This window comes from Arachis ipaensis, chromosome B6, assembly GCF_059453495.1.
Source record: "Arachis ipaensis isolate K30076 ecotype BB chromosome B6, ASM5945349v1, whole genome shotgun sequence".
NCBI lineage: Eukaryota > Viridiplantae > Streptophyta > Magnoliopsida > Fabales > Fabaceae > Arachis > Arachis ipaensis.
This window is the reverse complement of record NC_142441.1, coordinates 15118773-15190861: the sequence shown is the minus strand read 5'-3', so window position 1 is coordinate 15190861 and position 72089 is coordinate 15118773. Positions and strand designations below refer to the sequence as shown.

The 72089-nt window shown below is 37.8% G+C and overlaps 2 protein-coding genes and 1 non-coding gene across 3 annotated transcripts; 1 reads left to right on the top strand and 2 right to left on the bottom strand.

The window, feature by feature from the left end:
• The first annotated feature begins 43358 nt into the window (after nt 1-43358).
• LOC107645867 (Pentatricopeptide repeat (PPR) superfamily protein) lies at nt 43359-45196 on the top strand. The gene has a single exon (XM_016349996.3). The coding sequence runs from the start codon at nt 43544-43546 to the stop codon at nt 45077-45079; it is 1536 nt and encodes a 511-aa protein (XP_016205482.1). The 5' UTR covers nt 43359-43543; the 3' UTR covers nt 45080-45196.
• Nucleotides 45197-46091: 895 nt separating this feature from the next.
• Nucleotides 46092-51148, bottom strand: LOC107645866 (autophagy-related protein 18h). The gene is made up of 9 exons (XM_016349995.3): nt 50635-51148; nt 49820-50275; nt 49087-49527; nt 48546-48791; nt 47671-48459; nt 47419-47579; nt 46977-47107; nt 46473-46895; nt 46092-46376 (listed from the first exon to the last, which is right to left on the bottom strand). The coding sequence occupies exons 1-9, from the start codon at nt 50749-50751 to the stop codon at nt 46372-46374; spliced, it is 2769 nt and encodes a 922-aa protein (XP_016205481.1). The 5' UTR covers nt 50752-51148; the 3' UTR covers nt 46092-46371.
• Nucleotides 51149-65802: 14654 nt separating this feature from the next.
• Nucleotides 65803-65909, bottom strand: LOC148554696 (small nucleolar RNA R71). The gene has a single exon (XR_015887767.1). It is a non-coding gene; the product is annotated as a small nucleolar RNA R71 (small nucleolar RNA).
• Between the last annotated feature and the right edge of the window lie 6180 nt (nt 65910-72089).

The following is a 72089-nucleotide window of genomic DNA, read 5'->3' as shown; positions in this document are numbered from 1 at the left end:
TTCACGCGCGCACGTTCTTCTTCGTGTCACGTTCTTTTTCTTTTTTCTTTTTCCTTTTATTCGTTATTTTTCTCTTTCGTTATCGTCGTCACCAACACCACCTCCTTCTCTTCCTCCTTTTTTCATTGGAATTTCTTCTCCTCCTTTCTTTTCCTCCTTCTCCTTCTCTTCCATCATCAGTTATCTCGTTGTTGAGGATAATGAATAATTTAAATTAAGATTATCAATTGAACTAGAACGAAATTGATTATTGTTTTGAATCCAATCAAGTGGTTGATGTGTGGTTCGATTCTAGTTAATTTTTTCGTTAGTAGTTTATGATTCTTGAGGTGAATAATATTTCATTGTTGATGGTTTGAATTGACTGTAATGTAAAAATTCTACATTAAAGAAAATATTTTTCTGTATTTGCAACAAATTTTGGTGTAACATGAAGATATTTGAGTGTATTGTTTAATAATTTTTAATGTATGTGTGCTGATAAGTTCTACATAATTCAAAACTCTTCTTCTCCTTCCTCCTCATCTTCTGCTGCTTCTTTTTCTTCTTTCTTATCATCATCATCATCATCATCATCATCATCATCATCATCATCTTTTTTTTTTCCTTTTTATCTTTTTTTTTTTCTTGTTTTATCTTCTCAAGTTTCTTCTTGTTTTACTCTTTTAACAAGAATACAAACAAAAAAATCAAACAAAGAAGAAGAAAAAACACATAATGCTGTAAAATTATTTAGAAGATGATGAACTTACATTCATTTAACTAAAATAAAGAAAGAAATAAGAAAAAAAAAGAAGAAAAAAATGCAGCATTAGAGGAAATATTTTTCTGTATTTGCAGCAAATTTGGGTGTAACACGAAGATATTTGGGTGTAACATAAAGATATTCGAGTGTATTGTTTAAGAAACTTCGGTGTATGCGTGCTGATAAGTTCTACATAATTCAAAACTCTTCCTCTTCCTCCTCCTCATCTTCTTTTTTTTTTCTTATTCATCTGTTCCTTTTTATTTTACCTTCTCAAGTTTCTTGTTTTACTCTCTTAACAAGAATAAAAGCAAAAAAATCAAACAAAAAAGAAGAAGAAAAATATAATGCTGCAAAATTACTTGGAAAATGATGAACTTACATTCATTCAACTAAAAGAAAGAAAGAAATAAGCAAAAAAAGAAGAAAAAAAAATGCAGCATTAGAGAAAATTTTTTTCTATATTTGTAGCAAATTTTGGTGTAACACGAAGATCTTTGGGTGTAACACGAAGATATTCGAGTGTATTGTTTAAGAATTTTTGGTGTATGTGTGCTGATAAGTTCTGTATAATTCAAAACTCTTCCTCTTCCTCCTCCTCATTTTTTGCTGCTTCTTCTTTTTTTTTTTCATCATCATCATCATCATCATCATCATCATCATCATCATCACCATCTTCTTCTTCTTTTATTTCTTATTCATCTTTTCTTTTTTTGTTTTACCTTCTCAAGTTTCTTCTTGTTTTACTCTCTTAACAAAAATAAAAATAAAAAAATCAAACAAAGAAGAAGAAGAAGAAACACATAATGCTGCAAAATTACTTGGAAGATGATGAACTTACATTCATTCAACTAAAAGAAAGAAAGAAATAAGGAAAAAAAAGAAGAAAAAAATGCAGCATTAGAGGAAACATTTTTCTGTATTTGCAGCAAATTTGGGTGTAACACGAAGATATTTGAGTGTATTATTTAAGAATTTTCGGTGTATGTGTGCTGATAAGTTCTGCATAATTCAAAACTCTTCCTCTTCCTCCTCATCATCTTCTGTTGTTTCTTCTTCTTCATCTTCTTATTTCATATTCTCATAATTCTTCTTGGGAGGAAAAAATCAAACAAAGAAGAAAAAAACATAACGTTGCAAAATCAATAGAAAGAGGAGTAGGAAAAAAATGCAGCAACAACAACAGTAATAAAGAAATGATGATGAAGATAAAACACGTGAAGAAAGAGGAGGAGAAACGCAAAAGAAGAAGGAGAAGAAGAAGGAAGAGGAGGAGGAGGAGGAGAAATGCGGGATACAAAGAGGAACAACGTGATTTTCACACATGCGTTATGTAAATTGTATGCCAAAAAGATTTGTATGTGTAGCAGTATAACTATGTTCTGAGGTAATAACCTGATACACACAACATAAGTTATGTGTGAAATTTATTGATTAGCTTAAGTAAAACTATTAAAATAATGTTATACAATTATGGTTATAAATTCTGTTTCTCTTTATGTTGTAAATCGAGATAAACTAACAATATATGGACCACCATTGTCTGACAACACACCCTACAAGAAAAATTGATTTTTGTCACGCTTAAAAAGCGTGCTAAAAGGAGAAAAAAGCATAGCCATAAATTGCAAGGGTCATGTGTTTGATCATGGTACATGTAAGAGACTCCGATGCTTAAGTTAGTAAGGGCTTTAGGCAGGTTTTTAGTAGATTAGAAGGTAAATTATACCTGAGGGGTGTCAGTATATTTATAGTAGAGTTGACCACCTTTGTTGGAGTAGTTCCATCTTTTCTGATGGATAACCGTTCCTTTTATCTTAGAAGTTTGTTGGGGTCTATCTTTGTAGGGAAGATAGAGATCCCATTCGAGATTCCCGGAGGTAATTAATTGCTTTGGGCAAGTAGAGCTGGACTCCTTCGTCGGTGTCCGACCTTTTTAAAGAGGTCGGGTATGCTCGTGGAGTCCACCTTTCTTGGTGGGCCTTTTGTATTTATTGGGCCTGACTTTAATTATTGGAGCAGGGCATGAACAATGCCCCTGCTTGAGTCCTGAGCTTCCGTAGGTTGGGCTCAAGCAATTTTACCGTTCGGTGTGCCCTTTTTCCACTCGATTCATCCATCAAGGTTGGTACTTCTTCTTATTTTATCGATGGTTCTTGCATTTTTATTGTGTTGAACGGTATCTGAGCAATGAGTTTGTTTGATGCTTTATTTGTTGTTGTTTTTCTTTTTACTGAGAAGTCCCTTTGATTTATTGTTTAAGGCTTCTGTTCGAGCGTGTGTCTGCCATTTTTTGAATATACTTTTGTTTATTTTAATAGATTCCTTTTGAAGGTTGACTAATATCACTCATTTGCTTATCTTAGGAATTTTTGCATTTTTTGTTCTATATAACTATGACCGTTTTGCTGCCTGTTTATATCCGTGTTGCCCTAGTGGTGTTACTGCGATGCGACAATGTTGCATAGGAAAGACACCTTTTGGTTGTTTTTGTGGAAAAAATTTGAAAATGAATTTATGTGGTTTTGCCCAGCTTCTTTTATCAAATGCCCGAGTTGTGGTAGTGACGGATTTTTTACTTTGCATTTGTAGGTGTAGATTTTATGTCTCGTTCTACTGTTCTAAGCATGTCGACTAAGGTTCCCTCTAGTCTCTTAACCTGGGTAGATACCAATGTTCTGTCCTGTGTCCCTGTTGTAGATAGGGAGTATTGTGAAGTATTTCGTAGACATCATAGGATTTGTGAGAGTAGAGAGGATGAAAGAAATTACGAGTTGGTAGTGCCCGACCCCGAGGAGAGGGTTTGCTTTTCTCCTTTGGACGACTCGTAACATCCTTTCTTTTATGCCTATGACTGCTTTTTTACTAAGCTAGGCATATTTCTTCCTTTTACTGATTTCGAAACGGACATTCTTTGGTCTTGCAACATAGCCCCTTCCCAGCTTCACCCAAACTCTTGGGCCTTTCTGAAAAATTTTCAGCTTCTTTATCGGGAACTCGATGTCTGACCTACTACTCAGCTTTTCCTGTACTTGTTTGTTTTGACCAAACCCGAGACGCTGAAAGGGAAGTCTTCTTGGCTTTCCTTTCACACCGTCCAGGGTAAAAAGGTGTTCTCCATTTTTTATGAATCTTTTCATAATTTTAAAAATCACTTCTTTAAAATCCGGTCGGTAAAGGGTGTCCGACCTTTCTTTCTAGATGAGAGTGACAAACCTTCCTTTCCTCTTTTCTGACAAGAACACCCTGTAGTGACCAAATTCAATATAGATAATCTAGATGAGGTTGAACAAGCCTTTGTGGGTGTGTTGTAAGAGTGCTGGGGCCGAGCTCCTCACTTGGACACAAAGAGATACTTAGGAGACCCCAGTCTACTCTGGTCCAAGTTAGGTAGTTTTCTGACCTCTAGCTTTTCATGTTATCTTCGTGTTATACATTTTTTTATCATGTTAATGTGCCTTTGCGCTCTTTTTTCAGAGAGTATGGCTTCCAAGACTTCTTCCATGAAATATCTTTGTCAGACAAAAAAGACGGTTGCAGCTCGCAGCCTTGAAGGTCAAGTGACCAGGGCGCCTCCTCCCGCCCGACACCAAAGAAGTCAAGCTTTGGCTCTGCTATTCAGAGGAAATTTATTCCTACTCCGTCTGTCCGTCTACTTTTGATTTGCCGTTGGAAAGCTCGGGTACCCCGTCATCCCCTTCGTCTTTGGGTCCTCCTCCTAAAAAGCAAAAAACTACTGGGGAGTTGAGTATCAACGACAAGGAGTTCGACGAGTTTTCCTAGAGCAAAAAGAACATCCTCCCTCACAGCCAGATAAGTATGGACGATGTGTCCATTCAAAGCCACCTTCACCATTGGTAGGGGTGAGTATTGCCTTGGCTAAGGAGTTGAAAAAGACCTCCATTCGTGCCACTCATGCATTCCTTGACTCTGTCCGGGCTTGGGTAGAGAGAGTGGGTGGTTTGAAGTCGGAGCTGGAGGAAGAAAACGCTAAGCTAAAATCTGATCTGGAGAAGGCCCGTACCCGAGCAGTAAAGGCTAAGGCTGCAGCCTTAAGTGGCGGAAGAGATAAAGAAGAAGGCTGAGGAAAGCTATTCTCGGACATATGGAGAGCTGATCAATATTCGGGAGGAGCTGAAGACGGCCTGGGATAATCACGCCGACCTCCAGGAGCATGTGGTCGGGGGAATGAATGAGATGTTCGAGAACTTGAAAGCTCAAGTTCGAGTTCTCGCCCCTGACCTAGATCTGTCCCTTTTCAGTATGGATAATGTTGTTGTAGATGGGAAGATCGTACCTGCTCCTGAGGATGAAGACAAGGGACTTGTTCCTGATCCAAAGGTTTAGATAAGCTTGGCCTCTCCTGCTCCTAAGATCCAAGCTGAAGCCCAACCTGGAGTTATTGATGTGGAGACCTCTTTTAATGTTATCTCGGCAGTGCTGGTTTCTATTATTCCCCAACTCCTTCTGTGGAGGGGAATGATGCTGCTACGGGTGAGGGGCTCGACCCGCTTTTTGGCGAGAAGCCTTAAAGTTTCTTTTGTTTCTGTTTTGAATGTTTGAGAGGATCCGACTTGTGGATCTTATGACACTTTAATTTTTTGTAATAGTTGGTAGTCTTTTGAATCCTTTTACTTTTATTATGGTTTGTTTTTCCATGCAGCAGCATTCAAGTTACCTTTATTCTCTAAAGAACCCTCCTGTTTTTATAATCGCATAAAGTTGGGCCCTTGAGTGTAGTTTGTTTGATATTTAATCTTAGCAACTTTATTAAGTAATAAGTTCGCTTATGAGTTTCCTTTTCTAGTGCCGAATTTGAGTAGTCGGATTTTTACTAAGTTACTTCTACGGCTCGTTTTTTATCTGACCTCATTGAGGCCGCTTTTCACGAGTTGTTTATATAACTTCTTACATTAATTTGTACCTCGTCACTTCATCTTGCCGACCATGCCAGGTCGAGTAATGATTTTCGCGATTTATCAAGCTTAAATTAATGTGTTTTAAATAGAAAACTTCTGAAAAAAGAACTAGGAATTTTTATTAATAATTAAGAAATTCCTTTACAAATTTACATACTAGGGCTTGGGTGCCCCTAGCCCTCATGCTGGTGCCTCATTAAAAAACCCTCAAAGTCGGGAAAAAAAGTGCACCAAAGCAAAATGTTTGCTACCTGGCTGTAGTACTTTCTGAGGTTACATGCGTGCCAAGGCCTCAGGAGCTCCCGCCCTTGGAAGTTGGACACTTTGTAGTAACCTCTGCCTAAGACCTCAACTATTTTGTAGGGTTCCTTCCAATTAGCAGCCAACTTTTCTTCTCCTGATTTTTGTACTTTAATGTTATTTCGGATCAGGATGAGGTCGTTGGTGGTGAAGCTCCTCTTGATCACCTTTTGGTTGTATCTTAGAGCCATCCTCTGCTTTAGGGCTTCCTCCTTAATCCGAGTTCTTTCTCGGACTTCGGGGAGGAGATCGAGCTCTTCCGTTTGTGCCTGGGAGTTAGTTCTTTTATTGTAGAATATGACTCTGGGTGATTCTTTGGTTACTTCTATAGGAATCATGGCTTCCATTCCGTATGCTAGTCGGAAGGGTGACTCCCCTGTTGTGGAGTGTGGGATGGTTTGATATACTCATAAGACTTGAGGGAGCTCGTCACCCTAAGCCCCTTTTGCATCTTGTAGTCGGCACTTCAACCCGGCCAGTATGACTTTGTTGGCCGCTTCAACCTGTCCATTGTCCATGGTGGTGGAATGGGGAAGTCCAAACCTTACGACAATATTCTTATACAAGAATTTTTGACTTCTCTAAGCGATGATGGTGGCTAAGGATTATGCCTTAATCCATTTAGTGAAGTAGTCAATCCCTACTATGAGGTATTTGACTTGTCCTGGTGCTTGGGGAAATGGCCCGAGCAGATCGAGGCCCCATTTCACAAACGACCATAGTGAAGTAACACTGATAAGCTCTTCAGGGGGGTGCAACATGGAAGTTAGCATATTTTTGACAAGGTGGACACTTCTTAATGAACTCGACCGCTTCCTTTTGTAAGGTCAGCCAGAAGAAACCAGCTCGGATTACTTTTTTAGCCCGTGACCGAGCTCCTAAGTGATTTCCACATATGCCACTGTGTACATCTCCCAGGACTACTTTTGTGTTAGAAGTCGGTAGGCACTTTAAGAGAGGGTTGAGATTCCTCTTTTATATAGGACATTGTGGACCAGTATGTAATTTTGTGCTTCTTTTACAAGTCTTTGCACCTCTTTTTCATCTTTTGGGAGGATATCAAATTTGAGATAGCCGACTATGGGGTCATCCATCCTAAACTTTTATTTGACATAGTCATTATTTCCAAATTTCCTTCCTTTGATATTGAGGGCGCTTGTTGGTGCACGAATTGTGAATCACACTTTTCACAACGCGTACCACTAACCAGCAAGTGCACTGGGTCGTCCAAGTAATACCTCACGTGAGTAAGGGTCGAATCCCATAGAGATTGTTGGTTTGAAGCAATCTATGGTTATCTTGTAAATCTTAGTCAGGAAGTCAATTATGTTTATCAGTTAAATTGCAAATAAACAGCAGAGCATGGATTAAAGGTTACTTGTTATGCAGTAATGGAGAATATGTTGGAGTTTTGGAGATGCTTTGTCTTCTGAATCTCTGCTTTTCTCTGTCTTCTTGTTCACGCACGCACGTCCTCCTATGGCAAGCTGTGTGTTGGTGGATCACCGTTGTCAATGGCTACCTTCCATCCTTCCAGTGAAAACTACGCTCACGTGCTCTGTCACAGCACGGCTAATCACCGGTTGGTTCTCGATCCGGTTGGAATAGGATTTACTATCCTTTTGCGTCTGTCACTAACGCCCAGCCTTCAGGAGTTTGAAGCTCGTCACAGTCATTCAATCCTTGAATCCTACTCGGAATACCACAGACAAGGTTTAGACTTTCCGGATTCTCATAAATGCCGCCATCAGTTCTAGCTTATACCACGGAGATTCTGATTAGGGAATCTAAGAGATACTCATTCAATCGTATATAGAACGGAGGTGGTTGTCAGGCACACGTTCATGAATTGAGGAAGTGATGAGTGTCACAGATCATCACCTCCATCACAGTTAAGCGCGAATGAACATCTTAGATAGGAACAAGCGTGTTTGAATGGAAAACAAAAATACTTGCATTAATTCATCGAGACACAGCAGAGCTCCTCACCCCCAACAATGGGGTTTAGAGACTCATGCCATCAGAGAATACAAAGTTTAGATCTAAAATGTCATGAGATACAAAATAGGTCTCTAAAAGTTGTTTAAATACTAAATTAGTAGCCTAGGGTTACAAAATATGAGTGGACTATGATGGATGATGCAGAGATCCACTTCTGGGGCCCACTTGGTGTGTGCTGGGCTGAGACTTAAGCAATTCACGTGCAGAGGCCATTTGTGGAGTTGAACGCCAGTTTTTATGCCAGTTTGGGCGTTCAACTCCAGCTTTTGATCCTTTTCTGGCGCTGGACGCCATAATTGGGTAGAGAACTGGCGTTGAACGCCAGTTTATGTCATCTATCCTTGTGTAAAGTATGAACTATTATATATTTCTGGAAAACCCTGGATGTCTACTTTCCAATGCAATTGGAAGCATGCCATTTCGAGTTCTGTAGCTCCAGAAAATCCACTTTGAGTGCAGGGAGGTCAGAATCCAACAGCATCAGCAGTCCTTTTTCAGCCTGAATCAGATTTTTGCTCAGCTCCTTCAATTTCAGCCAGAAAAATACCTGAAATTACAGAAAAACACACAACTCATAGTAAAGTCCAGAAATATGAATTTTTCCTAAAAACTAATGAAAATAGACTAAAAACTAACTAAAACATACTCAAAACTATATGAAATTAACCCCAAAAAGCGTATAAAATATCCGCTCATCACAACACCAAACTTAAACTGTTGCTTGTCCTCAAGCAACTAGACAAATAAAATAGAAGACTAATAGGTTGAGAAGCAATAATATCTCAGAGTTTTTGATTGAAGCTCAGATTCTAATTAGATGAGCGGGACTAGTAGCTTTTTGCTTCTGAACAGTTTTGGCATCTCACTTTATCCATTGAAGCTCAGAGTGATTGGCATCTATAGGAACTCAGAATTCAGATAATGTTATTGATTCTCTTAGTTCAGTGTGATGATTCTTGAACACAGCTTCTTTATGAGTCTTGGCCGTGGCCCTAAGCACTTTGTTTTCCAGTATTACCACCGGATACATAAATGCCACAGACACATAATTGAGTGAACCTTTTCAGATTGTGACTCAGCTTTGCTAAAGTCCCCAATTAGAGGTGTCCAGAGTTCTTAAGCACACCTTTCTTTTTGCTTTGGACCTTGACTTTAACCGCTCAGTCTCAAGTTTTCACTTGACACCTTCACGCCACAAGCACATGGTTAGGGACAGCTTGGTTTAGCCGCTTAGACCAGGATTTTATTCCTTTAGGCCCTCCTATCCACTGATGCTCAAAGCCTTGGGATCCCTTTTATTTGCCCTTGCCTTTTGGTTTTAAGGGTTACTTGGCTTTTTCTGCTTGCTTTTTCTTTTTCTTTCTATTTTATTTTATTTTATTTTTTTATTATTTTTTTTTCTGCAAGCTTTGTTCTTTGCTGCTTTTTCTTGCTTCAAGAATCATGTTTTTTGATTTTTCAGATTATCAATAACAGGTCTCATGTTCATCATTCTTTCAAGAGCCAATATATTTAACAGTCTTAAACAACAAATTCAAAAGACATATGCACTGTTCAAGCATTCATTCAGAAGACAGAAAGCATTGCCTCCACATTTAACTAATTAGAATTTCTCTTATTAAAACTCGAAATTTTATTGCCTCTTATTCAAGAGATCTACTACTTTATTCATGTTTGCTGATGATAAGAAAAATAAACTATAGCTTAACTGGAGATAAAATCAAAATAGATACTAATTACTACTAATGATCATGTAATGAAGACACAAACATAGATAAGCACTTAACATAGAGAAAACGAAAAAAAAAATAGAGAAGGTAAGAACAAGGAACGAGTCCACCTTAGTGATGATGGCATTTCCTTCTTGAGGCACCAATGATGTTCTTGAGCTTCTTTTATGTCTCTTCCTTGCCTTTGTGGCTTGATTCCTAGTGATTTTTGGTATTTCTATCCTCAGTTGCTTCCAATAATTATGTGGAGGGAAGTGCATCCCCTGAGGTATCTCTTGATTTGCAGCCACATGTTCTACCACTGAGCTATAGATCCTTCACATAATTGTTTTACCACACCAAACTTAGAGTGTTGCTCGCCCTCGAGCAAAAGAAGAGGGAATAGATGAAGAAGAAGATGTGGAAAGAAAAAAAACTAGGATTATGAGGAGGGAAGGTGGGGATCCTGTGGGGTCCACAGATCTTGAATTGATCCTGTGAGGTCCACAGATCTTGAGGTGTCAAGGCATTTACATCCCTGCACCAATTTAGGCATGCAAAATTCCCTTGCACACAACTCTGGGCGTTCAGCGCCAGGTTGGTGCCCATTTTGGGCGTTCAACGCCCATTTACTAGCCATTTCTGGCGTTGAACGCCAGAACCATGCTTGTTCTGGGCGTTCAGCGCTAGGATGTTGCCCATTTTGGGCGTTCAGCGCCAGAACCATGCTCTGTTCTGGCGTTGAACGCCAGACAACTGCTTCCTCCAGGGTGTGATTTTTCTTCTGCTGTTTTTGATTCCATTTTCAATTTTTGATATTTATTTTGTGACTCCACTTGATCATGAACCTAATAAAACATGAAAAACCATGAAAATAAATAAAAATTGGGTTGCCTCCCAACAAGCGCTTCTTTAATGTCCTTAGCTGGACCTTGCTGAGCTTTTAATCTAGCTTCAGCCTTGAGCATTCTTGCTCAATGTTGCCTTCAAGGTAATGCTTGATTCTCTGTCCATTGACAATGAACTTCTTATCAGAATCAATATCTTGAAGCTCCACATAACCATATGGTGATACACTTGTAATCACGTATGGTCCCCTCCACCGGGATTTCAGTTTTTCGGGGAATAGCCTGAGTCTAGAGTTAAACAACAGAACCTTCTGTCCTGGTTCAAAGATTCTAGATGACAGCTTTCTGTCATGCCACTTTTTTTATTTTTCCTTATATAGCTTGGCATTTTCGAAAGCTGTGAATCTGAACTCCTCTAGCTCATTTAGCTGGAGCAATCTTTTTTCTTCTGCTAATTTGGCATCAAAGTTTAGGAATCTGGTTGCCCAGTAGGCTTTATGTTCTAGTTCCACGGGCAGGTGACATGCCTTACCATACACCAGTTGGTATGGAGAGGTCCCTATAGGGGTCTTGAATGCTGTTCTGTAAGCCCACAGAGCATCATCCAAGCTCCGTGCCCAATCCTTTCTACGGGTATTTACTGTCCGTTCCAGGATTCTCTTTAATTCTCTATTAGAGACTTCAGCTTGCCCATTGGATTGTGGATGATATGGAGTGGCCACCTTGTGGCGAATTCCATACCGAACCATGGCAGAGTAAAGCTGTTTATTGCAGAAGTGAGTGCCCCCATCACTGATTAGTACTCTAGGGACACCAAACCTGCTAAAGATATGTTTCTGGAGGAACTTCAGTACTGTTTTAGTATCATTGGTGGGTGTGGCAATAGCCTCAACCCATTTTGATACATAGTCAACTGCCACCAGAATATAAGTGTTTGAGTATGACGGTGGGAAAGGTCCCATGAAGTCAATTCCCCATACGTCAAACAACTCAATTTCCAAGATTCCTTGTTGAGGCATGGCGTAACCATGAGGCAGATTGCCAGCTCTTTGGCAACTGTCACAATTACGTACAAACTCTCGGGAATCTTTATAGAGTGTGGGCCAATAGAAGCCACATTGGAGGACCTTGGTGGCTGTTCGCTCACCTCCGAAATGGCCTCCATATTGAGATCCGTGGCAATGCCACAGGATCCTCTGTGCTTCTTCTCTAGGCACACACCTACGGATAATTTCGTCTGCACATCTCTTAAAGAGATAAGGTTCATCCCACAAGTAGTACTTTGCATCAGTAATTAATTTCTTCTTTTGTATCCTGTTGTACTCCTTGGGTATGAACCTTGCAGCTTTATAGTTTACAATATCGGCAAACCATGGTACTTCCTGAATGGCGAATAAATGCTCATCAGGAAACGTCTCAAAGATCTCAAGAGAAGGGAGGGGCGTCCCTTCCACTGGCTCTATTCGGGACAGATGATCAGCCACTTGGTTCTCTGTCCCTTTTTTGTCTCTTATTTCTATATCAAACTCTTGCAGAAGCAATACCCATCTGATGAGCCTGGGTTTTGAATCCTGCTTTGTGAGTAGATATTTAAGAGCAGCATGGTCAGTATACACAATCACTTTTGATCCTACTAAGTATGATCTGAACTTGTCAATGGCGTAAACCACTGCAAGTAATTCTTTTTCTGTGGTTGTGTAATTTTTCTGGGCGTCATTTAGAACGCGACTGGCATAGTAAATGACATGCAGAAGCTTGTCATGCCTCTGTCCCAATACTGCACCAATGGCATGATCACTGGCATCACACATTAACTCAAATGGCAATGTCCAGTCTGGTGCAGAAATGACTGGTGCTGTGACCAGCTTAGCCTTCAGCGTTTCAAATGCCTGCAGGCACTTTGTGTCAAACACAAATGGCGTGTTAGCAGCTAGCAGATTGCTTAGAGGTTTTGCGATTTTTGAAAAATCCTTTATAAACCTCCTATAGAATCCTGCATGCCCCAGGAAGCTTCTGATTGCCTTAACATTGGCAGGTGGTGGTAATTTTTCAATTACCTCTATTTTTGCTTGATCCACCTCTATTCCCTTGTTTGAGATTTTATGCCCAAGAACAATTCCTTCAGTCACCATGAAGTGACACTTTTCCCAGTTTAAAACTAGGTTAGTTTCTTGGCATCTTTTCAGAACAAGTTTCAGGTGATCAAGACAGGAGCTGAATGAGTCTCCATATACTGAGAAGTCATCCATGAAGACTTCCAGAAATTTTTCCACCATGTCAGAGAAAATAGAGAGCATGCATCTCTGGAAGGTTGCAGGCGCATTACATAGCCCAAATGGCATCCTTCTGTAAGCAAACACTCCAGATGGACATGTGAATGCTGTTTTCTCTTGATCCTGGGGATCTACTGCAATCTGGTTATAACCTGAGTAGCCATCCAAAAAGCAGTAATAATCATGACCTGCTAGTCTTTCTAGCATCTGGTCTATGAATGGTAAAGGAAAATGATCCTTTCTGGTGGCTGTATTGAGCCTTCTGTAGTCAATACACATGCGCCACCCGGTAACTGTTCTTGTAGGAACCAGTTCATTTTTTTCATTATGAATCACTGTCATGCCTCCCTTTTTTGGGACGACTTGAACAGGGCTCACCCAGGGGCTATCAGAAATAGGATAAATAATCCCAGCCTCCAGTAATTTGGTGACCTCTTTCTGCACCACTTCCTTCATGGCTGGATTTAGCCGCCTCTGTGGTTGAACCACTGGTTTGGCATTGTCCTCCAATAGAATTTTGTGCATGCATCTAGCTGGGCTTATGCCCTTAAGGTCACCTATGGACCACCCAAGAGCTGTCTTGTGTGTCCTTAGCACTTGAATAAGTGCTTCCTCTTCCTGTGAATTTAAAGCAGAGCTTATGATCACTGGAAAAGTGTCACCTTCTCCCAGAAATGCATATTTCAAGGATGGTGGTAGTGGCTTGAGCTCGGGTTTAGGGGGTTTTTCCTCTTTCAGAAGAAAGTTCAGAGGCTCTTTCATGTCCTCTGACTCCTCCAAATCAGGCTGAACATCTTTAAAGATGTCTTCCAACTCTGATTCGAGACTCTCAGCCATGTTGATCTTTTCTACCAAAGAGTCAATAAGATCAACTTTCATGCAGTCTGTTGATGTGTCTGGATGCTGCATGGCTTTGACAGCGTTCAACTTAAACTCATCATCATTGACTCTTAGGGTTATTTCCCCCTGTTGGACGTCAATGAGGGATCGTCCAGTTGCTAGGAAGGGTCTTCCTAGAATGAGAGTAGCACTCTTGTGCTCCTCCATCTCCAGCACAACAAAGTCAGTGGGAAAGGCGAATGGCCCAACTCTGACAATCATGTCCTCAATCACGCCTGATGGGTATTTAGTGGAACCATCAGCAAGTTGGAGACATATCCGGGTTGGTTTAACTTCTTCAGTTAAGCCAAGCTTCCTGATAGTGGATGCAGGTATCAGGTTGATGCTTGCCCCAAGATCGCACAAAGCTGTCTTGGTGCAATCACCTTCTAATATGCATGGTATCAGAAAACTCCCAGGGTCTTTAAGCTTTTCAGGAAAGCTTTTCAGAATGACTGCACTGCATTCTTCAGTGAGGAGAACTCTTTCTGTTTCTCTCCACTCCTTTTTATGACTCAAGATCTCTTTCATGAACTTGGCATAAGAAGGTATTTGCTCAAGTGCTTCTGCAAATGGAATCTTTATTTCAAGAGTCCTTAGATAATCTGCAAAGCGAGAAAATTGCTTATCCTGCTCTTCTTTCCGGAGTTTTTGAGGATAAGGTATCTTGGCTTTATATTCCTCAACCTTAGTGGTTAAAGAAGCCTTTTTAGAGGGGTTGTTATCAGCACTTGTGTGTGTCTGATCCCTCACTGGCAATTGAGTGCCAGAGTCAGAAGCTGGAGTGACGTTAGACGCCAGCTCACTGTCTGTTCCTGGCGCCTGAACGCCAGAATTGTGCCCATTTTGGGCGTTCAACGCTGGATTCTGCCCCATTTGGGAGTTCAACGCCAGATTCTTGCCCATTTCTGGCGTTGAACGCCAATCCTGCCTTGTTTCTGGCGCTGAACGCCAGTTTTGGGCATGGTCTGGGCGTTCAGCGCCAGCCTTCCACCCATTTTCTGGCGTTTTAGTGCCAGAATTATTTTTCCCTGGGCTCTTACTGTCCTCAGGTGAATCTTTGGTGGGTCGCTCATTTCTTGAATTTTTGATGCCTTGAGGTGTGGTATTTAATGTTTTCCCACTTCTTAATTGAACTGCTTGACATTCTTCTGCTATTTGCCTTGATAGCTGCTGCTTTGTTTGCTTAAACTGTTCGTCCATATGTATATTAGCTATCCTTGTCTCTTGTAGCCTGTCCTTGAATTTAGCTAGCTGCTTTGTTAGAAAATCCAATTGCTGATTGAATTCAGCAGCTTGTTTTACAGTACTGAATTCAGCAGTTACTGTTTTAACCTCTTCATTCATGGAAGGGTTGCTGCTTAGGTACAGATGCTGATTCCTGGCAACTATATCAATGAGCTCTTGAGCCTCTTCAATTGTCTTTCTCATGTGGATAGATCCACCAGCTGAGTAATCTAGAGACATCTGAGCTCCTTCTGCAAGCCCATAGTAGAAGATGTCTAATTGAACCCACTCTGAAAACATTTCAGAGGGGCATTTTCGTAGCATCTCTCTGTATCTCTCCCAGGCATCATAAAGAGATTCATTATCTCCTTGCTTGAAGCCTTGGATGTCCAGCCTTAGCTGTGTCATCCTTTTTGGAGGAAAATATTGATTCAGGAATTTTTCTGTTAGCTGTTTCCATGTCTTTATGATGGCCTTAGGTTGGTTATTTAACCACCTCTTAGCTTGATCTTTTACCGCAAATGGAAACAGTAATAGTCTGTAGACATCCTGATCTATTTCCTTATCATGTACTGTGTCAGCAATTTGTAGAAATTGTGCCAGAAACTCTGTAGGTTCTTCCTGTGGAAGACCGGAATACTGGCAACTTTGCTGCACCATGATAATGAGCTGAGGATTCAACTCAAAGCTACTAACTCCAATGGAGGGTATGCATATTCTACTCCCATATGAAGCAGTAAAGGGGTTAGAATATGACCCCAGAGTCCTCCTGGACTGTTCATTTCCACTTATGTCCATTATGGATATATGGATATAACTTGGACTGATTTACCTTTTTATTTATTTTATTTTATAAGAAGTAAATACTTAAATAAAATAAAATATCTAAAAAGAATTTGAATTTTGAAATAATTTATTTTTTTTTTTTGAAAAAAGGTTTTAAATTTAAAAAAAAAATCTGAATTTTTGAAATAGATTTCGAAAATTTGCTTTTAAAACAGAGAGAAAAGATATTTTTGAATTTAAAGAGGAGAGAGAAAAACAATAAGATAGCACAAGATTTAAAATTTTTAGCTCTAATGCTCCCTATTTTCGAAAATTTTGGAGGGAAAACACCAAGGAACACCAAACTTAAAAATTTTAAGATCAAGTCACAAGGAAAACTCAAGAACACGAAGAAAGAACACCAAACTTAAAATTTTTAGAAAACCAAACCAAAATTTTCGAAAATTTTAAGGAAAATCAATCAAGAAAACACCAAACTTAAAGTTTGGCACAGGATTTAATAGAAAAAATTATTTCTGAAAAAGATTTTAAAAAATATGATAGCCAATTACCATGAACATAAACACCACGTTCTAACTAATTGAGCTATAAATTTAAAGTGTTTTAACAAGGGATAAATAATAAAAGACTCTAAACCAAAAAAAGAGAAATTTTTCCTAATCTAAGCAACAAAATAAACCGTTAGTTGTCCAAACACGAACAATCCCCGGCAACGGCGCCAAAAACTTGGTGCACGAATTGTGAATCACACTTTTCACAACGCGTACCACTAACCAGCAAGTGCACTGGGTCGTCCAAGTAATACCTCACGTGAGTAAGGGTCGAATCCCACAGAGATTGTTGGTTTGAAGCAATCTATGGTTATCTTGTAAATCTTAGTCAGGAAGTCAATTATGTTTATCAGTTGAATTGCAAATAAACAGCAGAGCATGGATTAAAGGTTACTTGTTATGCAGTAATGGAGAATATGTTGGAGTTTTGGAGATGCTTTGTCTTCTGAATCTCTGCTTTCCTCTGTCTTCTTGTTCACGCACGCACGTCCTCCTATGGCAAGCTGTGTGTTGGTGGATCACCGTTGTCAATGGCTACCTTCCATCCTTCCAGTGAAAACTACGCTCACGCGCTCTGTCACAGCACGGCTAATCACCGGTTGGTTCTCGATCCGGTTGGAATAGGATTTACTATCCTTTTGCGTCTGTCACTAACGCCCAGCCTTCAGGAGTTTGAAGCTCGTCACAGTCATTCAATCCGTGAATCCTACTCGGAATACCACAGACAAGGTTTAGACTTTCCGGATTCTCATGAATGCTGCCATCAGTTCTAGCTTATACCACGGAGATTCTGATTAGGGAATCTAAGAGATACTCATTCAATCGTATATAGAACGGAGGTGGTTGTCAGGCACACGTTCATGAATTGAGGAAGGTGATGAGTGTCACAGATCATCACCTCCATCACAGTTAAGCGCGAATGAACATCTTAGATAGGAACAAGCGTGTTTGAATGGAAAACAGAAATACTTGCATTAATTCATCGAGACACAGCAGAGCTCCTCACCCCCAACAATGGGGTTTAGAGACTCATGCCGTCAGAGAATACAAAGTTTAGATCTAAAATGTCATGAGATACAAAATAGGTCTCTAAAAGTTGTTTAAATACTAAATTAGTAGCCTAGGGTTACAAAATATGAGTGGACTATGATGGATGATGCAGAGATCCACTTCTGGGGCCCACTTGGTGTGTGCTGGGTTGAGACTTAAGCAATTCACGTGCAGAGGCCATTTGTGGAGTTGAACGCCAGTTTTTATGCCAGTTTGGGCGTTCAACTCCAGCTTTTGATCCTTTTCTGGCGCTGGACGCCAGAATTGGGCAGAGAATTGGCGTTGAACGCCAGTTTATGTCGTCTATCCTTGTGTAAAGTATGGACTATTATATATTGCTGGAAAGCCCTGGATGTCTACTTTCCAATGCAATTGGAATCATGCCATTTCGAGTTCTATAGCTCCAGAAAATTCACTTTGAGTGCAGGGAGGTCAGAATCCAACAGCATCAGCAGTCCTTTTTCAGCCTGAATCAGATTTTTGCTCAGCTCCTTCAATTTCAGCCAGAAAAATACCTGAAATTACAGAAAAACACACAACTCATAGTAAAGTCCAGAAATATGAATTTTTCCTAAAAACTAATGAAAATAGACTAAAAACTAACTAAAACATACTCAAAACTATATGAAATTAACCCCAAAAAGCGTATAAAATATCTGCTCATCACTTGTAGAGTTTCCTGAATGAGGCTTCTGTTGTTACCTCCTGGCTTGATGCTGGATAATTTGGAGAAGGCATGTGTTCGGGCGTTGGATTCCCGAGCTATATGTCGGATCTCTCACTCTGGAAAGTTTGATAATTATTCTCGGGCTTCATCCAAGTATTTCTTCATAGTGGGGTCTTTGGCTTGAGAAGTGTCATTAATCTGTGAAGTTATTACTTGCGAATCACTGAACACTATTAATTTTTCAACCCCTACTTCTTTGGCTAGCTTCAAGCCAGCAAGTAAGGCTTTGTACTCTGCTTGGTTGTTGGAAGCAGGGAACTTGAACCTTAGGGAGAGTTCTATCCGAGTTCCTTGGTCATTTTCTAAGATAACTCCCGCTCCACTTCCTGCTTTGTTTGATGACCCATCTATGTATAGACTCCATGTAGCTGGATCCCCCAGGCTTTCAGTGTATTCAGGAATGAAGTCGGTCAGGTATTGTGACTTGATTGCTGTTCGAGCTTCATACTTTAGGTCAAACTCAGACAGCTCTACAGCTCATTATAACATCTGTCCTGCCAAGTCCGTCTTTTGCAAAATAAGTTTCATTAGTTAATTAGTGCAGACTTTGATGGTGTGAGCCTAGAAGTAGGTTCGGAGTCTTCGAGATGCGAGGATAAGGGCATAGGCAAACTTTTCTATCTTTTGGTAGTTCAACTTTGTCCCTTGTAAGGTTTTGTTGATAAAATAGATAGGTTGTTGTCTCTTCTCTTCTTCTCATACCAAGGCAGAGGCTATGGCTCGATTTGCCACTACTAGGTATAACACAAGTTCCTCTCCCTTTACGGGTCGGGTGAGTATGGGTGGCTGACCCAAGAAGGTTTTGAAATCTTGGAAGGCTTGCTCGCATTCTGGGGTCCATTCAAATTGTTTCCCTTTTCTTAGGAATGAATATAAGGGAACTGATTTCAAGGTTGATCCGGCTAGAAATCTGGACAGGGCAGCTAACCTTCCATTCAATTGTTGGACTTCTTTAACACAAGTCAGGTTTTTCATATTGAGTATAGCCTGACATTTGTATAGGTTTGCTTCTATGCCTCTTTGAGTTAACATGAATCCTAAGAACTTTCTGGCTTTGATTGCGAAGGTGCATTTTGAGGGGTTTAACCTCATTTCATGCTTCCTTATCGTAGAGAACACATCGGAGAGGTCCGACAACAACGTTGTGCTCTCTTTGATTTTGACAAGCATATCATCTATGTATACCTCCATAAGTTTTCCTAAGTGAAAGGAGAAATCCTTATTCATTAGTTGCTAGTATGTAGCCCGCGCATTCTTTGATCCAAAAGGGATTACTACATAGCAGTAGTTGCCTTTTGGAGTTATGAACAAGGTCTTTTCCTGATCTGGCTTGTACATCGGGATTTGGTTGTAACTCGAGTAAGTGTCCATGAAGAACAGATAGCGGTAGTCTGAGGCTGAGTCGACCAGGGCATCAATGCTAGGAAGAGGGATATTTTACCTCCTTTATGAACCTTGCTTCCAACAAGGCTTGTACTTGCTCCTCCACGACCTGTGTCCTCTCTGGTCCAAGCTTCCGACGTTTTTGCTGAACAGGTCGAGAGCCCGGGTATACTGCGAGTTTATGGGACATTAAGTCGGGATCTATACCAGGCATGTTGGAGGCTTTCCAGGCAAAGAGGTTAGAGTTTTCCCTTAGTAGATCAACGAGATGTTCCTTCATACTACCCTCCAAATTATCTCCTATGTTTATGGTTTTGTCAGGATGGTCTCCAATTTGTATCTCTTCTGTTTTGCCTCCAGGCTGGGGGCGCAACTCCTCTCGAGTTTGGACTCCTCTCAACTCAACGATGTTGACCTCTTTACAGTCTGGATTGCCTTTTAGATTAAGGCTCCCATTATAGCATTTTCATGCTAACTTATGGTCCCTTTTTATGGTGGCAATTCTTTCTGCCGTAGGAAACTTCATGTAGAGGTGAGGCGTTGTACGCCGAATTTACATTAACTACGATTTAGTCGATGCTTAGTGTCTTCGATCTTGCACCTTTTCCGAAAGTGGTGTATAGCAAAATGTATCCAAGAGGTTGGATCGGTGTATCTCCCAGTCCGAAGAGAATATCTGGGTATGCCTTTAGATCTTTTTCTTCCAGCCCGAGCTTGTTGAAGGCGGGTTTGAACAAAATTTTGGCCGAGCTACCCTAATCTATCAAGGTTCTGTAGAGGTTAGCATTTTCTAGGATCATGGTTATCACCACGGGATTGTCATGCCCGGGTGTTACCCTTTGAGCATCTTCTTTAGTGAACGAGATAGTGGGCAGGTCGGGTAGTTGGTTGTCTTCCCCAACTTGATATACCTCCTTGAGGTGCCTTTTTCGTGATGACTTTGATATTCTCCCTCCGGTAAATCCTTCATTAATCATGTGTATATGTCACTTCGGGGTTTGAGGTGGACGTTCTTGTCTTCCTCCTTCTTCATCTCATCTTCTCTTCCTCGGGTCGCCCGATCTATCGGCCAAGTATCTGTCAAGTCAGTTTTCTCTGGCTAACTTTTCTATGACATTTTTCGAGTCGTAACATTTGTTGGTGGAATGTCCATAAAGCTTATGGTACTCGCAATATTCTGTCCGACTTTCTGGCTTCTTGTGTTTGATAAGGCGAGGAGACGGAAGCTTCTCTGTATGACATATCTTTCTATAAACATCTACAAGAGAAACCCTTAACAGAGTGTAATTGTGGTATCTTCGAGGCTTCTCCAGGTTTTGCTCCTCCTTCTTCTTAGGTTCTTTTTTCTTTTCCCGAGGTTGGTAGGGTAAGGTTGGTCGTGGGGGAGGTTCCCTTAATCGGGAATTCTCTTCCATGTTGATGTATTTTTCTGCTCTTTCTTATACTTCATTCAAAGAGCCTGGCTGTCTCTTGGATATGGATTGAGAGAACGACCCTTCTCAAAGGCCATTGACTAATCCCATAATCACTGCTTCGGTAGGTAGATTCTGAATCTCCAGGCAAGCCTCATTGAACATTTTCATGTAGTCCCAGAGGGTTTCCCTGACCTCTTGCTCTACTCCCAACAGGCTCGGAGCGTGTTTCATTTTATCCTCTTGGATGGAAAACCTGGTCAGGAATTTTCTTGCCAGGTCATCAAAATTGGTGACCAACCTGGGGGTAGGCTGTCGAACCACTTCATGGCAGCTTTGGTTAATGTGGTAGGGAAGGCCTTGCAACGGGGGGCGTCAGAGGTGCCATCTAAATATATCCGACTTTTAAAGTTGCTGAGGTGGTGTCTTGGGTTAGTCATTCCGTCATAGAGATCCATGTTGGAAGTTTTGAAATTCCTGGGTACTTTAGCTCGCATGAACTCTTCTATGAACGGGTCTTCTCCACCTAGAGGGCTTTCCTGCCGATCTGTTCGGTTGCTTCAGTTTTGAAGGTTAGCCTCCAACTTTAGGAGATTTTCTTCTAGCTCCCGTTCTACCTTTCGTTGTCGGTCGGCTTCATGCTCGAGCTGCTCTAGCCGTTCTCGCTAGTCATGGATTATGTCCAGTATCTCCGCTGTATGAGGAGGCTCCTCATCTTCAGGATGATGAATTTCTAAATGAATCCTCCTTGGAGGGGAGGGGGGTCCCGACATCCCCTCCCCGTGGGGTCCTTGGGTGTGTTGTGGTGGAGGAAGCACAAGGGCCTGACCTTCTGGATGAGCTTCAGGCTCAGATTCAGATGATGTATGGCCGTCCTCATACTGGTGGTCCGCGATTGTCAAAGAGTAGATCCTAGGTCTCCGGCAACGGCACCAATATTCCGAGGGTTACCTGAAACGCTGAATTGGTCCTGAACGTGAGGTCTAGATTCCTTTGTGTATCAGCGTTCGACTTGTTGATGTCGAGGTACCGCCTGTCCGAGTTTCTCATGAGGAGGTGGGGGGTGGTACCTGCAAGAGACTCCGATACTTAAGTTAGCAAGGGCTTTAGGCAGGTTTTTAGTAGATTAGAACGTAAATTATACTTGAGGAGTGTCAATGTATTTATAGTAGAGTTGATAACTATCTTTGTTGGAGTAGTTCCATCTTTTCTGATGGATAATCGTTTCCTTTATCTTGGGAGTTTGTTGGGGTCTATCTTTTTAGGGAAGATAGAGATTCCAGTCGAGATTCCCAGAAGCAGTTACTTGCTTTTGGCAGGTAGAGATGAGCTCATTCGTCGGTGTCCGACCTCTTTAAAGAGGCCGGGTATGCTCGTGGAGGCAACCTTTCTTGGTGGGCCTTTTGTCTTTATTGGGTATGGCTTTAATTATTGGGTAAGGGCATGAACATATAGTATCTTCTTTTATTAATTAAAAAATTTGAAAAAATTAAGGTCTTTTGTTTACTAAAAAAACAATATAAAATTAGTTCTTAACTAAAAAAGTCACTCAGTCACTCATAATTTTGAATACTAAAAAGAATAATATTAAAAGATATTTCTTAAAATTTGAACATAAGTTCAACCCCTCTAGCTCGTAATTTCTGAATCTGCCACTACTTGTAATAATGAATGATAACAGTTGTTTGACAAGCTCTAAACCAATCATTAACTATTTAGTCATGTCATTTGGACTCTTCAATCCTAATTTGTGAAAAAAATTCCAAATCCAACAACTTTATCTTTCGTTTCAGGAGAGAATTTGCCTTAGAAAGTGTGGCTAGAGTACTGCATCATTTAAGTTATCCCCTGCATGGTGGGCTTAATAAGATGGATGGCAGTATACGGGATATGCACAAGTGGGAATCTTTTAAAGAATTCTATTAGTAGTAATAATAATAGTAGTGGTAGTAATAGGCATGGACCATTAACACTCCCCAGTAAGAACGATCACGCACAAGTCCCCAGTCGATTTTCCGAAGAAGTGAAGTAAGTGAAGGCTTTGATTATCAGGATATGAGCATCAGATTGATATTGATGGTATGGGAGGAGGAGATGAGAAGTTGATTTGTTAGGATACATTGTATACTCTAGAAGCTTGCTTTAGCCAAGAGAAAGATTGTTGTAGATAGTAGAAGTGGTTTTCAGCTTGCCTCTCTTAAGGTTACTAACCAAGAAGCTATGAATGCCAAACTAACGAGCAAGACACTCGTTTGGGATCACATGTGTTGCATCTTGATGATGTTGATTTGGTAAAGTTTAAGAGACTTTAAATCCCCAATTTCTATCTTGAGTAAAGTATCGTTTTTGTCTCCAACGTTTGGGGTAAATCCTATTTGTATCCCTAATGTTTAAATCGTCCTATTTGTATCCCTAACGTTTGTAAAAGTGATTCAATGTTATCCTGCCATCAATTACACATCATGAACACTTTAGTTTGAGTTTTAAAAATCTCTTCTTGAAGTTAGAATACAAATGTCTGGGATAGAATCGATGATCCACTCCGAAAAATAGCTCATCAAAAGTTAAAACTAATTCCTACAACATTTACATAATTCACTTTTCTAGGGATATAATTGAATCTAAACACAAATAGTGGGTATAATATTAAAATCGAACACATCCAAGTGAGACCTAATTGAGAATGAATGCATCCAAGTGAGAATAATTAAAAAATGTAATCTGATTTATTAGTATAATTGATAGTATGATAACATTGAATCACTTTTATAAACGTTAGGGATACAAATAGGATGATTTAAACGTTAGGGACATAAATAGAACTTATCCCAAATATTGGGGACAAAAACGATACTTTACTCTTCTATTTTTTTATAAGATTATTGGCTAAAGACACTATTGGATAGTTAATGATTGACAAGATTTATTCATCGGGACTATTTCATGATCAATCTCATTAAGTAATCAAGAGGGGTCCAGCCAACTGTTATTGAGATGGACGCCAGAGTCCATTTCATCAGAAAATAAACATCTCCAATTACCTATAGTAAACTTAATTCACCCCAATTACCCATAGCAAACCTAATTCACCCTATCTTTCACTGTTGCAGTTCAGCTTCATCCCTCAACCCTCGATGACTGCGCCATCAAACATCCTTTTTCGGACGCGTTTTCGTCGCCGACGTCAACACTGGTCAACGCTGACCGTGCTTCCGTCAACGAGCAACTGCGGGCCTTTGGAAGAGCAGCTCAGCACCGCCACTACTGCTGCCCACGCAGGTCACTCTTGCCGCTCTATTGAAGTCGCATCGCCTTCTCCGCTGGACGACCACCCGATGGTGCCTGCTCGTGCTCTGCCGCCATGCACGCCACATCGAACTTCTACCTGTACCATCGTAAAACTACTCCTGATTGAACTCATTGGTTAGTACTTATTTATGTGTGTTGCTTGATTTTAGTATAAGTATAGGTTCATGTGGATATTAGTTGATGAAATCAGATTTTCTTATTAGAAGGATTTTTAGGGTTTTAGGTTAAAGTTGATTTTTCTTCTCTGTTCCATGGTTCATATTATATGTATAATTCTCAGTAACTGAATTTAATTGATTTTGTTCAAGTTAGGTATGTTTATTATCAATGTTACATTATTTTTGTTGGATTACTGGATGTTGCTATTGAAAGATTATATGTCTTCTTGTTGTTGTACCTTGGATTTAGTTGAATTAGGGGTTTAGATTAATTTTAGTATAAGTATCGGTTCATATGGATGTTAGTTAATAAAATCATATTCTTTTATTAGAAGGTTTTTAGGGTTTTAGGTTACAGTTGATTTTTCTATTTTGTTACATGGTTCATATTGCATGTATAGTTGTCAGTAATTGAATTTAGTTGATTTCATTCAAGTTAGTTATGGTTATTATCAATGTTCCATGATTTTTTGTTTGATTAATGGATGTTGCTATTGAAAGATTTTATAACTTCTTGTTGTTGTACCTTGGATTTATTTGAATTAAGGGGTTCAAATTAATTGTAGTATAATTATAGGTTCAGATGGATATTAGTTGATGAAATCAGATTTTCTGATTATAAGGTTTTAGGTTAAAGTTGATTTTTCTGCTCTGTTCCGTGGTTTAGATTACATGTATAGTTGTCAATAACTGAATTTAATTGATTTTGTTCAAGTTAGGTATGTTTATTATCAATGTTCCATGATTTTTGTTTGATTAATAGATATTTCTATTGAAAGATTTTGTGACTTCTTGTTGTTGTACCTTGGATTTAATTTAATGCTTCCTCAGTAGTTTGGGAGTTTTTGAAAAACAATTAGTTAAAACTTCGATTATTTTTTTGTTGAATTGATGTTGGTTTATAATTTAGTGATTTATAGGTTCAATGGTTTGAATTATATAACAATGTTTGATGTTGTTTTGGGTACTGATTTTATGTTCTTTGTGTTGAGTTTTTTTTTTATTTAAAGTTAATTGAATGTGTCTTTCATAGATGTGTCTTTTTACTAAATACTTCTTTAGATGTGTCTTTGATGGATGTGTCTTCTGTAAAAAATTACTATAATGTGTCTTTAATAGATGTGTCCTCTGTTTCAAACTTCTTTAAATGGGTCTTTAATGGATGTGTTTTCTGCAAAACTTGCTTGGATGTGTCTATAATAGATGTGTTTTCTATTTAAAACTTGATTAAATGTGTCCTTAATGGATGTGCCTTTTGATTAAATGGTTTTTCCAAATAGGGGTGTGTCGACACTAACGAAAATAAGGAAAAAGTCGTGAAAGGTCGCGCACGTAAGGTCACAACGAAACCATCCTCCAAAAAAGAAGGCAACAATGAACTAAACAACTACATTTTCGCAACATTATTTTTTTGGCTCAATCATTCTCTTTTCTTCATAAATAGAATGTAGAAGCTAACCATGAAATTTGAAAAAATGTAAAATCTTTCATCAACTGTAAAACAACCCTTTATATATTTTGTTTTCCATACGTTATATCTAGTTCTCAAGCGAAATTAAACTCGTCATAATTTATGGAGTAAAAATGAAACTTTACTCTCGGTTCAATGACAACACATAACACAAATAAGAATGGAAAATAAATTGTTATCATAGTGAGACATTTTTTTCAAACCAATTTGATCATTATTTCTGACAAGATATGAGCTCATCAATGTTACAATCAAATGGCAACCAAAAATATATGCTGGAGCCAAATCGATTGTATAGTTCAAATGCAATGAACAAAACAAGCCTTCATTGTATCTCCAAATAAAGATCTAAAAGATGCGAAGGTACATAAGCACTTCCTATAAATCCAGCTCTTGTTGCTATGCTTGATCAATTCTATGGTACTTAATTGCTCAAGAAAGGACAGCAGTAGAGCTTGTAATCAAGCTTTTGTTGGTTTTCGAGTATAGAGGTGCAGTGCAAATGGTGCCTGATAAACTTCATTTTATCGTTATAAATTGTATTAAAAAGTATGTAATTTATCAACTAAATCACACAATTTTGGCTTAATTTATGGAGTTTTTCCATTATTGCTCCCAATGAATTCATGTATGAAAAATATACTTTTTATGCTCTTAATCGTTGATTTCTTAATTTCTTTTTATGCCATTCAATGCCGTGATCAATTTCATTTAAGTGTTTTAGGGTTAAGGAACTTCAATGGCTTCAAAGGATTAAAGATAACGGAGCAAAGAAGCGAATTCGGGAAGCAATCGGAGTGGAGCCTACTGGATGCTTGCATGGGCAAGCATATCTCGCGTAGGCAAAGTCTTCGCGTGGACGAGCTTCCTTCGCGTGAGCAACATTTGCTCGCGTTGCAATATCCTCGCGTGCATGAGAATTCTCCGATTGCGCAAAAATTCTTTTAGATATTTTATGGTCCTGATAATTGCATCTTCGAGATGGTCACATGTGTGCTTATTGTCTTCTCGCAACCTGGCGTTTGCGAGATTACTGGCTCAAATTATTCGATTAAAAGCACAATTTCCAGAAAATGCAATCAAAGCAATTCGTCTTGATAATGCTGGTGAATTTACTTCCCAAGCCTTTGATGCTTATTGTTTGGCTAATAGAATAAATGTTGAACATCCAGTAGCTCATGTTCACACACAAAATGGGTTAGCAGAATCACTTATTAAGCGCCTCCAATTAATTGCTAGACCCTTACTTATAAGAACAAATCTCCCAACCTCAGTTTGGAGGCATGCTATTTTACATGCCGCAGCACTTATTCGTTTGAGGCCAACGAGTTACCATCAGTTCTCTCCTATGCAATTAGCTTTTGGCCAGCAGCCAAATGTTTTCCATTTAAGAATATTCGGATGTACGATATATGTTCCCATTGCACCACCTAATTTCACCAAAATGGGACCCCAAATAAAATTGGGGATATATGTTGGATATGATTCTCCCTCTATAGTAAGGTATCTTGAGATACAAACAGGGGATGTATTTAAAGCCCGATTTGCGGATTGTCATTTTGATGAATCAAAATTTCCAACATTAGGGGGAGAGAATAAGCTTCCTGGAAAGGAACTTAATTGGAATGCATCATCCTTAATGCATTTAGATCCTCGATCAGCGCAATGTGAACTAGAAGTTCAAAAGATTATACATTTGCAAAGAATAGCAAATGAATTGCCTGATGAATTTTCTGGTACAAAGAGGATAATCAAGTCTTATATACCAGTGAAAAATACCCCAATTCAAATTGATGTCCCAGTTGGACAAATTGCCACCGAAGCAAATACACGTCAGAAGCGTGGCAGGCCTGTCGGTTCCAAAGACAAAAATCCTCGAAAAAGAAAAGAGGTAAATACGATTCCTGTTGAAAAAGACATAGTAAAGACACCTGCAGTTGTCCAAAATTCTGATATAGTTTTAACGCCAGAAGATGTTCAGGTACCTGATAATTGTGAAAATGACGAGATCTCGATAAATTATGTCTTTACAGGAGAGAAATGGGACCGAAATAAGACAATTGTCAACAAAATATTTGCATATAATGTGGCATTAAATATCATGCATGAAAGTAAGGATCTTGAGTCAAGATCAGTCGAAGAATGTCGACAAAGAAATGATTGGCCAAAATGGGAAGAAGTCATGAAGGCTGAATTAGACTCACTTGCAAAACGTGAATTCTTTGGACCTGTAGTCCGTACACCAGAAGATGTAAAACCTGTTGGATACAGGTGGATATTTGTGAGAAAACGAAATGAGAAAAATGAAGTTGTGCACTACAAAGCCCGTCTTGTGGCACAAGGTTTTTCACAAAGGCCCGGTATAGATTATGAAGAAACGTATTCCCCTGTAGTGGATGCGATAACATTGCGTTATTTGGTCAGTTTATCTGCATATCATAAACTGCATATGCATTTAATGGATGTGGTAACAGCCTATTTATACGGCTCATTAGATCGTGATATCTATATGAAAGTTCCTGAAGGACTGAAGATATCTAAACCATCCAATGAATATTCGCAGGGGTTATACTCAGTTAAATTGCAAAGATCTTTATATGGTCTGAAGCAATCTGGACGAATGTGGTATAATCGTCTTACTGAGTATCTGGCCAAAAATGGATTCAAGAATGATGATATCTGTCCATGTGTTTTCATAAAGAAATTTACATCTGGATTCATTATAATTGCTGTGTACGTTGATGATTTAAATATCATTGGAACTCCTGAAGAGATTTCAACAATTATAAAAACTCTAAAAGAAGAGTTTGAAATTAAAGATCTTGGAAAGACTAAATTTTGTCTCGGCCTGCAGATCGAGCATACAAAAAATGGGATCTTTATTCATCAAACGTCATACACAGAAAAGATCTTGAAAAGATTTTATATGGATAAGTCACATCCCTTGAGTACCCCAATGACCATAAGATCTTTGGATGTGGAGAAGGATCAATTCCGTCCTAAAGAAGAGAATGAAGATATCCTTGGTCCTGAAGTACCATATCTTAGTGCCATTGGAGCGCTAATGTATCTTGTTAATAATACACGACCCGATATATCATTTGCTGTGAATTTACTAGCAAGATATAGTTCCTCTCCAACCAGAAGACATTGGAGTGGAGTCAAACAAATATTTCGATATTGGTGCACGAAATTGTGTTCACATTAATGTAGTACTCTTTGTTATTGTGTGAGATTAACAATATATAATTGTATTGAATCCTCATTGTGGCTCTATGTGTGGACACAACTCCGTTCAACTAACCAGCAAGTGCACTGGGTCGTCCAAGTAATACCTTACGTGAGTAAGGGTCGAATCCCACGGAGATTGTTGGTATGAAGCAAGCTATGGTCACCTTGTAAATCTCAGTCAGGCGGATATAAAATAATTATGGAGTTTTCGAATAATAAATAAAAGAATAGGGATAGAGGTACTTATGTAGATTCATTGGCAGGGATTTCAGATAAGCGAATGGAGATGCTTTTCGTTCCTCTGAACCTCTGCTTTCCTGCTATCTTCATCCAATCAGTCTTACTCCTTTCCATGACTGGCTGTATGCAAGGGCATCACCGTTGTCAGTGGATACATCCCCTCCTCTCAGTGAATCATATGCTCACGCACCCTGTCACGGCACGGCTATTCATCTGTCGGTTCTCGATCATGCTGGAATAGGATTCACCCTCCTTTTGCGTCTGTCACTAACGCCCAGCACTCGCGAGTTTGAAGCTCGTCACAGTCATTCAATCATTGAATCCTACTCAGAATACCACAGACAAGGTTTAGACCTTCCGGATTCTCTTGAATGCCGCCATCATTCTAGCTTACGCCACGAAGATTCCTGTTAGGAGATCTAAGAGATATTCATTCTAGCTTAATTCATGTAGAACAGAAGTGTTTGTCAGGCACGCGTTCATAGGGGAGATGGTGATGAGCGTCACACATAATCATCACCTTCATCACGTTCTTGAGTGCGAATGGATATCTTAGAAGAGAAATAAGAAGAATTGAATAGAAAACAGTAGTACTTGCATTAATCTTTGAGGAACAGTAGAGCTCCACACCTTAATCTATGGAGTGTAGAAACTCTACCGTTGAAAATACATAAGTGAAAGGTCCAGGCATGGCCGAGATGGCCAGCCCCTCTGATCTAAGAACCAGGCGTCCAAAGATTGTTTACACTGGTCAAAGATGCCTAATACAATAGTAAAAGGTCCTATTTATAATAAACTAGCTACTAGGGTTTACATGAGTAAGTAATTGATGTACAAATCCACTTCCGAGGCCCACTTGGTGTGTGCTTGGGCTTGGGCTTGAGTGTTACACGTGCAGAGGCCATTTGTGGAGTTGAACGCCAGTTCCTGTGCCAGTTTGGGCGTTCAACTCTGGTTTTGGATCCATTTCTGGCGCTGGACGCCAGATTTGGGCAGAAGGCTGGCGTTGAACGCCAGTTTACGTCATCAATTCTTGGCCAAAGTATGGACTATTATATATTTCTGAAAAGCCCTGGATGTCTACTTTCCAACGCAATTGGAAGCGCGCCATTTCGAGTTCTGTAGCTCCAGAAAATCCACTTTGAGTGCAGGGAGGTCAGAATCCAACAGCATCAGCGGTCCTTTTTCAACCTCTGAATCTGATTTCTGCTCAAGTCCCTCAATTTCAGCCAGAAAATACCTGAAATCACAGAAAAACACACAAACTCATAGTAAAGTCCAGAAATGTGAATTTAACACAAAATCTATTAAAAACATCCCTAAAAGTAACTAGATCCTACTAAAAACATACTAAAAACAATGTCAAAAAGCGTATAAATTATCCGCTTATCACAACACCAAACTTAAATTGTTGCTTGTCCCCAAGCAACTGAAAATAAAAATAGGATAAAAAGAATAGAATATACTATAAATTCCAAACTATCAATGAAACAGAGCTTCAATCATATGAGCGGGACTTATAGCTTTTTGCTTCTTGAATAGTTTTGGCATCTCACTTTATCCATTGAGGTTCAGAATGATTGGCATCTATAGGAACTTCAGATTTCGAATAGTGTTACTAACTCTCTTAGTTCAGTATGATAATTCTTGAACACAGCTTCTTTATGAGTCTTGGCCGTGGCCCTAAGCATTTTGTTTTCCAGTATTACCACCGGATACATAAATGCCACAGACACATAATTGGGTGAACCTTTTCAGATTGTGACTCAGCTTTGCTAAAGTCCCCAATTAGAGGTGTCCAGGGTTCTTAAGCACACTCTTTTTTTTTGCTTTGGACCTTGACTTTAACCGCTCAGTCTCAAGTTTTCACTTGACACCTACACGCCACAAGCACATGGTTAGGGACAACTTGGTTTAGCCGCTTAGACCAGGATTTTATTCCTTTAGGCCCTCCTATCCACTGATGCTCAAAGCCTTGGGATCCTTTTTAATTTGCCCTTGCCTTTTGGTTTTAAGGGTTATTGGCTTTTTCTGCTTGCTTTTTCTTTTTCTTTCTATTTTTTTTTCTATTCTTTTTTTTTTCTGCAAGCTTTGTTTTTTTTTTTTGCTGCTTTTTCTTGCTTCAAGAATCATTTTTATGATTTTTCAGATTATCAAATAACATGTCTCCTAGTCATCATTCTTTCAAGAACCAACATATTTAACATTCTTAAACAACAACTTCAAAAGACATATGCACTGTTCAAGCATACATTCAGAAAACAAGAAGCATTGTCACCACATCAATATAATTAAACTAAGTTCAAGGATAAATTCGAAACTCATGTACTTCTTGTTCTTTTGAATTAAAACATTTTTCATTTAAGAAAGGTGATGGATTCATAGGACATTTATAACTTTAAGACATAGTTACTAACTACTAATGATCATGTAATGAAGACACAAACACAGATAAGCACATAACATAGAAAACGAAAAACAGAAGAAACAAGAACAAGGAATGAGTCCACCTTAGTGATGTCTTTGAGCTTTTCTATGTCTCTTCCTTGCCTTGGCTGCTCCTCCTTCATTGCTTTTAGATCTTCTCTGATTTCATGAAGGATGATGGAGTGCTCTTGATGTTCCACCCTTAGTTGCTTCCAATAATTGTGTGGAAGAAAATGTATCCCCTGAGGTATCTCAGGGATCTCTTGATTTGCAGTCAAATGTTCTACCACTGAGCTATAGACCCTTGATGGAAGCTTTTGTCTTCCCTTTCCTCTTTCTAGAGGTTTCTCTGGCCTTAGGTGCCGTCAATGGTTATGGAAAAAACAAAAAAAGCTATGCTTTTACCACACCAAACTTAGAATGTTGCTCGCCCTCGAGCAAAAGAAGAAAGAATAGAAGAAGAAGAGGATATGGAGGAGATGGATGGCTGTGTGTATTCGGCCATATGGGTGGGATTGGGTGGGGAAGAGATGTTGAATTTTTGAAGGTAAGTGGGTGTATGGATGTGAGTGGTAAATGGAAAACAGAAGGGATGATCATGAATGGAAAGAGAGATGATGAGGTAGGTGGGGATCCTGTGGGGTCCACAGATCCTGGGATGATCCTGTGGGGTCCACAGATCCTGAGGTGTCAAGGCATTTACATCCCTGCACCAAATTAGGCATGTAAAATGCCTTTGCACACAACTCTGGGCGTTCAGCGCCAGGTTGGTGCCCATTTTGGGCGTTCAACGCCCATTTGCTGCCATTTCTGGCGTTGAACGCCAGAACCATGCTTGTTCTGGGCGTTCAGCGCCAGGATGCTCCCATTCTGGGCGTTCAGTGCCAGAACTATGCTCTGTTCTGGCGTTTGAACGCCAGACAGATGCTCCTCCAGGGTGTGATTTTTCTTCTGCTGTTTTTGATCCCGTTTTCAATTTTTATATTTATTTTGTGACTCCACATGATCATGAACCTAAGAAAACATGAAAAATAAGAATTAGATACACATTGGGTTGCCTCCCAACAAGCGCTTCTTTAATGTCAATAGCTTGACAGTGGGCTCTCATGGAGCCTCACAGATGTGCAGAGCTTTGTTGAGACTCTCCAACACCAAACTTGGAGTTTGGATATGGGAGTTCAACACCAAACTTAGAGTTTGGTTGTGGCCTCCCAACACCAAACTTAGAGTTTGACTGTGGGGGCTCTGGTTGACTCTGCTTGGAGAGAAGCTTTTCCTGCTTTCTCTCCATGGTTGCAGAGGGAGATTCTTGAGTTTTGAATACAAGGGAGTTCTCATTCCATTGAAGGAATATTTCACCTCTGTCAACATCAATCACAGCTCTTGCTGTGGCCAGGAAAGGTCTTCCTAGGATGATAGATTCATCCTCCTCCTTTCCAGTATCCAGGACTATGAAATCAGTAGGTATGTAAAGGCCCTCAACCTTTACTAATACATCTTCTACTTGTCCATAAGCCTGTCTTCTTGAGCTGTCTGCCATCTCTAATGAGATTTTAGCAGCTTGCACCCCATAGATTCCCAGTTTCTCTATTACAGAGAGGGGCATGAGGTTTATTCCTGAACCAAGGTCACACAGAGCTTTAAAGATCATGGTGCCTATGGTACAAGGGATTATGAACTTTCCAGGATCCTGTCTCTTCTGAGGCAATGTCAGTTGATCCAGATCACTTAGTTCATTGATGAACAAGGGAGGCTCAGCGTCCCAAGCATCAATGCCAAATAATTTGGCATTCAGCTTCATGATTGCACCAAGAAACTTGGCAGTTTGCTCTTCAGTAACATCCTCATTCTCTTCAGAAGAGGAATACTCATCAGAGCTCATGAAGGGCATAAGGAGGTTCAATGGAATCTCTATGGTCTCTAGATGAGCCTCAGAGTCCTTTGGTACCTCAGAGGGAAGCTCCTAATTGGTCACTGAATGTCCCAGGAGGTCTTCCTCCTTGGAATTCACGTCCTCTCCTCTCCTCACAGGTTCGGCCAGGGCACTTATGTCAATGGCCTTGCACTCTCCTTTGGGATTCTCTTCTGTATTGCTTGGGAGAGTACTAGGAGGGATTTCAGTGATCCTTTTACTCAGCTGGCCCACTTGTGCTTCCAGATTTCTAATGGAAGACCTTGTTTCATTCATGAAACTTACAGTGGCCTTAGATAGATCAGAGACTAGATTTGCTAAATTAGAAGCATTTTGTTCAGAGTTCTCTGTCTGTTGCTGAGTTGATGATGGAAAAGGCTTGCTATTGCTAAACCTGTTCCTTCCACCATTATTAAAGCCTTGTTGGGGCTTTTGATCCTTCCATGAGAAATTTGGATGATTTCTCCATGTTGAGTTATAGGTGTTTCCATAAGGTTCACCTAAATAATTTACCTCTGCTATTGCAGGGTTCTCAGGATCATAGGCTTCTTCTTCAGAAGATGCCTCTTGAGTACTGTTGGATGCAGCTTGCATTCCATGCAGACTCTGAGAAATCATATTGACTTGCTGAGTCAATATTTTATTCTGAGCCAATATGGCATTCAGAGTATCAACTTCAAGAACTCCCTTCTTCATAGGCGTCCCATTACTCACAGGATTCCTTTCAGAAGTGTACATGAACTGGTTATTAGCAACCATGTCAATGAGTTCTTGAGCTTCTGCAGGCGTTTTCTTTAGGTGAATGGATCCACCTGCAGAAGTGTCCAGTGACATCTTTGATAGCTCAGATAAACCATCATAGAATATATCCAGGATGGTCCATTCTGAAAGCATGTCAGAAGGACACTTTTTGGTCAACTGTTTGTATCTTTCCCAAGCTTCATAGAGAGATTCACCTTCTTTTTGTCTGAAGGTTTGAACATCCGCTCTAAGCTTGCTCAGCTTTTGAGGAGGAAAGTACTTGGCTAAGAAAGCCGTGACCAGCTTATCCCAAGAGTTCAGGCTGTCTTTAGGTTGAGAATCCAACCATAATCTAGCTCTGTCTCTTACAGCAAAAGGGAAAAGCATGAGCCTGTAGACTTCAGGATCTACTCCATTAGTCTTAACAGTATCACATATCTGCAAGAATTCAGTTAAGAACTGAAAAGGATCTTCAGATGGAAGTCCATGAAACTTGCAATTCTGCTGCATCAGAGAAACTAATTGAGGTTTTAGCTCAAAGTTGTTTGCTCCAATGGCAGGAATGGAGATGCTTCTTCCATGTAAATTGGAATTAGGTGCAGTAAAGTCACCAAGCATCCTCCTTTCATTATTATTATTTTCGGCTGCCATCTCCTCTGCCTGTTCGAAAATTTCTGAAAGGTTATCTCTGGATTGTTGTATTTTAACTTCTCTTAATTTTCTCTTCAGAGTCCTTTCAGGTTCTGGATCTGCTTCCACAAGAATGTTCTTATCCTTGCTCCTGCTCATATACAAGGAAGAATGGACAGAAAAATAATAATAATAATAGAGATCCTTTATACCACAGTATAGGGATCCCTTTGTAAGTAGAAGAAGAGGGGGAGATAAAGGATGTGATGTAAAGGAAGGGATGCAACTGTACCAATGGAAGAGATGTGAGATGAGATGTTAGGATATGAATGAATAAATAGAATGAGATGGGGGAGGGATAATTTTCGAAAATTATTTTGAAAAAGAGTTAGTGATTTTTGAAAATAGTTTTTGAAAAATTGTTAGTAATTTTCGAAAATTTTAAATCAAAAATAGAAAATAAAAATAATTAGTTAATTAAAAAGAAATTTTTGAAAAAGAGGGAGGTATTTTCGAAAATTAGAAAGAGAGAATTAGTTAGGTGGTTTTGAAAAAGTTAAGAAACAAACAAAAAGTTAGTTAGTTAGTTGAAACAAATTTTGAAAAGATAGGAAGTTAGGAAGTTAGAAAAGATATTTTGAAAAGATATTTTTGAAAAAGAAGGAAGATATTTTCGAAAATGAGAGAGAGAGAGTTAGTTAGGAGGTTTTGAAAAAGTTAAGAAACAAACAAAAAGTTAGTTAGTTAGTTGAAACAAATTTTGAAAAGATAGGAAGTTAGGAAGTTAGAAAAGATATTTTGAAATCAAATTTTGAAAAAGATAAGATAAGAAGATATTTTTTTTTTTTGAAAAGATATGATAGAAATTAGTTTTTGAAAAAGATTTGATTTTTAAAATCACAATTAATGACTTGATTCATAAGAAATCACAAGATATGATTCTAGAACTTAAAGTTTGAATCTTTCTTAACAAGCAAGTAACAAACTTCAAATTTTTGAATCAAAACATTAATTGTTTATGTTATTTTCAAAAATTTAATACAAAAATAAGAAAAAGATTTTTGAAAAATATTTTTGGAATTTTCGAAAATAACTAAGAATTTTGAAAAAGATTTGATTTTTGAAAAAGATTTTGAAAAAGATAAGATTTTCAAATTGAAAATTTGATTTGACTCATAAGAAACAATTTGATTTTAAAAATTTTTGAAAAAGTCAATCCAAATTTTCGAATTTGAGGAGAGAAAAAGGGAAAGATATTTTTTTGATTTTTTAATTTTTATGATGCAAGAGAAAAAACACTAAAAGGATGCAATGCATGAAATTTTTAGATCAAAACAATGAATGCATGCATGAATGCTATGAATGTCAAGATGAACACCAAGAACACTATGAAGAATATGATGAACATCAAAAACATATTTTTGAAAAATTTTTAATGCAAAGAAAACATGCAAGACACCAAACTTAGAATTCTTTAATGCTTACGCACTAAGAATTCAAGAATGCATATGATAAACATGAAAAGACACAAAACAAAAAATCATCAAGATCAAACAAGAAGACTTACCAAGAACAACTTGAAGATCATGAAGAACACTATGAATGCATGATATTTTCGAAATATGCAAGATGCATATGCAAGTGACACCAAACTTATAATGTGACTCAAGATTTAAACAAGAAACATGAAATATTTTTGATTTTTTATGATTTTATGATTTTTTTTGGATTTTTAACTTATATTTTTCGAAAATTATTTAGAAAAAAGAAAAATAAGGATTCAAAATTTTTAATATGAATTCCAGGAATCTTATGCTCTAAAGCTCCAATCAAAGGGTCAGGCATGGCTTAATAGCCAGCCAAGCTTTAGTATGTAACTCAGACATGACACGCCTGACATTCCTTGCATTCAACAGCCAATTGGCTAAGAAAGACAAAGAAGCTCTTCTCTTGAGTATAAGGATTGAGACATGGCTTTACAGCCAGCCAGGCTCCAACATGCTTCATGAAACACTAGAATTCATTCTTAAAAATTCTGAAGCCATAGAATAATTTATTTTTGAAAACATTTTTATTTATTATTATTTTTTTTTTCGAAAACAGATGAGAAAATTTTGAAAATATTTTTGAAAAAATTTTTGAAAAGAAAATAAAAAGAAAATTACCTAATCTGAGTAACAAGATGAACCGTCAGTTGTCCATACACAAACAATCCCCGGCAACGGCGCCAAAAACTTGGTGCACGAAATTGTGTTCACATTAATGTAGTACTCTTTGTTATTGTGTGAGATTAACAATATATAATTGTATTGAATCCTCATTGTGGCTCTATGTGTGGACACAACTCCGTTCAACTAACCAGCAAGTGCACTGGGTCGTCCAAGTAATACCTTACGTGAGTAAGGGTCGAATCCCACGGAGATTGTTGGTATGAAGCAAGCTATGGTCACCTTGTAAATCTCAGTCAGGCGGATATAAAATAATTATGGAGTTTTCGAATAATAAATAAAAGAATAGGGATAGAGGTACTTATGTAGATTCATTGGCAGGGATTTCAGATAAGCGAATGGAGATGCTTTTCGTTCCTCTGAACCTCTGCTTTCCTGCTATGTTCATCCAATCAGTCTTACTCCTTTCCATGACTGGCTGTATGCAAGGGCATCACCGTTGTCAGTGGCTACATCCCATCCTCTCAGTGAATCATATGCTCACGCACCCTGTCACGGCACGGCTATTCATCTGTCGGTTCTCGATCATGCTGGAATAGGATTCACCCTCCTTTTGCGTCTGTCACTAACGCCCAGCACTCGCGAGTTTGAAGCTCGTCACAGTCATTCAATCATTGAATCCTACTCAGAATACCACAGACAAGGTTTAGACCTTCCGGATTCTCTTGAATGCCGCCATCATTCTAGCTTACGCCACGAAGATTCCTGTTAGGAGATCTAAGAGATATTCATTCTAGCTTAATTCATGTAGAACAGAAGTGTTTGTCAGGCACGCGTTCATAGGGGAGATGGTGATGAGCGTCACACATAATCATCACCTTCATCACGTTCTTGAGTGCGAATGGATATCTTAGAAGAGAAATAAGAAGAATTGAATAGAAAACAGTAGTACTTGCATTAATCTTTGAGGAACAGTAGAGCTCCACACCTTAATCTATGGAGTGTAGAAACTCTACCGTTGAAAATACATAAGTGAAAGGTCCAGGCATGGCCGAGATGGCCAGCCCCTCTGATCTAAGAACCAGGCGTCCAAAGATTGTTTACACTGGTCAAAGATGCCTAATACAATAGTAAAAGGTCCTATTTATAATAAACTAGCTACTAGGGTTTACATGAGTAAGTAATTGATGTACAAATCCACTTCCGGGGCCCACTTGGTGTGTGCTTGGGCTTGGGCTTGAGTGTTACACGTGCAGAGGCCATTTGTGGAGTTGAACGCCAGTTCCTGTGCCAGTTTGGGCGTTCAACTCTGGTTTTGGATCCATTTCTGGCGCTGGACGCCAGATTTGGGCAGAAGGCTGGCGTTGAACGCCAGTTTACGTCGTCAATTCTTGGCCAAAGTATGGACTATTATATATTTCTGGAAAGCCCTGGATGTCTACTTTCCAACGCAATTAGAAGCGCGCCATTTCGAGTTCTGTAGCTCCAGAAAATCCACTTTGAGTGCAGGGAGGTCAGAATCCAACAGCATCAGCGGTCCTTTTTCAACCTCTGAATCTGATTTCTGCTCAAGTCCCTCAATTTCAGCCAGAAAATACCTGAAATCACAGAAAAAACACACAAACTCATAGTAAAGTCTAGAAATGTGAATTTAACACAAAATCTATTAAAAACATCCCTAAAAGTAACTAGATCCTACTAAAAACATACTAAAAACAATGTCAAAAAGCGTATAAATTATCCGCTTATCAGATATCTTCATGGAACGGTTGATTTGGGATTGTTTTATCCCTATGGATCCAAGTCACAATTAGTTGGCTATGCAGATGCTGGATACTTGTCTGATCCACATAAAGGGAGATCTCAAATAGGATATCTGTTCACATATGGTGGTAAAACTATATCATGGAGGTCCACAAAACAGACGATAGCAGCAATCTCCTCTAATCATGCTGAAATACTCGCGATACATGAAGCTAGTCGCGAGTGTTTTTGGCTCAGGAGTTTGATCCAATATATTCTGTCATCATATGGACTGATTAATCATAAGATAGCTCCAACTGTCTTGTTTGAAGATAATACAGCATGCATTGCTTAACTTAAAGGCGGATACATCAAAGGTGATAGAACAAAGCATATTTCTCCCAAATTCTTCTTCACACATGACCTTCAAAATCAAGGGACAATTGATGTTCAATAGATCCGATCAAGTGACAATCTGGCAGATTTATTCACAAAGTCACTCCCAAAATCCTCCTTTGAAAGATTGGTACATGAGATTGGGATGCGCTGGTTTTGAGACATTAAATGATGTCGACAAGAGGGGGAGACTGTACTCTTTTTCCCTTAGTCAGGTTTTTTTCCCTTGGGTTTTTCTTGACAAGGTTTTTAACGAGGCAGTCCCCATCACAAAGAATTTTGTACTCTTTTTCCTTCACTAAAGTTTTTTTTCCATTTGGGTTTTTCTTTTGTAAGACTTTAACGAGGCATAATCCTAAATGGTCATCAAAGGAGGAGTGTTACGATAAGAATGAAATGGATGACCATGGGCGGCTCACCTTTTCCATACTGAAGTTCTATGTTACCAAAGTTCTTGCATTTAATAATAGTGGAAAAAGGTAGCCTCCTTGCATGTATAAATAGAGGTTAAACCTCAGTATGTAACACACAGTTACACAACAATAAGAATATTAAATATTCTTCACTCTATCTTTCTTATACTATTCTCTCTCTTATATTCTTTACTACAATCTTATTAAATATATCTATTAATATAGTAATTCTAGTGAACATTACTATTAGAGCTATCTAATTATATTTCCATACTTTATATTTGTTACCTCTTCCTTATTTATTTATTTAGTTATTTTACATCAATTTTAAACCTTTTATGGCCGGTTTTGTGAAAATCATAATCTTGTATAATTAGTTTTTGTACTTTACACTAATAAATGATAATGATAAATAATTAGAGTAACTCACGAATATTCATAACGCTGATAAATCTACTCATGAAAAAATAAAATTGACATTTTACCTATGAAATATGGTTCCGGTAAACAAAACTACACAAACACTAAAAAAAACTACCCATAATTTTTAAATTATCCCACTTAACCTATTTTAAATTTTAATCATAAATTTTTAATTTTCAACTCTCACTAGCCCATTCCACCAACAGACACCACCTCCTCGTCCATTTTCTCTGCCCATTCAGTATCTTCATAGCTATTGACTTGTGCTACGGAAGGTCCTCGCATAGCCACACGCCAGCCTTACCCTACACCACTCCTTTGGTAGTCATTTAGTTCCTTCACTTCTTCTTACACCTCCTCCATGCTGGATATCTTTCTCATATATTCCGTCCTTCCTGCACTTCTCTTGAATTTGAACGTCTTGATGTTTGGAAACAATAATTTATTTTCTTCTTCTTCTTGTTCGACGACGATGGAAGTGCCGAAAAAAGTGGAGAGGCAAGAAAATTAACGAAGGCAACAGAAAAGTAACGACACCAAAAGAGAGAAATGGTAGGAGGAGTGGCAGATATGGGAGAAGAAGAGTAAGAATGAGAGAGAACAAAAGAGATGGTGAGTAAAAGTGTGCACGGAGAGAGTGGAAGAGGACTTAAGATTATTGTTAGGATTATAGAAACAATAATCAAGAATTAGGGATTAAAAATTTTATGAGATGAGGTAGTTATCAGTGATGGTGAGGTGGATAGTCATAATTTTATATTGTTTTTTAATACTTGGGTAGCTTTTTTTATTGAATTAATCTCTACATACAAGTCATTTAACCAAACAAGTCTAACAAGTTATTTACACTCACGCATTTTTACTGCCTGTTCTTCTTCTTTTCTTTCTTCTTCTTCTTCGTCACTCCTTCGTCTTCTTCTTCTTCTCCTTCTTTTTTGTTATTTTTCTCTTTTGTTATCGTCGTCTCCAATACCACCACCTCCTCTACCTCTTCCTCCTTTTTTTTCATTGGACTTTTTTCTCCTCATTCTTTTTTCTCCTTCTTCTCCATCATCTTCATCATCATGATCATTATCGTTACAGTTATCGTCATCTTCTTCTTATACTTAAGGTCGTTATCGTTATCGTCATTATTAATATCGATCGTTATTGTAGAATTTTTGTCATATTGATGACGTTGCCGGATCCAAAATTTTTGCCATAAAAATTTTTCAAGTTTTTTTTTTTTTTACTCTCTTAACAAGAATAAAAACAAAAAATAAGAAACACATAATGCTACAAAATTACTTAGAAAAGGATGAACCTACATTCATTCAATTAAAAAAAAAGAAAGAAAGAAGGAAAAAAAGAAGAAAAAATGCAATATTAAAAAAAATATTTTTGTGTATTTGTAGTGAATTTCGATGTAAAACTAAGACATATATGTGTATTGTTAAAAATTTTCGGTGTATTTGTATTAATAAGTTCTGCATAATTCAAAACACTTCCTATTACTCCTCTTCATCTTCTGCCGTTTCTTCTTCTTTTTCATCATCATCTTTTTTTTATTCATCTTTTCCTTTTTATTTTACCTTCTCAAGTTTCTTCTTATTTTACTCTCTTAACAAGAATAAAAACAAAAAAAAATCAAACAAAGAAGAAAAAAAAATACATAATGATGTAAAATTACTTGGAAGAGGATGAATCTACCTTCATTCAACTAAAAGAAGGAAAGAAATAAGAAAAAAAAAAGAAAAAAAATTCAGCATTAAAGAAAATATTTTTGTGTATTTGTAGCAAATTTTGGTGTAAAACTAAGATATTTCTGTGTATTGTTAAGAATTTTCAGTATATTTGTACTGATAAGTTCTACATAATTCAAAATTCTTCCTCTTCCTCCTCCTCATTTTCTGCTTCTTCGTCTTTTTTTTTATCATCATCATCATAATCTTTTTTTTTCTCTTATTCATCTTTTCCTTCTTATTTTACCTTCTCAGTTCTCAAGTTGCTTCTTGTTTTACTCTCTTAACAAGAATAAAAACAAAAAAATCAAACAAAGAAGAAGACGAAACACATAATGCTACAAAGTTACTTGAAAGAGAATGAACTTATACTCATTCAACTAAAAGAAAGAAATAAATAAAGAAAAAAATGCAACATTAAAAAAATATTTTTGTGCATTTATAGCAAATTTCGATGTAAAATTAAGATATTTATGTGTATTGTTAAGAATTTTCGGTATATTTGTATTAATAAGAAAAAGAACAGTAACAACAACAACAACAATAAAAAAACGACGAAGAGAATGAAACACACTAAAAAGAAGAAGAAAAATGAACACGAAGAAAAATGAGGAGAAACGCAAAGAAGAAGGAGAAGGAGAAGGATGAGTAACGCGGGATACAAATGTTGGAGGAAGAACGACGTGATTTCATGTGCACGTTATGTAAGTGAGTTTTATTGGATTAAGATTAACTTGTATAGACTTATTTGCCAAAAAGACTTATATGTATAGCAGAATTGTTCTTTATTAAAATTTATCTTTCATAAATACAACATCAATTTATTTTTTCATGAATAGATTTGTTAGCATTTTAGACATCCATAATTATAATAAACGATAACAAGTTTTTTATTATCTTTTATTTTTTCATGGATACTCAAATAATTACATGTTTAGATTATCTTTTATTAACAAAACAAAACATGTGTTGATTGTTGCGAAAATATCGATATTAAAATAGTCTATGATAAAAGATGACAAAATTAATGTCTTAATCGAAAGAAATATATTTCTTTTAACAAGTTTTTGTAAGGATTTTTTTTAGCAAACAAATTATAATTCAAATGACATAATTTTTCTATATTCACTTAAAAAATTACGAATTTAAATTTCTCTATCTTTGATTAAAAAAAATTATCATTTTTTAAAATAAAATAATACTTAATTTAATACAAAAATATAAATATTTGACTTCGAATAAGTATAAAAAATTAAATTTTAATTAATATTACTTAACTTTTATTATAATTTTTTTTTAATTTTTATTTTTAAAAAAGATAAATTTAAAATTTAAGATCTAAAATTATAATCTAACATTTAAAATTAAAAAAAAAAATTGACTATAAAAAGAAAGAAAGTCTAGAGGATATAATATGAGTAATCCCACACCATTAATCACTAAAAAAAAAATGAATAATCTTATACTATTAAATATAATATCACACCATTAAAAACACTCTAAATAACTAATTGATAACTATTACAAAATCTGGTGGCACTCTTGGACAAAAATTCTCTAATTTCACATCTGATGGACCAGTTGAGGGAAACAAATAAAATGCCAACCTGTACTCTAACTCGACATTATTTGACATGTCACTGTCGGTTAAGTCAGTTAACCATGAAACATGAATACATGATAGATGGTACATATTACATAACAAGTTGAAAAAGATTGCAATGTGTGTTCGGAGCCCAACCAAAGTGTGATGAACCAAGTGAAGCAAATCCATGGATACACCCTGAGAAATGGCATAGACAACACCAAAGTCATCATTGAGAAGCTTCTTCAAATCCCAAACCTTAGCTATGCACATTCCTTTCTCTGCCACTCACCCGATCCCAAAGCCACCGTCTTTCTCTACAATAGGCTCATCCAAGCCTACTCCATCAATGGAAGCAACACGCGCCGCTGCTTCTCCCTTTATTCCCAAATGCTTCTCCATGGCTTCCAACCAAATGAACACACTTTCAATTTCCTCTTCTCTGCATGCACCTCACTCTCTTCCCCTTTCCTTGCCCAAATGCTCCATACCCATTTCATCAAATCAGGCTTTGAACCTGATGTATTTGCTGCCACAGCTTTGCTTGATATGTATGCTAAACTGGGTTCTTTGAAGATGGCACGCCATGTGTTTGATGAAATGGCTGTGAGAGGGGTACCTTCTTGGAATGCCATGATTGCGGGATATGCGAGGTTTGGGGATATGGAGAGAGCATTAGAGTTGTTCCTGTTGATGCCTTGTAGGAGTGTGGTGTCGTGGACCACCATGATATCCGGTTACTCGCAGAACAAGCTGTACGAGAAGGCTTTGGATTTGTTTCTGACGATGGAAAGGGAGAAAGTCACAAAGCCGAATGAAGTAACATTGGCAAGCATTTTGCCGGCTTGTGCTAATCTTGGGGCATTGGAAATTGGTCAGAGGATTGAAGCTTATGCAAGAGAAAACGGGTATTTCAAGAATTTATATGTGAGTAATGCTGTGTTAGAGATGTATGCGAAATGTGGCAAGATTGATGTTGCTTGGAGGGTGTTTGATGAGATTGGAAGCTTGAGAAACTTGTGCTCTTGGAATTCAATGATCATGGGTTTGGCTGTTCATGGACAATGTTGCAAGGCACTTGAGCTTTATGACCAAATGCTGAGAGAGGGAACCTCACCGGACGATGTTACATTTGTGGGGCTCCTCTTGGCATGCACCCATGATGGCATGGTTGCTAAAGGGAGATATATCTTCAAGTCAATGACAACGGACTTCCACATTGTTCCCAAACTACAACACTATGGCTGCATTGTCGATCTCCTAGGCCGGGCCGGCCAGTTACAAGAAGCTTACAGTGTCATACAAAGCATGCCCATGAAACCAGATTCAGTAATATGGGGAGCTCTCTTGGGAGCTTGCAGCTTCCATGGTAATGTTGAGCTGGCTGAGATTGCAGCCAAATCACTGTTTGCCCTTGAGCCTTGGAATCCTGGAAACTATGTCATTCTTTCCAATATTTATGCTTCGGCTGGTCATTGGGATGGAGTTTCAAAGCTTAGGAAGGCGATGAAGGGCAGCAAAATTACGAAAGTAGCTGGACATAGTTTCATTGAACAGGGAGACCAATTGCATAAGTTCATTGTGGAAGATAGATCACATCCACTAAGCAATGAAATTTTTGCTTTGCTAGATGGAATTTATGAACTGATAAAGCTGAATAGAAGTTCATTTGCATGCGATTTAGATCTTGATTTTAACTAATCTTAATAGCCGAAGCTCCAGTCTAAGGATCCTTGCTCTTTCTGTCAACGAGTTTTGAAGCAATTATTAGGGAGGCATGACATTAATCTTTAATGGAATTCGTTTCTTAGTGTTTTTTCATTTGTCTTAATACAATGTCTCACCATATGATAACATATCGATTGTTAAAATCTCATCTAGTGGGTAACTTAACTGAAGTCAGAAACTATTCTTATATTAAACGTCAATATACTATTTATATTCCATATCTACTGTCATGTGATGAATAAGACAGTATTAAACTATTAATCAGAGTGGTAAGACATTATTTTGGTTACATTGTACGCAAACACGCAGGCATAAGGGCTAAACTTGATACAATCTTTTGTTTTTTTTTTTTTTTTTTTTTTCCTTTAATCCACATAACGAGAAATGAGGAATAATCTTGCTTGAATAGAAACAGAGGAGAAGAGAACAGAGTAAATATTTCTTTCCTTCTTTCTTCTTTTTTTCCCTTTTTTTTTCTTAGTGTTTTTTCATTTGTCTTAATACAATGTCTCACCATATGATAACATATCGATTGTTAAAATCTCATCTAGTGGGTAACTTAACTGAAGTCAGAAACTATTCTTATATTAAACGTCAATATACTATTTATATTCCATATCTACTGTCATGTGATGAATAAGACAGTATTAAACTATTAATCAGAGTGGTAAGACATTATTTTGGTTACATTGTACGCAAACACGCAGGCATAAGGGCTAAACTTGATACAATCTTTTGTTTTTTTTTTTTTTTTTTTTTTTTTTCCTTTAATCCACATAACGAGAAATGAGGAATAATCTTGCTTGAATAGAAACAGAGGAGAAGAGAACAGAGTAAATATTTCTTTCCTTCTTTCTTCTTTTTTTCCCTTTTTTTTTTCATTTTTTTTTCTCTCATCTTGGTACACAGTAGGAAACTACTTCATTTTCTTAGTTTGAACCCTCCCCCCCCCTCCCCCCCCCCTTCCTTATTTTTTCATGGTGCGTGAGTGGAAAGAATACATTTAGAAACATATGAAGAATCTGGCCAGTACCCTGACAAATAATATACAACATTTACATTGAAATCACAAGAAAATCATTCACCTTGGAAGGAAGGAACATTGTGTGAGAACATTAGAAATTTTAAAATCCCTTCAATCAATGGTCAGTAGCAATTAGCTTGTTGCAAGGAAATCACCCACATTTGTCAATTTAAAAGAAATCCTTTACACCACCAATTCACAATAACTTCAAGAGAAAGGTAAGCACCAAAAAAAGCAGCCATTAACCTGCAAAACGGAAAAGATGGTGCAACAAAAATTATTTTTGATATAAATTCCATTCAAATTCAATCCTTTTCAAATTGAACTGTTTCATATTCATACCTTCCTCAGAGAACTCAAATACACCACCAAGCATGCCATCATCATCACCATCTTCCTCTGATTTCTCCCTCACACAGGGACTGCTACATTCCTCATCAGAAACAACCTCTGCTGATTCAGGACAGCCAATTGATGCTTTTGAATAATCCTCTTGAAAAATTTGCCCAAAGTCAGGCGAGTCATGGACTAGCCCATCATGTGTAACGTTCATATTCAAGTTACAATCGTTAAAACTTGAATTCAAACTCTCATTAGCTTTGCCACCTTTTGATGAATTCACTTGTGAGCCACCAGCTGCAATGTCATCCATGTTAACAGTCTTCAGGCTTGGAAGAGGTGATTCCGACACGTATTCCTCTCTATTCTTTACATTAATATCACTTCCAGATGAGTCAATTGATGAAGAAAAATATCCTGACAAGCCTGAGAGGACAGTATAAAAACTAAGTTAAATAACATGGGGGCACTCTAATAGAAGATGCCATATTGAATTGCTTATCATACCAGCATCTGCCTTCAAAGCTGAGCCAGGTATCTTCAACTTTGATTGGGAAAGTACAGCATCGCCAGAAAACTTCTCTTCAGCTCCATGAGAATCAGATGACGAGCTAGAACTTCTTCCCATGACAATACCTCTGCCAAAAGGAAAAAGGCAATCAACTAACCCTCTAAATTGATCTCTCCAAAGACAAGAAGTAAACACCCTCCTCACAAAGTCACGCTTTAGTTCATTTACATAATAGGTATGCAAGGAGCAAACTAGATATTAAAAACAATTATTGCAAGAAAAAATTGACTCCTCTCTACAAATCTACCATGTAAATACTAAAATGGCAATGCGATGAAATAAGTACATCTCATATCTAGAATGGAAAGGATCTGGGTAACTAATTACACAAATGACTTCTCTAACTGATCAAAGAAAGCGAAGATAAGTAACAATTACCTGTCAACCCGATGGAAATGGTCAAAGACAGGCAACAAATCCTTCCGCCTTATTTCAACCTCATCAATAGGAATATTCTCAATTTCAATCTCTCCACTGGTACTAGATTCACGTAAAATCAGCTCCTTGGTCACCAAAGGGCTCATCACAAAGAAAGATACCTAAACATTGAGGGGGCAAGAGCTTAGTTGAAAGAATATGTATTGGGAGACGTAACAAGCAGCAGTATCAGAATAGAAACCACTTAAATACCTCAGACTTCTGCCATATTGGTATCCTCCCAGAGTTTATCTGTACCTCTGCATTTGAAAAGTGACATTGGTCATTGAATTTAATGCAATTATTGTTTCCAACATTATTATCTTCACAATCTGAAGTTCCCAAGATCATTTCTGCAGCTTCAAGACCAAGATTATTCCCTACTATATGCACCTCTTTTTCTGGCCAATCATTTCTTCTACAGGCATCCCACCACTGAACTGGTTCAACTTTAACTCTTAAATTCTCTTCTTCTGTATGTGCAGAAGGAACAGAATCCATTCTTGGAACAGTTCCACTAGGCTCTGGCCCGAGTGATGGAAGTAGTTTATATTGAATTAAATGACCAGACGGGGCATATACCAATAAATACTCCAGAGCATGAATATTAGACAACGTGTTGCCCGTATCACAAGATATGGAACTATGAAAGACTGCAGAAACAGCACCAGAAGGAATGCAGACTTTTCCTGCTGCAGAAGATGTAGCATTACTAACTATATTGAGCCATCCAGCATTATTTTTTATTCTGCTAACCACAGAGAGGACAACAGGAGGTGGAGGTGCTGGGCAAGATTGTTGCTGGTTTACAGTGAAATGTGGAGTGAACCACCATGGCAGTGACAACACTGGAAACAGAATAGGTCCCTCTGTGTCATGATTATGTATCTGAAGAACTGTCTCACCACCAAAAGGGGCAAGAGAAAAAATATGGCAAGTGCCCTTGGAAGAAATAATGGCAACCCACTGACTCATATGGCTAAAACAAATATCTTGTATGACCTGCATAATATACACCATAAAGTAAAACCTTCATGAGTACATACTAAAACCAAGGCCTTAAAGAAATTGTGAAAATAGGAGCATACGGCTGATGTCAAGCCACGGTGGAGCTTGTATAGGTGGACATGAGAATAGCTCAAATCAGTGCTTTGATGACCTGATCCATTCCGTGAAGAGGAGGGCATAATCCGAAATATATTAATATTGTTTCCATGAATCGATGCTGTGACCAAAAGTGTCCCACTTGGGTCAAAACACAAAGCTGATATTGGACTAGTATGGGCCTTAAATTGAGCCACAACAGCTCTAGAAACAAAATCTTTCACAACAACCTGCAATAGATTTGTGATAATAATATCAACAAGAAGCTAGAATAGAATGATTGCTTCAGCTGCCACAACATTAAAAAGAAGGGGTAGGAAAGGGATGATACATCAATAATACTAAGAACTATAACTACCTTAAACAATCTTTCTTCTATGGATAAGCTGCGCGAATAGATGATCTCATGTAAATCGTAATACAGATGCCAATATACTTTAACAGGAAAATATCTAGTCAGCATCATGCTGCATAAGAAAATCAGATTACAACGTGGTATGCTTTCACTAAAATTAGATGACTTACCACACCGGTGGTATCTGTTTCAGGGGTAGGTGGGGTAAACCGACTAGCTTTCCAGATTGAATTTGATGAAACCGGAGAATTGGATCCATCAGGCATAAGATCCTGACAGTATTTAGACAATGTTCTGTACCCCTTGTCACTGAGGTTGATGAGCCCGGCAGCCAAGTGCTTGCTGGATTCCAGGGCATATCGGGCTACCGGGTTTCCATTGCTGGGAGATGTTGATGGGCTGACAGCAGGAGGAGTCACACTTTGAGGACTTAGTCGACTTTTATTTGACAGCAAAGGACTGTTAGAAGCATAAGCCAACCACCGGGGCCCTAAAGCCATGGGACCGTACCCAATATTAACCCCAACCACTCCTTGGCCACCCAACTCAGGTACAGGATGAGTCAGGACACTGAACTTACTCTCAAGCGTAAGTGCGTCAAAACAGTATATCTGCAAGCAGCAATAAAATAGGGGGGGAAATGATGTTTTAATTGTGACAGTAGAAACATCAATAACAGTGTATTACACTACATTCACATCTAGACAACATTAAATCATCTATTAGGTGACATGAGAAACAAATCATCAATACCAGCAACCTCTCTACACATGTGAAAGGAAATAGCAAAACCTATCCAGGATGTAACTAAAATTATCATAAGTTCCATTTACCCAACAAATTCAGGTATTCATGCATAGTGTTAAAAGTAAATCAAATTAAAAAATTGAATCAAAACCTTACTTGCATAGCAAGACCCACAGCCACAACTTTAGGACTACATCTAACCATGTAGACGGTGGAACGAAATCTGAGAGCATGAACATAGGTATGAGACTTAAGCGAGTAAAATCTAACAGCTGTAGCTGAACCAAAAACATTCTCAGCTTGAGGTTCAGCATGATCCCTGACAAATCCATCTCTACTATTTTGCACTGGACCCGGAATCTTTGACTTATCACAAGCAACAACTAAGAGCAAAGGATGTGATGATCTAAATCCTTCAGAACCCTCAGGTTTCTTAGGGACGGGCTGCATTTGTAAAAACGAAACCGGATCATCGTGCTTCGAGACAATCTCCCTGACATTAGTAGCATCTTCCACATCAAGAACTTGAAAGCCATTTGAATAACCAAGTAACAGAACATTCCTAAAAGAAGAGGGACCAAGTTCTAGCTTGTCAAAGCAAGCCCAAAGCACCTACAAAACAAAACAGAGTTGAATCATGATATCTAATATCTTAGCCTTCCGTTCATAAATCACAACTGCACCATGCCATTGCCAGCTGAAAAGCAATCACAAAACTCGAAATAGCAATCAGTAAGAATTTTACTAACTCTCTTTAATTCTCGTAATTACACCTAAATCCTAATCATAATACACAAATCCATGTCATTAAATTGAATGAATGATCAAATTTGGAAAACACAATGCATCGTATCTTACTACTAACTCAATTAACCCACGCCAGTAGAAATTCAAACAAAAAACAGTAGCAAGAAACTGAAAGAAATCAAGAACTAAAAAGAAAACAGGTAATTGATTTGAGTAACACGCACCTGATCCTTCTTGGAATGGGAAGAACGGGAACCGGAAGAAGCGGTCTTAATGCGAGAAGCTATGGACTTGAAAGAAGAAGGGATGAATCCATTGGTGGTGTTGTTGTTGCTCTTCATAATACTGAAAGCTCAAGAAATGGGAATTTTGAACCGGCCACCGGCGAGTCACCGAAAACGGCACTAAGTTAAAAATGATGATACCATTAAAGATTCCGATTTTGATTTGACCAACCCAACACAACACAAGACGGTTTTGCCTCAAATCCTTCTTCGTCTTCCCTTGGCAATTTGGGAAATGTGGGGGAGTCCGGCTCCAAATAAATTTGAAGGAAGGGTAATTTTGACATTTCAGGAGGGGTAAGCGAAGCGTTGAATATATCCGTGGGGACACGTGGGTGTAGTGTGGTAATTTGGATAAGTTAGGGGAGTTGAATGGATTTATGAGTAAGTTTTGGATACCCAAGCAACTTTCTTCAATCACGAAACCACATGCCTTGTGATTCAGAATCAGAATAATCTCATACCAGATGCCGCATCAAACTTAACTTCTATTTCTCTATTAAGTTTAAATCACGGATATTTTATTAATGTGTATCGGATATATTCTGAATATGATATTTATTTTAGATATGTGTTTGTTTTGTTTCATCAGTATTTTAATAAAAAATAAAATAATTTATTCGAATATATTTAAATATATTTAAATACTATCACGATTTATTTGATATGCGTGTTTATTTTGTTCAATAGTGTCTTAATAAAAACAAAATAATTTATTCGAATATATTTAAACACATTTAAATACTATCACATATCAGTGTGTCCAATCTTATTCTTAATATGTATTTTTAAAATAGATTTAAAAATAGTATATATTATTATTTATTAAAATAAAAAAATATTTTAAATATTTTATATAATTAAAATAAGATATTAAAAATAATTAAAAATTAATTTATGTTTTAATATTAATAAAATATCAAAGTATCATTATTATTTTTTAAAAAATACATTATATTTTATATATATGCATGTTCTCGTATCTTACAAGATTTTAAAATTCGTGTGTCGGCGTGTCTCGTGTCGTATCATGCCCCGTATCCATGTCAGCGTCTGTACATCATAAATTTAGATTAATTTACATGAACATAATAATTGAGATGTGAATATATATATATGGATCGAATTTAATTATATTTATGCTGTGATATGATGTCCATAGGCGACTCAACTTTTTTATGGTGGGATGCTCATGTTACCAAGAAAGATTACATTTAATGAAGGTTAAAAATGAAGATTCTATACATGTATAAATAGAAGCGTAATTTGAAGCAATACATACACAATACGAATATAAAACATTCATCTCTATCTTTAGATATATATGCTGCAACATATATAATATTAATATATAAATCATCTTTAGTATAGCGAGATAATAATATTGGTGAACATTAATACTAGAGTTCTCTATTTACATTTCTTTATTTTATATTTATTTCCTCTTCCTTATTTATTTAATTATTTTACAACACGTTATCAGTATGAGACTCTGATCAAAATTTAGGAAGATTCAGGTAATAAATTTTTATTATGTTAAAATCCTCTCATCTTAAATTTAATACTTTTGATATATCTAGAAACAACTACTTATCATGGATATTAAATGTCTAAATTAATCTTGATTCAATGGATCTTGGAAATACCATTAAGGTTGAAAATAATGCATCCCAAAAAAATAAAACCAAAGCCATGATCTTCCTTCGTCGTCATCTTGACGAAGGATTAAAAAATGAATATCTCACACTAAAAGATCCTGCAGATCTGTGGAAGAACCTTGAAGAAAGGTATAATAATCAAAAGATAGTGATACTTCCTCAAACTCGTATGAGTGGACACACTTGCGTCTATAGGATTTTAAATCTATAAATGAATACAATTCAACAATGTTCTGAATTAACTCATGAATAAAATTATGTGGAAAAAAGATAACTGATAATGACATGTTAGAGAAAACTTTCTCGACCTTCCATGCCTTAAATGTGCTCCTGTAGCAGCAGTATCGAGAAAAATAATTTTAAAAATATTCTGAGCTAATTTCTTGCCTTCTTATTGCTGAACATAATAATGAATTGCTTTTAAGAAATTATGAAGCGCACCCAGCTAGCGCCGCTCCATTGCTGAAACAAATGTGGCAAATCATAATCCCTAAATGGCAAGATTTTAGTAACATGAAAAATTATAGAAGAAAGAAAAATTATGTTCACAAGTAGGGCTGGAAGTGAGTGAGCTGAGTCGAGCTAGACAAGCTCAAGCTCGACTCATGAAAATTGAGCTTGACTCACAGCTCACCTCATTAACAATCGAGTCTATTTCTTAAGTTCAAACTTGGCTCACCGAAAGCTCATGAGCTGACTCGAGTTCATGAGCCGACTCGAGCTCATGAGCCGACTCGGTTCACGAGCTGGCTTAAATAATAGAAAAATAATCTATAATTCTATATCAATAAATTATAACTTATATGTATTAAAAAATATTAATTTTATACATTATGTATGTAAACCACGTCAAATTAGCGAATAATTAATCAATAAATTAATTTTTAATAAAAGAAATTAGAAATATGAATTTTATATTAAAATAGGATAGAGCTAATTAAAACAAGAATTTTGACACTAATTTTAAAAAATTTGGTCCAAAATTAGGCCGGACAGACCAAACCGGTCGAACCGAGTCCGAACCGAGCCCGTGGGCCCAACCAACTCATTAAATATGATGAGCTGAAGCTCATCTTCTCCCTTTTAGCATGCAAACATGCTGGGAATATTCAAAAGGGGAAGAACATGTTGTAAGTTCACAAACCCTTGATTTCATTCAAATCCATGTAACTTTTGATTCGGAGCTCCGATCGCCACACCGTTTGCGGCCACGCGTCCATGGCTTTGAGCCCTACAAAGTCTGGTACATTGTAAGGTAAGAAATCCACATTTTCTTCCTCGATTTTCTCAGTTTCATTTTCGAAAATTCATGAGCAAAGATGTTGAAATTGTTAAATTTTGGTGTTTAGGATCAAATTAACTTGGTGGACTTGCCGAGTCTTGTCCTAATTTCCGTTTTAAGGTGAGAATCCTATAACTCTAGTTAATTCTCTAATTTTGTGTGTTGAGTATTAAATTTGAGTATGTATATGTGTGGTAATGTAAAGTTAGGTGTATATATATTAATTAGAGCTTGATTTGTGGACACTTGAGACTTGGTGGAGGTTGGATGACGTTGCCTTGGTGATTTCGGACCTCTTGGGGCTGTGTTCGGTGCATTAGTGGGTTGTCTCGGGTAATACGTGAAAATCGGTCAAGGTATGGTTTAGGTTTTGCGTATTTAATATATAATGTTTTGTGAAAACTTAAACTGGACCATAGAATAGGTTGGATGCATGATTGTACTTAATTCTTAGTAAGACTTATGAAGGATGTTGAATGAGTATGAGGATGGATTGATGGTTATTGCTAGTTGTTGATGTTGGTGATAAAATGCTATATGGTGAATTGATGATGTTTGCTAAGGTATGAGGGTGAATACGTATTTTGTGATGGATTGTTGATGAAATTTATTGATTTAAGTGATGAAATTAGGGATGAGAATGTGTATATAGGATTATAATTGATTGAGGTAGGATTTAGAAGTTTTGGTATTTTAATTGGTATGTTGTTATGCTGGATATCTGTATAGGAAGTGGGATTTGAGTTTGGTTTTAATGAAAATGAGGTTTTGAAGTTTTTGTGAAAATTAGTTTTTGGCCAAACTTCGGTGAGCCATAACTTGGCTTTTGGATTTCCAAATGATTTCAAACTTATTTTGTAAGAAAATTGGGTCCGTGAAGTTTATGCCGTTCGAAGAACGGATGAAAAATATTTTAAGACGAAAAAGTTATGTGCGTCGGAAGTTTGGGGTTTAAAATGGTGAATCTGCAGTTTTCAGACTTAGTAAAAATTTTGGTAAAACGTACGCTCACGCGTACGCGTGACATGAGACTTTTGTGTACGCAGAACCCTCATTCGTATGTACCGCAGCAACCCGGACTTCCAACGCCTCCATCGCAGCCGGTTTGTGCCTTCTTCCCGACGTCGGCGTTGCAAGGTAAAGGGGTCTCAAGTTAATAACTGTGCTCATCCCAACAAAGAAGCATTGCTATGCATCGGCGAAGAATGTAGAATTTGGCTCTTTGCTCCTTCATGAGATGCCTGCACTTCTTCCCAAAAGACTTATTGTTGTTGTGGCAAGCACTTCTATTGCAAATTTGTTCTTCTTCTTGTTGTTTCTGACGATTATTATTATGACTTTGACTTATTGTTGGATGAGAACAATTCATTATTGTTAGATGTTCATTTTACTAGGTATGCGGATGCTTATTTTCATTTTTAAGTAGATGTTTAGTTGATTGGATTAAATTCTAAGTAGATACAATTTATTAAATCTTGAATTCCTAATGGATGACAAGATTTTTTGTGACAAATTATTGAAGAATTTCAATCTTAGGTATGACCACATTCTCCTGACTCTGCTCATCAAATTTAAGGCTCTTAACAGAATGAATGTTATGAGTTGTTGCAGATTGTGTGGATGAAGTTGATGCACAATAGGTCTTTAGCTATGCCCTTTACAAAGATGGGAAAAATACCAAGCTCTCTTATTCCTTGGAAAAGTTTAGTTCTAATATTTCCGGTAAAAGCTTTCAAAATGGCCGTTTCATCCAAAGAATGCTAGTGAAGGCTTCTTCTCTTCCCAAGTACAATTTTCTCACCAAGTTCACAACTTGATTCTTCAATAAATATCTATACATGAAGACATGAAGTTCATATGATCTTGCTTTTGTACTACTATGTTTTGCAGTGTAAAGTTAGAACAAAAAACTGTCACATCTTTATTAGAAGAAAATAGAATTGTCAAAGGAGTTCACTACAAAACTAAGAGTGGAGAAGAGCTTACAGCAAAAGCTCCTCTCACCATAGTTTGTGATGGTTGTTTTTCCAATTTAAGGCGTTCTCTTTGCAATCCTAAGGTATGAATTCTATCATGTTAGATTTATATCTTTTTATTATGTTGTATAATAGAATAATGGTTCATAGTTCAAAGTTATTCAAGAGATTTTTTAACTTTCTTCAGGTTGATCTACCATCTTATTTTGTTGGTCTAATCTTGGAGATAACTTCAGTTATGTAATTGTTATAAATTCTGGGTAGATAACTACATTGTTAATTAACTGCTCTTAAATCAAAATCATATTAGCTTTCATTAAGGTGAATGGAAGTGTAGATACCAGGGGAGCAACCTTGGAATTAAGTCAACGACTGGGAGGGATGTTGCATTAGTGAACAAGAACTGTGACTTTGTGAAAGACGAACACTCAGTGCCGCCGGTATGGTGGCAGGACATGAACAAAGGCCTGGTCAGGGGTTCGGATGGTCTCTGGGGGCAGCTGGTGTTGATGGTTATTTTGGGTATACTATTTGTAGTACAATTTATTACCCTGTTGTGTTAATATAAACAAAAAAATTAAAAGAAAAACTGAAATAGGCTGGATGTTCATTTTACTAGATAGGCTGATGGTTATTTTCATTCTAATTTGGATGTTTAATTGATTTGGATTGAATTTTAACATAATTTTTGTCTGATTAGTAGACTTTGTTAAAAATATTGTGAGCATGGAGTCTATTATAATTTGAAATTTTACTAACACGCTTAATTCTGTTTAAGTTGGTCATTTTCTTAAAATTTAAACTAATAAATTATAAAATATGTCACTATTAGATCAAGTGTCCAATAAATGAAAAAATTAATCGGTGTTTCTAATAACAAGAATCCTTATTATAATTGATTAATACAATTAGAATTCTTGCTATTTATATTACTCTTATTCATTGAATTTTCTTTTTTGCATTAATGATTGAGATAAATTATGTACTATACTTTAAGCCATTTAAACTAAGGTGGATGTTCATTTTAGTATGATTACGGATGATTCTTTTCATTCTAAAGTAGATGATTACTTTGGGTATACCATTTGTAGTATAATTTATGATCCTATTGTATTGATGTAAACAAAAAATTAAAAGAGAAACTAAAATAGGCTAGATGTTCATTTTACTAGGTAGGACGATGGTTATTTTCATTGTAATTTGGATGTTCTATTTATTATTATGTTTCTTTCAGAGGAAAAAATAAATTAATAAAGAAGTTGTAACTGTATTCATAAAGGCATGATTAAAGGCAAATTAAGATTAGTGGTCACTGAACATAGCCATTATTTCCTATTTGAGATCCTACAAGGAAATTGACTTTGCTCTCTAATTTCTCTAGCGTTTTTATCTTTGGTCCATAGTCACCTATCCACACATTGAATAAAATAGCAATATCCTTATGCATGCAACCACATTACATTAGAAAGTGTAGCTCTGTGTCTCTAACTAGTTTGACGTATATTAATTGATGGCAAAACTAAGTTGGATATTGGCTTCAGTCTCACTATGATTAGTAGTTTAGTACTGTTTTATTTTAACTTTTGGCCACAATAGACATAGTCCAATCTAATGCTCTTTTTCTTGTCTTCATTTTTAAAGCTTTTCAAACATTCAGTTCTATGTGCTTTTTGCCAACCCCTTGTACACAAATAAAAATACGTTTTCCCTTATTGTAAATCACAGCTTTATAGGTTCTTGAGTTCATATATATAACATAAAGATTAGCAAAGTCAAAAAATCTATAGTATGTTGTCATTTACAGTATTACAGAACAAAGAAATTCATAGAGCAATATCTTCTCAACATGTTGGCTGCTTTCTATGATGCAGTGTTCCTCGCAACCTCAGAAAGAGGAAAGTATTTGTACACGACAGGCATTACCTTTCCTTCTGTAATTGCTGGCCAAACATTCTTCTCCCCTTCGCTAACAATCACAGCTTTATTTTCAATGCTTCTATTTTGCAAGCCATCCCCTGCATTCAATCCAACAAAATTCTGGTTATTGGTTGTTGTAACACCCTACCACACAGGGCCTTATGCTTAAGTCATAAGACAGAGGTGGCGAGGTATTACGACCTCTAAAAATAAAATTTAGTACATATAGTATTGTGAAGAATGTTTATAACTAGGAGCCTTTGAAGAAAAAGGGGTAAATCAAAATCGTAACTCGAAAAGCGCAACCCTCTGATCGATAATGTAACGAAACAGATAAAGGATAATCTAATGCAAGAATATATCCAAAGAGTGCCAAAACACAAATATCCAAAACTTAAAATCCGGTTGCAAAGAAAACCGGTCCGAGCATAGAAGTATATACAAATATATATAAAGCAAGAAACCCAAAGGGCGAATACAAACCTATTCTCCAAAACATCCTCTAAGAGGAGTCAAAACAGTATATTTATGAACATTATTTAGTGGAGATAAAAGTATCTAAGTAAAAACATAAGACCAAAAATAGAGTCCCGAGAACCAAGGATCTTCGCTAAACCAGAAGTCTCCAGCATGCCTCAGCGAGAAGCATCACGTCCTGCATCTGAAAATCACAAAATCCGCATGGGTGAGAACCCGATGTTCTCAATATGGTAACAGTACCCACATATCTAACATGTAATGTCCTGGGAAAGCCGAATGCAATCCTAGAACTTCCACCATATAATATCAAAGCTTATAAACAGGCTAAACCATAAATGGCAACTAACTAAAGATCTTCAGTCTAACTAATATTTTCCCTTTCCAATTCCTGCAGACCTCCTAACCGCCAGCAGTAGTATATAATATGGCAAACATAGTTATATCAAACAAGGATATATACAATTAGGAAGCAGGTATGACATTTAAACAATTAGCAGGTAATATGCAGTCAATTAGGCAATTCTAAACAATTCACATAATATGCATATGATGAATGCCTGTCCTAATGGCTGATGATATCATCTGTCGGTTATATAGCCAACCCGACAAGTCCTGGTAGCTAACCATTGGATTGTCCCTCTATCGTGCATCCCCAACTCGAGTTATACTCAATCATAAATCATAATTCATATCCAACACCCTCACTGGTGTATATTCACGGGGGCGAACTCATCCGGAACTTTCACAGTGTCCGGCCACACTTACGACATAGGGTCAGCAGAGTATCGAGTCTTTACCTGGAGCACTTGGTGGCTAGCCATTGCTTTCTCCCAGGGAAACTCGTATCTCAGATAGTGGAAGTGCAACATTCACATTTCATTCAATAAGCATATCAACTATACTCAGCCATAATTCAATAATGGCTCCGCCGTAACTCGACAATAACTCAGCCATCAGCTCATAGTTCAATCCAGAATCAGCCAATTTATTAACAAATACAGCCCATCGGCTCATGGCACACAAAGCACTTCCACCGTCATCCTCCGTATCTCATACAATCATATTTGATCATCATTGATCATGAATTTTCCCTTTTCTTCATTCACAAGTTACAACATCCCCTAACTCCTTTCTCATTGCTAGGCATATCATAATGATTTAAGACACAAGGGGTGAGATCGGAGGCTTAGAAGTATGAAATTTGGCTTTTAAACTCAAAAATCAACTTTGGGATGAAAACAGGGTCACGCGTGCGCGTCGCCCACGCGCATGCGTAGAACGCCAAAAAGATCATCGATGCGTAAGCGTCGCCCACGCGCACGCGTGGATGGGAAAACAGCCAAGTGAGGTCTACGCGTCAGCCACGCGTACGCGTGGGTGCGTTTTGTGCCCCAGGCTCAAAACTGGCACAACTCAGGCACAACTCTCGAGAATTTTGGCTGGGCAACTAATTTAGCTCATCGACGCGCACGCATGGGTGATGAGCGGATAATTTATACGCTTTTTGGCATTGTTTTTAGTATGTTTTTAGTATATTTTAATTATTTTTTATTAGTTTTTAAATAAAAATCACTCTTCTGGACTTTACTATGAGTTTTTGTATTTTTCTATGATTTCAGGTATTTTTTGGCTGAAATTGAGGGACCTGAGCAAAAATCTGTTTCAGAGGCTGAAAAAGGACTGCAGATGCTGTTGGATTCTGACCTCCCTGCACTCAAAGTAAATTTTCTGGAGCTACAGAAGCCCAATTGGTGCACTCTCAATTGCATTGGAAAGTAGACATTCTGGGCTTTTCAGCAATATATAATAGTTCATACTTTGCCCGAGATTTGATGGCCCAAACAGGCGTTTCAAGTCAGCTCAAGAATTCTGGCGTTTAACTCCAAAACTGGCACAAAAGCTGGAGTTAAACGCCCAAACTGGCATAAAAGCTGGCGTTTAACTCCAAGAAAAGTCTCTACACATGAAAGCTTCAATGCTCAGCCCAAGCACACACCAAGTGGGCCCGGAAGAAGATTTCTGCATTAATTACCTATTTCTGTAACCCTAGGCTACTAGTTCTCTATAAATAGGACCTTTTGCTATTGTATTTCATACACTTTTCATACTTTTCACACACTTGATATACTTTGGATCTTTGAATAAGTCTTAGACACGTTTGGGGACTGGCCTCACGGCCATGCATGGACCTTGTTCTTATGTATTCTCAACGGTGGAGTTTCTACACACCATAGATTAAGGTGTGGAGCTCTGCTGTTCTTCATGAATTAATACAAGTACTATTGTTTCTCTATTCAACTCAAGTCTATTTCTTCTCCAAGATATTCATTCGTTCTTCAACTTGATGAATGTGATGATCCATGACACTCATCATCATTCTCACCTATGAACATGTGTTTGACAACCACCTCTGTTCTACTAGCAATGGCTTGAATGCGTATCTTTTGGGTTTCTAATCTAGGATTGGAACCTTCGTGGTATAGGCTAGAATTATTGGCGGCCATTCCTGAGATCCGGAAAGTCTAAACCTTGTCTGTGGTATTCCGAGTAGGATCTGGGAAGAGATGACTGTGACGAGCTTCAAACTCGTGATTGTGGGGCGTGTGACAAACGCAAAAGGATCAATGGATCCTATTCCGACATGATCGAGAACCGACAGCTGATTAGCCGATGTTGTGACAGAGCATCAGGACCATTTTCACTGAGAGGACGGGATGTAGCCATTGACAACGGTGATGCCCAACATAAAGCTTGCCATGGAAAGGAGTATGACTGATTGGAAGAAGGCAATAGGAAAGCAGAGGTTCAAGGGGAACAAAGCATCTTCATACGCTTATCTGAAATCCACCAATGAATTACATAAGTATCTCTATCTTTATTTTATGTTTATTTTCATCACCTTAAACTCCATAACCATTTGAATCCGCCTTACTGAGATTTACAAGATGACCATAGCTTGCTTCAAGCCGACAATCTCCGTGGGATCGACCCTTACTCACGTAAGGTTTATTACTTGGACGACCTAGTGCACTTGCTGGTTAATTGTGCGGAATTGTGATAAAGTGTGATTCACGTTTGAGAGCTCCAAGTCTTTGGCGCCGTTGCCGGGGAAGGAACGAATGAACGAACAACAATTTCGCATTTGTTTCCGGCAATAACAATGCCAAGTTTAGTCCGGCAACAACACCAAGTTTTTGGCGCCATTGCTGGGGATTGTTCGAGTTTGGACAACTGACGGTTCATCTTGTTGCTTAGATTAGGTACTTTTTAGAATTTTTAAGAATGAATTCTAGAGTTTCAAGGTGATGTTCTTATCATCACAAAAGCTGATTGATTCTCATCAATTTAGCTATTGAATGTAATGTCCTGCTGAAGCTTGGCCAAACATGTCTAATCCTTTTTAGACTGAAGCTTTAGACTAACATTGCATGATTCCTGGAATTCTTATTAAAAGTTTTGATTCTCTTTATTTTCTTTTCTATATAATTTTCGAAAAAAAAATACAAAAAAAAATTTATAAAACCATAAAAAAATATTTTATGTGTTTTTGTTTGAGTCTAGTATCAATTTTTAAGTTTGGTGTCAATTGCATGTTTTTTATTCTTCTTGCATTTTTCGAATACATGCACTATGTTCTTCATTAATCTTCAAGTTGTTCTTGATGATTTACTTGTTCTGATCTTTAAATACTCTTGTTTTGTGTGTTTTGTTATTTTTAATAGGCATTTTCAATTTGTTAGTGTCTCTTATATGAAAATATTTAAGTTTGGTGCCTTGCATGCATTGTTTATTTGATCTTAGTTGCAATTTTTATTGTTTCTCATCATCAAAAATTCAAAAAATATTTTTAAAACTATGTCTTTTGAAGTCAATAATACAGAGAATTGAAGATTCAGAACATTCAGCCGAGGAATCAAACAGAAAAAGCTGGGCGTTCAAAACGCCCAATGAAGAAGGCAAACTGGCGTTTAAACGCCAGCCAGGGTACCTGGCTGGGCGTTTAACGCCCAAAAAGGTAGAGATTTGGGCGTTAAACGCCAGAATGGGCACCATTCTGGGCGTTTAACGCCAGGATGACACTAGAGGGAAGATTTTGTTTTTAATTCACATTTTTTTCAAGTTTTCATAATTTTTCAAAATCAAATCTTTTTCAAATCATATCTTTTCAATCATATCTCTTTCAAAATCAATTTCTTTCCATTTTATATTTATTTTTACTATTTTCAAAAATTTTTGCTATAATTCAAGATTTACTTCAAAAATTTTCAAGTGTTACTTGCCTATTAAGAAAGGATCAAATTATAAATTTTAGAATCATATCTTTTAATTTCTTGTTAGTCAAGTAATCAACTTTAGTTTTAAAACTTTCTCTTTTTAATTTAATTTTCAATCATATCTTTTCAAACATATCTTTTCAATCACATCTTTTTCAAAATTAATTTTTTCAATCATATCTTTTTCTAATTTCAAAATCTTTTTCAAAAATCACTTTATTTCTTTCCCAATCTTAGTTTTCAAAAATCTCAATCAAAATTTCAAATTTCTTTTTAAAATCTTTTAATTAATTTTCGAAAATTCTTCCCCTCTTTTCACATCCTTCTATTTAAAGGACTAAGACTCCTCATCAAGGTGCAATTCGAACTCTATCCCTCTTGATAAGTTCGAATTCCCTCTTCTCCACCTCCTCCTTCTATTCTTCTTTTCCTCTGACACCTCAAGGAATCTCTATACTGTGACATAGAGGATTCCCTACTTTCTTGTTCTCTTCTCTTTCATATGAGCAGGAACAAAGATAAAGGCATACTTGTTCAAGCTGATCCTGAACCTGAAAGGACCTTGAAGAGAAAGCTAAGAGAAGCTAAAGAACAATTCTCTTTAGAGGGCCTAACAGAACTCTTCAAAGAAGAAGAAACCATGGCAGCCGAAAACAACAATGCCAACAATGCAAGGAAGGTGCTTGGTGACTGTACTGTACCTACTCCTGATTTCTATGGGAGAAGCATCTCAATCCCTGCCATTGGAGCAAACAACTTTGAGCTTAAGCCTCAATTAGTTTCTCTAATGCAATAGAATTGCAAGTTTCATGGACTTCCATTAGAAGATCTTCATCAGTTCTTAGCTGAATTCTTGCAAATCTGTGACACTGTCAAGACCAATGGGATTAGGGGTGTAATCGGCTCGGTTCGGTTCGGTTTTGGACCGAAAACCAACCGAACCGACCTGATCGGTTTTTCCAATAGGCCAACCGTTCGGTTGGCTGCTGCTTGAGCAACCGAACCGAACCGAACCGAACCAACAGCGGTTTGGTTCGGTCGGTTTTTCGGTTTTTTACACCTGCTTATCTGAATTTAAAATGCTATAAAATGATATTTAAAACCTTCAATAAACTAGAATAACAAGAGTTTATTACATCCAAATCCAATACAAATTCAACTTAATTAAACATAAAACAAAGACAATTAAAAATGTCTAGCAAAACAAAAATAATAAACACAAACAACAACAATAAACACAGTTTAAACCGAAACATTCACTTTTAAACAAACAAAAGCCAAACAGCCACCATGTTTAGTCAGAATCTACACCAGACTCATCCTCATCTTCTCCGGTTGGTGCAATTTCTACAAAAATAAAATAAGAAAATCAATATAGATTATAAACATAATATAGATTATAAATTATAAACATAAACCATAAAGGGAACTACAAATTTCTTTTTTGCATACCTAAGCAGCCAATCAACAATTAGTTATATATTAACAAAGAAATTAAATTTGGTTGATATCAATACCTTCCACCAATAAAATAAACAACCTCTATATAAAATAAACCAATATCTTCCACCAATGAATCCACTTGACAAAAGTGCAGAGTTAAAGAAGCAGAAAAGTGAACAAAAAATAGACCTTTGGTAAGACAGAACAGAGATGCAGAGATATCCATCACAAATAAAAAGTGATAAATAAATGTCATAAGATTTTTAAAATAAATTCATTCTCTTTTAAGTGATATCTAAACTGCCAACATTTTATGTGTGATAATTGATAACCATTCCAACAAGAAACTACCTTCTTTTTTTAATCTTTTTCTCTGTTTATGTTAACCACACTTCTCATATAATAAGTTGCTTGAGTTTTAGAATTTAATAATCATAACTATGTAATACTAAGAAATGGTTAAAAAAGTATTGTTAGATAATAGAAAGGCTTATGCACATCATATGCCTACAAGTACAAACCTAAAACAAGTTTTAAGCACTGTTGTTAACACAATCGAACTATTTTAGTTATTCATCATGCATCACTGTCATATCACTTAATAGTACTGGCAAAGTCATAAAATAGTTGACCAATATTCGCAAAGATATCATGGTCTCTTTTCAGCATCTTTAAGTAACATTTCAGAAATATACTAAAACTCAATATTTACTTTATCATGTAAAAGGCAACATGAAAAGGCAGTTCACCACATGGTTAGCAGCTTAATCAAACAAATGATAAATGAAGGAATCACCTGCAACTTATGGTTATCACCAAGAATAAGAGGTTGCTGATTCACCCCCAAAAATAAGACACATTCAACACAGCAACATTTTCTTAGATCTAATAACTCTATAACTTCATTTTTTCTGTTCATTAACTCTGTATATTTTTAAATAAGTCTTCTAAATCACTAAACATACAATTAGAAACTCACATAACAATACAAATAAGCCAATGATCAGTATCACAAGAACAAGAAAGAGCAATCAAAGAGACTCACTAGTAGTTAACAAAAACAACACAGCAACATTAACTAAAAAACAAATCACTAAACATTTGTATATTTTCAACACAGCAACATTTTCTCAGATCTAACAACTCCAGAACTTCATTTTTTCTGTTCATTAACTCTGTATATTTTTAAATAAGTCTTCCAAATCACTACACATACAATCAGAAACTCACATAACAATACAAATAACCAAACACAAAATCTAACCTCTGACGAAGACATAGTTATGTTTCGTTTTGGGTTTTTGCAGGAGAGGGACTGGTTGTTCGACGGCTCGGCCTCTGGAGTCTTGCTCGGCGGCTAGACTAGTTGGACGTTGGAGTGCTACTCGAGTGCTCGACTTTGGCTTTGTTGCTCGGCGACCCTGCGACGGCGACCCTTCGACGGCGATGATGAACGACCTCGAGGCTTCGAGCGACGATTGGCGAGTTCTCTGCCTCCCTCAGCCTCTCCTTCTCTCAAGTATGGAACTCGGAGGTGGAACCGTGGAACTTTCGAAGAATGGGGGAGAGAGGTGTGGGTGGCTGGCAGACTGGGTAACTGGGTATAGGCTAGGTAGGGTTCGCGGCTGAAGAAGAAAGGGGAAGAAAAAAGCTAGGTTATTTTTCTGAGTTTCCTTTTTATACCTAGGTTAACGGGGGCAACTTAGTAAAATCACACTCCACTGAACCCTCATTCTTCGGTTCGGTCCGGTTCGGTTCGGTTTTAACAAAGACAACCGAAAACCGAACCGAACCGATCGGTTTAGTTCGAAAAAAACAAAAAAAAACCAGTTTTTTTCGGTTTTCCAATCGGTTGTTGTAAAATTCGGTTCGGTTCTGCGATAATTTTCGGTCCGGTTCGGTAATTTACACCCCTAAATGGGATTGACCCTGAAGTCTACAGACTTATGCTCTTTCCTTTTGCTGTAAGAGACAGAGCTAGAATATGGTTGGATTCACAACCTAAGGAAAGCCTGAACTCTTGGGAAAAGCTAGTCAATGCCTTCTTGGCAAAGTTCTTTCCACCTCAAAAATTGAGTAAGTTTAGAGTGGAAGTCCAAACATTTAGACAGAAGGATGGTGAGTCCCTCTATGAAGCTTGGGAGAGATACAAGCAATTGATCAGAAGGTGCCCTTCTGACAGGCTTTCAGAATGGAGCATCATAGGAATCTTCTATGATGGTCTGTCTGAACTATCCAAGATGTCATTGGATAGCTCTGCTGGAGGATCTCTTCATCTGAAGAAGACGCCTGCAGAAGCTCAAGAACTTATTGAAATGGTTGCAAATAACCAATTCATGTACACCTCTGAAAGGAATCCTGTGAATAATGGGTCAACTCAGAAGAAAGGAGTTCTTGAGATTGATACTCTGAATGCCATATTGGCTCAGAATAAAATATTGACCCAACAAGTCAATATGATTTTTCAGAGTCTGTCTGAAATGCAAGCAGCAACAGGCAGTACTAAGGAAGCTTCCTCTGAAGAAAAAGCTTATGATCCTGAGAACCTAGCAATGGAAGAGGTGAATTACATGGGAGAATCCTATGAAAACACTATAATCCTTCATGGAGGAATCATCCAAATCTCTCATGAAAGGATCAACAGAGACTTCAACAAGGTTTCAACAACAACAATGGTGGAAGAAATAGGTTTAGCAATAGCAAGCCTTTTCCATCATCTTCTCAGCAACAGACAGAGAATTCTAAGCAGAGCCACTCTGACTTAGCAACCATTGTCTCTGATCTAATCAAAACCACTCAAAGTTTCATGACTGAAACAAGGTCCTCCATTAGAAATTTGGAGGCACAATTGGGTCAGCTGAGTAAGAAAATTACTGAACTCCCTCCTAGCACTCTCCCAAGCAATACAGAAGAGAATCCAAAAAGAGAGTGCAAGGCCATAACCACATCTCACATGGCCGAACATGGAGAGGAGGAAGAGGCAGTGATTCCCACTGAGGAAAACCTCAATGGACGCCCACTGACCTCCATGGAGTTCCCTAATGAGGAACCATGGGAATCTGAGGCTCAGACTGAGACCATAGAGATTCCATTGAATCTACTTCTGCCATTCATGAGCTCTGATGAGTATTCTTCCTCTGAAGAGGATGAAGATGTTACTGAAGAGCAAATTTTTAAGTACCTTGGAGCAATCATGAAGCTAAATGCCAAGTTATTTGGTAATGAGACTTGGGAGAATGAACCTCCATTGCTCATCAAAGAACTGGATGACTTGACTAGGCAGAGATTACCTCAAAAGAGACAGGACCCTGGAAAGTTCTCAATCCCTTGTACCATAGGCACCATGACCTTTGAGAAGGCTCTATGTGACCTTGGGTCAAGCATAAACCTTATGCCTCTCTGTAATGGAGAAGCTAGGGATCATTGAGGTACAAGCTGCAAGAATCTCACTAGAGATGGCAGACAATTCAAAGAAACAGGCTTATGGACTTGTAGAGGATGTCTTGGTAAAATTTGAAGACCATTACATCCCTGCTGATTTCATAGTCCTAGAGACTGGGAAGTGTATGGATGAATCCATCATCCTTGGCAGACCCTTCCTAGCCACAGCAAAAGCTATGATTGATGTTGACAGAGGAGAATTGATCATTCAAGTGAATGAAGACTCCCTTGTGTTTAAAGCTCAATGATATCCCTCTGTAACATGGAGAGGAAGCATGAAGAGCTTCTCTCAATACAGAGTCAAACAGAGTCCCCACAGTCAAACTCTAAGTTTGGTGTTGGGAGGTTCCAACATTGCTCTGAACGTCTGTGAGGCTCCATGAGAGCCACTGTCAAGCTATTGACATTAAAGAAGCGCTTGTTGGGAGACAACCCAATTTTTACTTATCTATGTTAAATTTCTATTTTCTATTGTTATTTTATATTTTCTGTAGGTTGATGATCATGTGAAATCACAAAAATAATTGAAAAAGCAAAAACAAAGTGAAAAACAGAATGAAAAATAGAACACCCTGGAGGAGACAGTTACTGGCGTTTAAACGCCAGTAAAGGGCACCAGACTGGCGTTTAACGCAAAAAATGGGCAGCAGCCTGGCGTTTAACGCCAAGATTGGCAGAAAGGGGCGTTTTGCACGCCACTTGGTGCAGGGATGAGATATCCTTGACACCTCAGAATTTGTGGATCCCACAGGATCCCCACCTACCCCACCACTCTCTCTTCTTCACTCATTCACCAATCACCTCAATACCTCTTCCCCAAAACCCCTCACCTATCAAATCCCACCATTCTCTTCACCACTCACATCCATCCTTCATAAAACCCCACCTACCTCACCATTCAAATTCAAACCACTTTCCCTCCCAAACCCACCCTCTATGGCCAAACCATACACACCCCTCTCACTCCTATATAAACCCATCTTCACTCCTTCATTTTCACACAACCTAAATACCACTTCTCCCCCTAGGCCGAATCACAAAGCCCACTCCATCTCCTCTATTTCTTCTTCTACTCTCTTCTTTCTTCTTTTGCTCGAGGACGAGCAATCTTCTAAGTTTGGTGTGGTAAAAGCTAAAGCTTTTTGTTTTTCCATAACCATTTATGGCACCAAAGGCCGGAGAAACCTCTAGAAAGAGGAAAGGGAAGGCAAAAGCTTCCACCTCTGAGTCATGGAAGATGGAGAGATTCCTCTCAAGGGTGCATCAAGACCACTTCTATGAAGTTGTGGCCAAGAAGAAAGTGATCCCCGAGGTCCCTTTCAAACTCAAAAAGAATGAGTATCTAGAGATCCGACATGAGATCCGAAGAAGAGGTTGGAAAGTTCTCACCAACCCCATTCAACAAGTCGAAATCTTAATGGTTCAAGAGTTCTATGCCAATGCATGGATCACCAAGAACCATGATCAAAGTGTGAACCCGGATCCTAAGAATTGGCTTACAATGGTCCGGGGGAAATACTTAGATTTTAGTCCAGAAAATGTAAGGTTGGCATTCAACTTGCCTATGATGCAAGGAGATGCACACCCATACACTAGAAGGGTCAACTTTGATCAAAGGTTGGACCAAGCCCTCATGGACATATGTGAAGAGGGCGCTCAATGGAAGAGAGATTCAAAAGGGAAGCCGGTTCAACTAAGAAGGCATGACCTCAAGCCCATGGCTAGGGGATGGTTGGAGTTCATCCAACGCTCAATCATTCCCACTAGCAACCGGTCCGAAGCTACTATAAACCGGGCTATCATGATACATAGCATCATGATTGGAGAGGAAGTGGAAGTTTATGAGGTTATATCCCAAGAACTCTACAAGGTGGCAGACAAGTCCTCTCCTTTGGCAATGTTAGCCTTCCCTCATCTCATTTGTCACCTTTGCAATTCGGTTGGAATTGACATAGAGGGAGACATTCTCATTGATGAGGACAAACCCATCACTAAGAAAAGGATGGAGAAAACAAGAGAACCTCATCAAGAGCATGAGAAAATTCCTCATCATGAAATCCCTGAGATGCCTCAAGGGATGCATCTTCCTCCACAAAACTATTGGGAGCAAATCAACACCTCCCTAGGAGAATTAAGTTCCAACATGGGACAACTAAGGGTGGAGCACCAAGAGCATTCCATCCTCCTCCATGAAATTAGAGAAGATCAAAGAACCATGAGAGAGGAGCAACAAAGGCAAGGAAGAGACATTGAGGAGCTCAAGCACTCCATAAGATCTTCAAGAGGAAGAACAAGCCGCCATCACTAAGGTGGACCCGTTCTTTAACTTCCTTGTTCTTTATTTTCCTGTTTTTCGAAAATTGTGCTTTATGTTTATTTATGTTTGTGTCTTTATTACATGATCATTAGTGTCTAAGTGTCTATGCCTTAAAGCTATGAAAATGAATCCATCACCTTTCTTAAATGAAAAATGTTTTCAATTGAAAAAGAAAAAGAAGTGCATGAATTTCAAATTTTAAAACAGTTTAATTATCTTGATGTGGTGGCAATACTATTGTTTTTCTGAATGAATGCTTGAACAGTGCATATTTTTGAATTTGATTATTTATGAATGTTAAACTTGTTGGCTCTTGAAAGAATGAAAGGAAAAGGAGAAATGTTATATGATGATCTGAAAAATCATAAAATTGATTCTTGAAGCAAGAAAAAGCAGTGAAAAGCTTGCAAAAAAAAAAAGCAAGCAGAAAAAGCCAATACCCCTTTAAACCAAAAGGCAAGGGTGATAAAAAGGATCCAAGGCTTTGAGAATCAGTGGATAGGAGGGCCCACAGGAATAAAAATCCTGGCCTAAGCGGCTAAACCAAGCTGTCCCTAACCATGTGCTTGTGGCGTGAAGGTGTCAAGTGAAAACTTGAGACTGAGCGGTTAAAGTCGAGGTCCAAAGCAAAAAGAAGAGTGTGCTTAAGAACCCTGGACACCTCTAATTGGGGACTCTAGCAAAGCTGAGTCACAATCTGAAAAGGTTCACCTAGTTATGTGTCTGTGGCATTTATGTATTCGGTGGTAATACTGGAAAACAAAGTGCTTAGGGCCACGGCCAAGACTCATAAAGTAGCTGTGTTCAAGAATCAACATACTTAACTAGGAGAATCAATAACACTATCTGGATTCTGAGTTCCTATAGATGCCAATCATTCTGAACTTCAAAGGATAAAGTGAGATGCCAAAACTGTTCAGAAGTAAAAAGCTAAAAGCCCCGCTCATCTAATTAATACTGATCTTCATAGATGTTTTTGGAATTCATTGTATATTCTCTTATTTTTATCCTATTTGATTTTCAGTTGCTTAGGGACAAGCAACAATTTTTAAGTTTGGTGTTGTGATGAGCGGATAATTTATACGCTTTTTGGCATTGTTTTTAGTATGTTTTTAGTATATTTTAATTAGTTTTTATTATATTTTTATTAGTTTTTAAATAAAAATCACTCTTCTGGACTTTACTATGAGTTTGTGTGTTTTTCTGTGATTTCAGTTATTTTTTGGCTGAAATTGAGGGACCTGAGCAAAAATCTGATTCAGAGGCTGAAAAAGGACTGTAGATGCTGTTGGATTCTGACCTCCCTGCACTCAAAGTGGATTTTCTGGAGCTAAAGAAGCCCAATTGGAGCGCTCTCAATTGCGTTGGAAAGTAGACATCTTGGGATTTCCATCAATATATAATAGTCTATACTTTGCCCGAGATTTGATGGCCCAAACAGGCGTTCCAAGTCAGCTCAAGAATTCTGGCGGTTAACTCCAAAACTGGCACAAAAGCTGGAGTTAAACGCCCAAACTGGCACAAAAGCTGGCGTTTAACTCCAAGAAAAGTCTCTACACATGAAAGCTTCAATACTCAGCCCAAGCACACACCAAGTGGGCCCGGAAGAAGATTTCTGCATTAATTACCTATTTTTGTAACCCTAGGCTACTAGTTCTCTATAAATAGGACCTTTTGCTATTGTATTTCATACACTTTTCATACTTTTCACACACTTGATATACTTTGGATCTTTGATAAGTCTTAGACACGTTTGGGGGCTGGCCTCACGGCCATGCCTGGACCTTGTTCTTATGTATTCTCAACGGTGGAGTTTCTACACACCATAGATTAAGGTGTGGAGCTCTGCTGTTCTTCATGAATTAATACAAGTACTATTGTTTCTCTATTCAACTCAAGTCTATTTCTTCTCCAAGATATTCATTCGTTCTTCAACTTGATAAATGTGATGATCCGTGACACTCATCATCATTCTCACCTATGAACATGTGCCTGACAACCACCTCTGTTCTACTAGCAATGGCTTGAATGCGTATCTCTTGGGTTTCTAATCTAGGATTGGAACCTTCGTGGTATAGGCTAGAATTATTGGCGGCCATTCCTGATATCCGAAAAGTCTAAACCTTGTCTGTGGTATTCCGAGTAGGATCTGGGAAGGGATGACTGTGACGAGCTTCAAACTCGCGATTGTGGGGCGTGTGACAGACGCAAAAGGATCAATGGATCATATTCCGACATGATCGAAAACCGACAGCTGATTAGCCGATGTTGTGACAGAGCATCAGGACCATTTTCACTGAGATGACGGGATGTAACCATTGACAACGGTGATGCCCAACATAAAGCTTGCCATGAAAAGGAGTATGACTGATTGGAAGAAGGCAATAGGAAAGCAGAGGTTCAAGGGGAACAAAGCATCTTCATACGCTTGTCTGAAATCCACCAATGAATTACATAAGTATATATATCTTTATTTTATGTTTATTTTCATCACCTTAAACTCCATAACCATTTGAATCCGCCTTACTGAGATTTACAAGATGACCATAGCTTGCTTCAAGCCGACAATCTCCGTGGGATCGACCCTTACTCACGTAAGGTTTATTA

Coding starts and splice junctions, on each gene's coding strand:
- LOC107645867 (XM_016349996.3), top strand. CDS start 43,544: ATGAACCAAGTGAAGCAAATCCATGGATACACCCTGAGAAATGGCATA.
- LOC107645866 (XM_016349995.3), bottom strand. CDS start 50,751: ATGAAGAGCAACAACAACACCACCAATGGATTCATCCCTTCTTCTTTC. Junction 47,580..47,670: donor CAATATGGCAGAAGTCTGAG/GTATTTAAGTGG, acceptor CTCAATGTTTAG/GTATCTTTCTTTGTGATGAG. Junction 47,108..47,418: donor CATTTCCATCGGGTTGACAG/GTAATTGTTACT, acceptor TCCTTTTGGCAG/AGGTATTGTCATGGGAAGAA.